The following is a 72089-nucleotide window of genomic DNA, read 5'->3' on the forward strand; positions in this document are numbered from 1 at the left end:
GCCCAGAAAATCAAATGGAATTTACAATCTAAAGATAAAATTTTAGTTCCTTTTCAGCAAACACCAAACAAGATTTTTACCGGAAATATGGACACCTCAAGACAACTAGACAAAAGTAAGAATTTCAGAAGAATAAGGAGACATCTACAGAAAGTCACAAATCCGGCTCAGAAAAGAGGTCAATCTCAAGACAAGAATAGACAGACTTGCTCGTTTCATCGAAGCACAAAAATTTACATTTCAGCACTTGAAGTACATTACTCATAAGCTCAAAGAAAGCAATCACTGCACAGAATCATCTGATAATAGGGAAAAAAAAAAGAGTGAACCTGAAATTAGAGCTTTCAATTAACAAAGCTTCAGTGATTACAACAAATTAAACCGACTCGAACAAAGCCACGGCTCCAAACTTGAAACGAACAGCAGCAAGAAAACAGGAATCGACGAATTTGAACCAAATCAATACTGAAATTTCGAACCCCACGCTCAAACCCAACTTAAACTTTAAATCAAGCTTCCTTTTGAGAACCAGAAATCAAGAGAAAGAATAAATGCTAAATGAAATATGTTTTAGCGATTTTTGTTTGAAATTTTCTCTTGAAATGAAGTAAGCTCGGATAAAAATGAACTCAGACCATTTATGCTTCTTTTTTTTTGTGTTTTCTGAAGAGAAACAGACTCAAGCTAAAAAAACTCAAGAACCCTAGAATTTTTTTTATCCTTTTTGATTTTCGAAATTTTTTCCTAGATCTTTATCTGTTTTTTTCTTCTCTTTAGAACAAGAAAACTCACCTCATATATATAATCCTTAAAATAATCTCGAAGCTTCTCCCCAAATATCCGAAAATCCTCACGTTTTTGAACGATTTTTGGGACAAATGGAAGGCATGGATCGATCTCCCATTCATCTAGCGAATCGTTCTTTCGTACAAAAATCATACAATTCGGAGAGAATATTCGTTCCTTTCTGACAAAAGACCGTTTGGAATAAAATAACATGGAGAAGAGGGGGCCCATTTGAGTGAACTCGCCTGAGAAGAGGGGGACCCATTTGAAATTGGGCTTAGTGAAGAAGACCATGAACAGTGCAAACGGGCGCCGTTTCTATGTTACTTAGGTTTAGGGTTTGAAATGGGGAAAATAATATAAAGATGTTATATAGTAAGGGCGACGGGTGGGTCAAAATAGGTGGGTTTGGCCCGTTTCCTCTTGGGCTGGGGCGGTAGAGGGAAGTTATTTGGGATGAGGTTTTGAAGGGTGCAGCCCAAGGGCTAGACCCACTTTAAAAATTATTTTTCCCTCTTAAAAATTGCACGGAGCGCCCTATTTGGTCGCCCCCATTTAATCTATAACCATTTTGAAAAAACTTTTAACTTGTACCCACTCTTTAAACAACTTCAGCTCTCTTTCTCCTCCCCTTCTCCTCCTTCATTTTCTTTTTTCTTCTTCTGCAACGATGACTTCAACATTGCTCTCTTTGATTAATGAAGCTAAAGCAAATATACTGAAGAATAGTACTACTGCTGTGATATCTTACAAACGACGACGACAATTAATGTCAGCAATTTAGCAGCGTATGTTGTGTTCTCTTTAGATAAAGCAGCATTCTTGTTTCTTTATCTGCTGGAAAAGTCAGCCAACAATATGTCTGCCAAATCCAAGTAAGTTCCCATGAACCTGATATAGGTTATTTTTGTTGATCTTAAATCGTGTAACTGCTTTTTGTGCTTGAATGCTTTGTTGCATTCTGGATCATCTAAAACTTGGTCTGATTTTCGCCTCTTTCTTCCTAATGCTGTTAAAAGCAAAAAAGATAGATTGGCTAACTGTATTTTGATAAAAGGTTTCCAACTTCGGCTTGGATCCTTCTAAATTTCTAAGTTTCCCGGTTACAACACAAAAACTTCAGCTCTAAAGCTGAAGTTTCCCAGTTACAATACAAAAACTTCAGCTCTAGAGCTAAAGTTCGATAGTTAAAAAACAAAAACTTCAGGTCTAGAGCTGAAGCTTACAAACTAACACTTCAGCTCTAGAGCTGAAGTTCGATAGTTAAAAAACAAAAACTTCAGCTTACAAACAAAAATTTCACCTCTAAAGCTGAAACTTACAAATAAAAACTTCAACTCTAGAGCTGAAGTTCGATAGTTAAAAAACAAAAACTTCAGCTTTAGAGCTGAAGCTTACAAACAAAAACTTCGCCAATTACAAACAAAAACTTCAGCTCTAGAGTTGAACTTCAGGCCCGACTACTAGAATGCTGAAGTTTTGCGCGATTGTCCTTGCTACTTTAGCCTCGTATGCTGAAATTATGCGAAAAAACGGGTACGCTTACAATTTTTTTCGCAAAGAGGGCACAAGTTAAAACGTGACACAAAAAGCGGGTATAAATGCAAATGCCCCTTTTCCCTCTTTCTTTTATTATATCTTTAATCTCTCTTTCTCTTTCTCTTTTTTTTTAATTAAAAATCCCAATAATTAAAAATCCTAAATTATCTAAAATATGAAATTAAACTAGTTAAATAATTATAAAAAATTATAATCATCACTTAATTCCAAATTAAAAGAGAAAATCAATAAACTAAAAATTAAAAGACAAAAATGTAAAAATGAGCTATTTTTGTGATTTTCAAATTTTTATAAAGCAAATAATTATTGATTAATTCTAAAAATGTAAAAATAAATTCTAAATGCAATGCATGATATTTTGGTATTTTTCATGATTTAAATAAAAATTAAGCATGCACAGAAATGCAAATAATTAAGAAAAATTCTATAAAAATTCCTAAAATGACAAATAATTAACAGAAAACCTATTTTCTTGGGATTTTATAGGAGTATTTCATATAGGGCAAAAATCACACGCTCACAAAATCCACAAGGTATTTTCCAACACAAGTATCCCTTGGATATTATTTTTGAAGTTGGATTACTAGGAACAAAACCTGCAAATATTCCTGTGGAGTCAAATCATAAGTTAGCATTGGCTTAAAGACGTCACTTGCTAATCCAAAGAGGTATCGATGGTTGATAGGTTGTCTTATATATTTGTGCTTACTAGACTAGAGTTGTCCTACTGTGTGCATATACTAATGCCCAAGAGAAGAACACTGGAAAGCTGCACTACGGGTTGTTCGATTTTTGAAAGGAAAACTGGGACAAAGTATTTTATTGCCTAATGTATTTTATTTGAAACTATATGGGTGGTGTGTTTCAGATTGGGCATGTTTCCGTTTAACACAACAGTCTCTGACTGGGTGGTTTGTGCTCTTAACCAATTTACCAATATCTTGACGATAGAAACTAAGGATCCACCAGTTCTCTATTAGTTTTCACAGAACACACACACAGCAGTAAGTAAATAACACGGTAAAATTTTACATGGAAAACTCTCACCTCACTGGATTAAAAATCACGACCTACCCTCGTAGGATTTCAACTTCACTACTAAGCAAACTTCAGATTACGAACTATTGCAACCTAGGAACTAACCTTTTAATTCCTCATTAACTTGTAGTAACTCTACTACAAGCCCATTTGTAATAATTGACCCGCAACACATAGATGTAGAAGAAGGTCAAATTTATAAAGACAAGTGTGATGACCCGCCATGTCATCATGTCACATAGGCGCCATTTGGCATATATTAATGCCATGTGGAAGCTTACATAAGAAGAAGGCTAGTATTTGTGAGAAGATTCTAGAGAGGTATAGACATTTCTTTAGGAAAAAACTAGATCCTTATGGATTTGCTAGAAAAGCCCTTGGAATCTTCTAGGCTTGGAGAGAATTCTAGAAAAAGTCCTTATCTTGTAAATATCAAGGACTTGTGTAATAATTAATATTTACACACTAGCCCCTAGGAGACTAGTATATAAAGGGGTCATTCATTTGTAATTCATCAAGCAAACAATTCAAGTTCTCTCTAATACAAAGCTTCCTTTAACAATTCTCTTGTGTTCTTTCTTCCATTCTCTTAGCGATCTTGAGTGTAGTAAGGGTGACTTGACATAGCAAGAACGTGAGCAAGTTGTGCAAGATCGTGAGCGAGTTGTCAAGTACCGCACATGTACTTAGTTAACAACTAAGGACGTGACAACGTGGTATCAGAGCGAAGGTTTCAACTAAGGGAATAGCGAACGGCGGAGAAATTAACGCTGCCAACACCCAAGCCAACGTCATCCAGGATGTTGTTGGCAAGAGTGGCCGTAGCAAAAAGAGGAATGCCACCAACAAGAGCCAGGAGGTGTTACCTGAGGTTGTGTCTAACGAAGGGCTTACATCCCAAGAACCATCTACCACTGAGGCAAACGAGGATGAAGTGGAGGTCCTTCCAGAGGACGTCTCGCTCGGTAAAGAGTGGGTGATGAAGATGAACGCGAGGATGGACGCCGTGGAGATCTTTGGCCAACGCTTGGGGAAGGTGGAAGGCACCCTTAACGTTCCTGACGGGCACACTCTTGAAGAGATTGAGAGTATCCGAAATGACTTGGAGGGATGTACACAGACTGAGATGGAACTAAGGCAAACTATCACTGCCTTAGAGTGCAGACTCATGGAGGCTTTGAGTACTATCGATGCTATGAAGGCAAAGATAGAGTCACTTGAGGAGCATGTCAATGCTGGCGTGACCGAGGTAGCCAGCAATGTTGTGGTGATGAGGGAGGCCAAGATCTATGCTCCCAAACCCCCAGTGTTCAAAGGTGTTTGTGATGCACAAGAAGTGGAAAACTTCCTTTGGCACTTGGAGAACTACTTCAGGCACGCCAAAGTGAGGGACGACGAGGCCAAGATCAACACTGCGCTATTGTACCTCTCAGAGATTGCCATGCTATGGTGGATAAGGAAAATGGCCGACGTGGATAAAGGTCTATGTACTATTACCACATGGGATCAGTTCAAAGCAGAGTTAAAGCGATAGTTCTTTCCAAACAATGTCTTGTACGAGGCAAGGCACAAGCTTAGGTAATTGAAGCAAACAGGGAGCATACGTAACTATGTCAAGGAGTTCACTACCCTTATGCTTCAAATCCCCAACCTGACCAATGATGACTTGTTGTTCCACTTCATGGACGGGTTGCAAAATTGGGCTAAGAAGGAGTTATAACGCCGACAAGTCACTGATATAGACCAAGCCATAGTGGAGGCCGAATCATTAATGGATTTCAGGCATGACAAGCACGACAAAGGCAATGACAAAGAGTCAAAGGTTAATAATGCCAAAGGTTAGGGAGACCGTGGCAAAGTCAAGGAGATACAACAACAATACTCCAAGACTCAAGATTTCAAAACGTCGAGTGGTCGTCAGGGCTACGCCGAGAAGAAGGCGCAGGTCGAGAAGAAGGGATGCTATATATGTGGAGGGCCACATGGCTTCAGGAATTGTCCTGACCTCAAGAGCCTCAGTGCCATGGTACGTGAGCAAAAGGAGCAGCCACAAAGAGAGAGTCCAGGAACCGCACAATTGGGTATGATCGGATTATGTGGTGTTGTCATGAAGCAGGCTATCCAACCTACCGAGAATGGCAATCAGTACGTGGATCTCACCATCAACAACAAGCTCGCTCGTGCAATGGTGGATACTGGAGCAACTCATAATTTCGTGCCTGAGGCTTCCATAAAGAGACTAGAATTGAAGCTTGCTCCAACCAACTCTCGCGTCAAGACCGTGAATGCCGAGATACAGAATGCTCGTGGGGTAGCTAATGGAGTTGGTGTCAAATTGGGAACTTTGAAAGGTATGACAAACTTTACCGTAACCGCTATGGATATCTTTGACATCATACTAGGGCAAGAGTTCTTTAGACATTGTCATACTTTAATCGACCCCTACCTCCAATGTCTCTTGGTTATGGAGCGAGAAGGAGCTTGCATGGTACCTACAGTGACTATGCCACACGGACAGATCCAAAAACAACTCTCAGCTATGCAGGTTGTCAAGGGGATCAAGAAGGGGGAGCCGACATTCGTGGCAACCATTGCAAGTCTAGAGAAAGACAAAAATTCTCAAGAGATAGTGTCGCCTTGCATAGAGAAGTTGCTTAAGGAAAATAAAGATATCATGCCCGAGGAGTTACCTAAGCACTTGCCGCCCAGGCGAGAGGTGGATCACAAGATTGAGTTGGAGCCAGGGGCTAAGCCACCCGCATTTGCCCCATATCGTATGGCACCTCCCGAGCTAGAGGAGCTCAGGAAACAATTGAAGGAGCTGCTAGATGCTGGTCACATTCACCCATCAAAGGCACCTTTTGGCACACTAGTATTGTTCCAGAAGAAGAAGGGTGGATCAATGCGTTTGTGCATAGACTATCGAGCACTTAATAAGGTCACCATGAAGAATAAGTACCCGATCCCGCTCATTGCTGACTTGTTTGATAGACTTGGGCAAGCCAAGTACTTTACCAAGGTAGATCTTCGAAAGCAACACCTTGGAGGAACACATGGAGCACTTATGGAAGGTTTTCCAAGTCTTGCGGGAGAACGAGCTATACATCAAGAGAGAGAAGTGCGAGTTTGAACAATCAAAGGTGCACTTCTTGGGCCATGTCATTAGCAATGGCGAGCTACGCATGGACGAGGCTAAGGTACGTGCTATCCAGGAGTGGGAGGCACCCATAAAGGTAACTGAGTTGAGATCCTTCCTTGGCCTTGTTAACTACTATCGTCAGTTCATCAGTGGATACTCAGCAAAGGCCGCACCATTGACTGAGTTGCTAAAGAAGAACAAGCCATGGGTTTGGACGGAGCATTGTCAAAAGGCATTTGAAGGCCTTAAGGCAGCTATAATAGAGGAGCCAGCCTTGGCATTACCTAACTTTTCCAAGACTTTTGAGGTGCACACAGATGCTTCAGATTTTGCCATTGGGGGTGTCCTAATGTAGGATAAGCATCCCATAGCATTTGAGAGTCGCAAGTTAAATGAAACGGAGCGGTGTTATACGATACAAGAGAAGGAAATGACTGCCATTGTGCATTGCATTCGTACATGGAGACATTATCTGCTCGGGTCGAGGTTCATGGTCAAGATTGATAATGTGGCTACTAGCTACTTTCAGACACAGAAGAAGCTCACACCAAAGCAGGCTAGGTGGCAGGATTTCTCGGCCGAGTTTGATTATGTGCTAGAGTATAAGCCGGGCAAAGGTAACATTGTAGCCGATGCCTTGAGCCAGAAAGCCGAGCTTGCTACAATCACTTCAGCGAGATGGGATATTTGATAGGCTATAAAAGAAGGCATGCAACATGATCCAGCAGCCAAACAACTTATCGAGTTAGCCAACCAGGGCAAGACGAGACATTTTTGGGTAGAAGACGGCATATTGCTTACCACGGGTCGGCGGGTCTACGTGCCTAAGTTTGGAGACATTAGACGGAGGATCATAAGGGAGAGTCATGATACAATGTGGGCTGGTCATCCAGACCAACGTTGCACTAGGGCCTTGGTTGAGTCAGTCTACTATTGGCCACGCATGCAAGATGATATAGAATGTTATGTGCAGACTTGTCTTGTATGTCAGCAGGACAAGGTTGAGAAACAACAGCCCGGAGGACTTTTGGATCCACTATCAGTTGCAGAGCATCCATGAGAGAGCGTGACTATGGACTTTATCACTTGCCTACCAAGGTCCGACGGTTATGGTACTATTATGGTGGTCGTGGATAGATTTTCCAAATATGCCACCTTCATGCCCGCCTCACCAGGTTGCACAGCCAAGGAAGCTGCCAAGCTATTCTTTAAGAACGTGGTGAAGTATTGAGGCTTACCAAGGCATATAATCAGTGATCGAGACCCCCGCTTTACTGGAAACTTTTGGAGAGAGTTGTTTGACATACTTGGTACGGAGCTGCACTTTTCTACTAGTTCCCACCCACAAACAGATGGACAAACGGAATGAGTCAATGCCTTACTAGAATGCTACTTGAGGCATTATGTAAGCGCGCATCAGAAATATTGGGCAAGGCTCATAGACATCGCCCAATTTTCTTATAACTTGCAGCGGAGTGAGTCCACAGGACGGACACCATTTGAGCTAGCCACAGGCCAACAACCACAAACTCCATATTCCTTACCAGCTGCGTTCGAGGGAAAGAGTTTGGGGGCTTATCATATGGCCAAAGTATTGGAGGAGCAGCTCGACACTGCTAAGTCCTACTTGGATAAGGCAGCTAAGAAGATGAAGAAGTTTGCGGACCGTAAGCGGCATCCCACATACTATAGAGTTGGGGACATGGTCATGGTGAAGTTTAACCCAAGACAGTTCAAGGCACTATGGGGCATGCATCAGAATCTGATTCGCAAGTATGAGGGGCCATTTAAGATCATCGCCAAGGTAGGCAAGATCTCATACAAGCTTGACATGCCATCGTATCTTAAGATCTACCCTGTTTTCCGTGCCAGCATGATTAAGCCATATCATGAAGATAAGGATGATACAAGTAGGGGCCAATCAATTCGGGTGCCAATGACTATCACCGCCTCGCATGATCGGGAGATTGAGGCTATCATAGATTACCAGGCCAGGCGAAAACAAGGGCAAAAAGCCACCGCTATGTTCCTCGTCCATTGGAAAGGGCAATCACCGGAGGAGGCCACGTGGGAACGATATGAAGACTTGTGGCAATTCAAAGATAAGATCCGAGAGTTTATGCAGCAGCATTGCGCCGCGGTCGTCGCAATATTGGGTGGGGGAGAGTGTGATGACCCGCCATGTCATCATGCCACATAGGCGCCATTTAGCATATATTAATGCCATGTGGAAGCTTACATAAGAAGAAGGCTAGCATTTGTGAGAAGATTCTAGAGAGGTATGGATTTTTCCTTAGGAAGAACCTAGATCCTTATGGATTTGCTAGAAAAGTCCTTGGAATCTTCTAGGCTTGTAGAGAATTCTAGAAAAAGTCCTTATCTTGTAAATATCAAGGACTTGTGTAATAATTAATATTTACACACTAGCCCCTAGGAGACTAGTATATAAAGGGGCCATTCATTTGTAATTCATCAATCAAACAATTCAAGTTCTCTCTAATACAAAGCTTCCTTTAACAATTCTCTTATGTTCTTTCCTCCATTCTCTTAGCGATCTTGAGTGTAGTAAGGCTGACTTGACATAGCAAGAACGTGAGCAATTTATGCAAGATCGTAAGTGAGTTGTCAAGTGCCACACGTGTACTTAGTTAACAACTAAGGACGTGACACAAGGCTATGATAGTCAAACTCATGAAGCACTTGGCAGTAAATGAAAATTTTCAGTTTAAGCTGCATAGATCAAGAGAAAGCAGGTATCAAATATTTACTGTATTATTATGTATCTCAATATATATTGTAGTTGATGTTAGAAGCATAATTATGCAGAAAATAAGTTGCTGCTTTTAAGTTTGTTAATGTACACTTTTAAATTGTGGTTGTCACCGTGTAGTACTGTATAGTCATTGTATTTTTTTCATCTCATATTGTAGATGGCAGTGTGTATCACTATATATCATTATATTTCATGTCGCTCTATTTATTAATGGAAAAGTTTATATCCTTGTTGTGGGTATTGCCTAGTATGCATCAACAATAATTGCGATTGGTGTTTTAAGTCTTCGAGCTTGAAAATAGCAAAGCTTTTCAAAGTCAAAAATTTCATTAAACTGCACTCATGCCTGCTGAAAGACAGATCTTATGCACAACATTAAGCAATTGCAAAACTCATCAGCAGCCTTCTAAACGACAAGTACAAAGAAAGACACAAAAATAATATATACTCTTAATGACATAATTGAAGACATGAACAAGTAGTATGTTCTTTAAATGACATTTATGCAAGCATGAAGATCGAAGGAATATGCAGTTCAACTACTGAGAGGGAACTCGAGTGAATCATATGAAAAGTTGCCAAGCTACTTTTATATGTTGGTTCTTACAAATCCTATATCGATGGGAAGTTTGAAAAAAATAGAGGAAGACATGTTCATGTATGCTTTCATTGCACTATATTCATCCATAAAAGGATGGCAGTATTGCAAGCCGGTTGTTGGTGTAGATATAATCTTTCTCAAATTGACATACATATGAACGTTATTGATAGCATCCACACAAGATCCAGCAAGCAAAATAAGAATAATAATGTAAAAAATATATATTATTAAATGTATATACTCACATATATTTATATGATTCAATTTATTAGGTAATATCCTACTACTCGCATATGTCATAGTAGATTCAGAGAATAATGCTTTATGGGAGTGATTTTTCGCGAGTTTCAAGGATGTATTTGGGGAAAGGGAGTGAATGTACATAGTCTCGGACAGACACGAAGGAATTGAAAATGTTACGGAAATATTTTATCCACAAGTACCTCACTATATCTGCATATGACATCTGTGGAATAATGTAAAGAAAAATTACAAGAAGAAACATTTGTAGCTCAAAGATATATTTTTTGCTATGGCCAAAGCATACATAGTTGAGAAGTTTGATTACCACATGGCAGAGATAGAGAGAGTATAAGAGGGTCCTTAATCAACGTTGGGTATGAAAGATGGTCCAGATCGATCAATGCAGCACTCAAGGCTGCTAGGGAACTCCAGTACTGCCTTTGCTGGAGTACATAAGGCAATTGATCGGATGATGAAATGTTACAAACCAAAAGAATACAATAGTCATTTACTGATCTTGGAAAAAAATATGATACAATGCTGATGTAGAATCTCGAATTGTCACATCGGATGAAGGTATGACTAGAATCTGTAGATACTTACTTTTGCATATAATATGTAATCATGTTGAATTCACGGATATGTTATATCTTGAACCCTTTATATGATTCTGTTAAACCAGTGTCCACATGTACGGCACAGGGAGACCAATTGATTAAAGCTAATGTTTTCTAATATTCAGTGTTCGCACAAAAGCAATATTATAGCGTTCAAGTAATGGAGGGTCTTATCAAAGTTACCCGAGGCTTCAGGTTTTCTATTTCTTTTCAAAGTTGATTGGTCTACCTCCATTCTTTGTTTCTTCTGAGGCATGTGAGAAATTAGTCATTACTTAAGCAAATTGTTCAACTTTTAGGCGACTAGCAATATGTATATAAGGCTTTCAATTTAATGTAGCATCTATGCCTACCTCATTGCTGAAAGATTTCTTGGTTTGACATGATATTAAGCTCTTTTGAATCTTGTAGACTCTCCAGTGTATGTATTTTGAGGGAATCTACTTTGTCACCACTAACGATAGTTAATAAATTTTATAGGTGACTCCTTCGACGAGTTACTTATATTCAGTACTTGATAAGGGTAAGCAGAAAATGGTGTTCCTAAAAGATCGAACTTACCGCGGTAGAAGGTTTCAGTTGGATGAACAGCCATGGGCACATGCTTGGACAATATTAAAATACAAATACATAGATCACATTAAGTATTGCTCTGTGTACTACACTAGGAAGTATCTATTAAAGACCTATAAAATTTCAATTTATCCGGTTCCTGATGAAAGCGCATGAAAAATTCCTTCAGAAGTTCTAGATGAAAAAGTCTTGCCACCAGACGTGACTAAATCAATAGGAAGGCCAAGGAAGGGGAGGTGCAAGCCAGTATCTAAAAGGGAACAAAAAGGTCTATTTTATGTGGATAGTGTGGAGAAGAAGGTCACAACAGAAAAACTTGTAGAAATAATCCAAAGAGAGGATGAAATATGTCAAACTTAGAATTACTTGTTATTTTACTTTATTGAATATCATATTGATTTACAAGAATCCAATATATCAAGAACTGTATCAATGCAGAATGTCATTTGACTTTTAGATATAAATAAATATTCTATCTATCATTTAAAAACGTGTTACAAGTGTAGTTTTTAAATTATACATCTGTTTGATTAAAAAAGAAGTTGTATCAGCTATGTATATGTATCATCTACATATCTCTCATATATCACCTATGTATCTCTATGTATCAGGTGTTACTCATATCTGTATTTGTGAAATAACAAAGCTAACTAATGGAAAATAGTTGTAGCAGCTAGAAAACTGTGCAAATAGTTTTAGAAATTTGCACATAAGAGTGTGGCTTCGTCAATATAGATTTGGAAACCAAACAAACTGCAGAACTCATTGTGAAGAAACTAACTGTGCAGCAATCCAAAATAATTATATCGTCTATGTATCATATGTGTATCTGGAAGAAATAGTGTATCATAAACTACTGTATATTTTTTATATCTTGAATTCACAACACAAAATCAAGGGAGAAAATACCAAAATAAACTAAACTAAACTGCAAATACTCTAATATTGCACTAAAACTCATTAAACCTTTATAACATAGTAGACACCTCATTTGCCTTACAAATCTTAAAAGTACTCATAAATTTCAAACACAAACAAATCTAATTCATCTTGCAACAATGACAAAATAACATAACACAATACAAAATAAAATTATTGAGTTCATCCAAAAAGGTAATTACTTCTTCCGCTTCCGTGACTTATTCTATCTGCCAATAATCTCATTATTACTTTACGCGTTCAGTTGCATCTTCTTTATAGCATAATCCCACAAGAGAGCACCAAATCAGCGTCGGCGTGCATAGGCGTTGAATTTTTTAGGAGGCGTATTGCCCTTAATGAAATACTCAGCAAATGATGTTGCAAATATACCTCAATCACTATAAAAATGAAAATAACAACAATTATCAAACTGTAGAATCTAAAAAAACTGATTGTGTTTAAAGAAATTCATATGCTTCTACTTGTTGAGGCAATCCTTCAACCAGTTTTACATCAAATGGAGCTCATGTCCTTTGATTTGTAGACACCAATGCGCCAATTGATATCTTTTTTTGTTTAAAAAAAATGCGTGTGCGCGAAAAAATGAGGCAGCAACACAAAATACTTGTGCATTACATTATGAACTTTTCTTGATGAGCAGCTCCACCGCACATAGAGTCATACACATAAATGCACATATCCTTGAAGGCATCACAACCATTATCAAATGACATTGTTCCGCAATATTAATTGGAATTAAGACGTGCTCCAAAGTGTGCCATGGAATGTTGGCATCCAAGACATACCCCTGAATATACTCTACAATGATATGTTTCGGATTGCACACTTCACTATCTCCATCTGTATCAATAAATGCATGCCACAACTCATTAATATTCTCGTCGAAGTACCAATATGTGGTGGTGAATGTTGTAGGTAGGTCTTTGTCATACTTCCCCTTCTTCCTCAACTAATAGAACAAAACATTAACGTACTGAATCAAAACATAACAAATAATTAATTACTGTAATAATACAAAATAGGTAACCAAATCTAAAATTAAAAAAATTATAAAAATAATTTCTTACATACCCATCCAAAGGCTGACCATTATATGACAAAGTGTGAAATTATTTTTGTCTTCAACATGATATACACCAAGATCATAAGTAGGATTCAGTTCACTAACATTGTTCGGGTAAATTTCATTCCTGGTAACAAATATACACAAAAGAGATACAGTGATTTGAAATAAAGTAATGCTACAAATGACAATACATTAAATATAAAATTGAACAAAAGTCAGAAGTTGAAAATATACTTCTTTCTGGACTTCCCTTCTTTGACCCACGCAGCAAATACATTTAATAAAGAGTTGTTAATGCCATTTCCGATTTTGCTTTGAAAAGGATGCTTAATAGCATAAATTTGCTTTTTTCTTTTGTTGAAACAACACCACTACTAGATCCTGAATTAAATACAGTAATGAACGGAGTTTACACAGCCTTTGCAGGACATTCTCTTTCTTTTTTACATTTCCGGCAAAACTTCATGAAGTAATTCAGGCTGATACATAAAAATATGAGATTCGGGAACCTCTTTCTCAGATTGTTCCTTCATATCCTCTGCCGCTTTATCAATACTTACAGTCACACCAACAGTGTTAGTCTGAGATTCGGGAACCTTTTCTTTCTCAGATTCTTCCTCCATCTTCTTTGTTGCCTCATCTGCAGTCTCACCAATAGCGCCACCACGCGCTACATCTGATGTGAAAGTTACTTTAGAAACAAATATAATGGGGACACTACCAGAAGGTTCTCCTATGATATTGACACCTAACTGATCTACGTCATCGAGCACAAAGTTATTAGAATGATGCTCACGGGTATCTTTTTAAGAATGTGGAACATCTTTTTCTTCACTTTCACCGGCCTATTTTTTTAAAAAAAATAATCGCATTATAAAAAATAACAAAGAAAAGAAAAAGGAAAAGGGCAGAATGCACAACTAAACACACCTTACAACCATCAATGTCAACATCTTCGTTGCCACCAAACTTTATATTGTTCAGAAAATTATTATTGTCCTAACGACCACTGGTTTCTTCCTCTAGATGTGGACCATATTTGTCTTCGCTTGCATCAAGCTATTTTAAAAAAAAAAGATACAGTAAGTTAACTAAAAAATAAAAGGAAATGCACAATGAAAAAGAAACACATACTTTTGAATTTATCAACTCAAAGACATCCTTGAATTTATCAGAAACATATTCCATGAAGGACCTTAACGTTTAAGGAGCTACAAAAGGAAACAAATAAGAAAAATAATAGACTTTGAATTTAAAACAATATATATATATATATATATATATAAGACCAAAAGACATTTGTTTAATATCTCCCTTCAACTTCTGCAACTCAAGATCATAATCAATAGGTTGGACACCCAGCGCCTTTTTTAGTGGGACATACTCCTTAATTTATTTCGGGGGTGACGTGACAAAATCATCAATAGGAAGTTTTCCCCTGTTACGTGATGTCAAATATTTTTGATACTCATCGTTAACTTCAACAAGCAAAGTAAATCTCTTTAGCTTTTCAGTCGTAGGAGAAATATTTTTAAACTGCAAATGTAACAAAAAATAGTTTAGTCCTAGATGTATCAAAAAGGTATAAAAATTGTATATTTGATGTATCACAATGAATTACGGTATATCATATATGTATAATTAATCAATAAATAAAATCTGGTATCTTATTCCATGTGCTGTTGAATAAATCGGTAGAGAAGTCCTCATGCGTTGGCATGTCTATCATTTCCCAATTCAATATGTGCGGGGTATGATCTTCAAAGAGAACATATTTTTTATCCACTACAGTGCAACATTCATATGTAACGACCCGATAGGTCGTTTTGAGCATTTGCACTTCGCTCGGTTGTTTGAAGGCATGAGTAGCTTCGTATAAAGTATTATGACTTATGAGAATCGTCGGTTTTGATTTTCAGGTAATTTAGAATTGATTTGGAAGAATGATTCTCAACTAGAAACTTTAAATTTGAAAGGTTTGACCAAGTTTTGACTTTCTAGAATTTGACATCTGATTGGATTTCTGATGGTTCCGTTAGCTCCGTTGGGTGATTTTGGACTTAGGAGCACGCTCAGATTGTGATTTGAAGGTCCGTAGTAGAATTTGGCTTGAAATAGCAAAAGTTGGAATTTTGAAAAGTTTGACCGGGAGTGGACTTTTTGATATCAGGGTCGGATTCTGATTCCAGAAGTTGGATCAGGTCCAATGTCAAATGTGACTTGTGTCCAAAATTTGAGGTCAATCGGACGTGATTTGATAGGTTTCGGCATCGGCTGTGAAAGTTTGAAGTTTCAAGTTCATTTATTCTGAATTGAGGTGTGATTCGTCGTTTCGATATTGCTATATGTGTTTTGAGGCATCGATTAGGTCCATGCTATTATATGAGACTTGTTGGTATGTTCGAATAGGGTTGGTCCCGAGGGGCTCGGGTGAGTTTTGGATAGATTTGGGTTGTATTCCGCTCGTTTGTTCAATGTTTCGACGTTGTATTTCAAGAATAAATGGTACTACATTAAGTAAATGAGCTCCGATTTCATTTTTATTGAAGCATTAGATCCGTATCATAATTATGGAGTCATAGCAAAAAGAATCATCGAATTTGGACATCTTATGAGGATTTTATGATAATTTTACTAAAGATTGGGTTGCCAAATTTTTCAGATTAATTACGAAATTGCCACTGAATTCGTATTTCAAAATCTGCACTATTTTTAAGTATTGAAACCAACATATCTCATTCAATATAAGGTCAAATGGAGCGATTCAAGAGCCTAACTTGACTAAAATTTTATAAAGAATCTATTGGAGGTATCAAAAGCAAATTTCAGAATGGTTTGGCATAAGAATCGAGGCAGAATAACTGGCAGAAAAATATATAAAATAAGGGTTTGTTCATTTGGTCATATTTTAAATTGGGGAGCTCAGATTTGGGCGATTTTAGAGGCAATTTTTACCATATGGATTGGGGTAAACGTTCTCTACTCGTTTTGAGTTATATTTCATGAATCCATCTTCGTTTTTGGCATTTGATTGATGATTTCAAAGTGAAATTTGGGAATTTTTGCCTAAAGTTTCTTAAAGTGAATTTTTAAATTTTGAACATCGATTCGGAGTCGGAAATTAATGAAACTAGTATGGTTAGTCTCATAATTGAATAGGTTGTTGGATTCTATAAGTTTTGTCGGGTTTTGAAATGCGGGCCCGGATTGGGCTTTTTGGCCGATTATGGGCTTTTGATTAAAGATTTGATCTTTTTCGATTGGGATTAGTTTCTTTAGCATTATTTGATGTATTTGAATTATTTTTGGTTAGTTTTGAGCCGTTCGAAGGTAAGAACGTGCGAGATGGCATTTTTGGAGCATTGCTTGGCTTGCTCGGTATTGAAATTGGCTTGTTTTAGGTAAGTAATGATTGTAAATCTAGTCCCGAGGGTATGAAACCCCGTATTTTGTATCGTTTTACTATTTTGAGGTGACATACATGCTAGGTGACAGGCGCGTGGTGTGCACCGTTAGGGATTGTGACTTGGTCTGTACCGTAGCAACTATAAAGTTGCGTATTTGGTTGACACTATATGATACTTATGTGTTTTTGAAAGAGTTTCTGTAAATTGGGTTGAATGCCATGTTTGGGCCTTGTGCCAGAACTGTTTGGACCCTTAGGGTTTTTTTCTTACAATCCTCTCAGTGTTTTCGATTGAAAATCTATACTCAGTCATGTTATACTTATTGATTTCATAACTCAGTCTTTATTACTCTGTTTTGATGCATATAAATGTTGTTTTGGGCTGAGTACCGTGTTTTACTGAGAGCCCGAGTGGCTTGAGAGGTTTATTGCTGAGGGCCTGATTTGTGAGGATATTTGTGGGATCGGGCTGCACGCCACAACATGTTGTTACTGATTTATGATTGATGAGGCCGAGGGCCTGATTGATTTATGCCACGAGGTGGCTTATTATAGCGCTTGGGTTGAAGGAGCCCCTCCGGAGTCTGCACGCCCCCAGTGAGTGTAGGTACCTACTGAGTGATGTTTTGCCCAAGGGGCTGTATATGAGTGATGGTGAGGTATGCCCGAGGGGCTGTATATGAGTGACTGTGAGGTTTGCCCGAGGGGCTGTATATAAGTGATGTTTTGCCCGAGGGGCAGTATATGAGTGATATTTTACCCGAGGGGCTGTTTATGATTCCATCATTTTGCTCACTATTACATTGAGCCTCTGTTTGAGAATAGTTGAAAAATATCTTCAAATGATTTTATTGGAACTAAATTTAAACGAAATGATTTGATTCAAACTCTGCTTTTAAAGCTTGTTGTCTTTTTCTGAGATTTCATGATATGAACTTTACATGCGTTATTGCTCGTCACTACTGTTTATCCTTTATTTACTTTGGTTACTTACTAAGTTAGCGTACTTACGTTTTTCCTTGCACCTTGTGTGCAGATCCAGGTATTTCTGGATCCGGTAGCGGGTGTTGATTACTCAATTGCAAATCCATCGGAGTTAGCAAGATAGTTGTATGGCGATCGCAGCCCTACTTTCCTCCCTCTTTATCTTCCCTTAGTTGTATTCAGTTATTTTCCAGACTATGTTAGTCTTGATATTGTCAGACGGTTGTAGTAGATGCTCATGACTAGTGACACCCCGATGTCGGGTTTTGTTTCCGCACTTTTATTTTGTTTTGAACCCTTTTTATGAAGGTTTTATATTAAATAGCTTTGGAAACTATCTTGAAAATGAAAATCTCGTTTTGTTTTGGTAATGCGTCAGCTTGCCTAGTACCACGATACGCGTAATTATGACAGGGTTAGTTTTTGGGTCGTGACAAGTTGGTATCAGTGCCTAGGTTACATAGGTCTTACGAGTCATGAGCGGGTTTAGTAGAGTCTTGTGGATCGGTACGGAGACGTTTGTACTTATCATCGAGAGGCTGCAGAACCTTTAGGAAAATTCCACATTCTTGAATCCTTATCGTGCGATATTAATTCAGCTTGAAGCGTAACTCCTTGAATTCCTTCCACGCATTCGTGTGCACACATGAGTGCTCGGTATCAGCTGTGCATCGACGGCTGGAGATTCCTTGAATGAGGTGCGAGATGTGATTTCTGTGTGTTGATGTTGGGTCAGTCTGGAGGGCTTGAGGTCGGGTTTGACTGTAGCTTGAACACTAAGATTCCGATTGTGTGAGCACGTGCATTTGGGACTTATATGCCTATTTGTGTTCTTATTGATGGGATTTGTGACTGGATGACTATGGGGTGAGTATGATTTGATTGCGATATATGTTCAGATTATTCGAATGTGGCAAGAAAAGTTTGCTAAAGATGTAGAAAGGACTATTGGGTGCTTGACTTTTGTCTTGAGTTGGCGTATAGCCTTGCTATGGGTGTGTTGAAGGATCTCTCGTGTAGTTTAGTTATGGAGTGGAGTAGATCTTCATGTTATGTTATGAGTTTAGACTCAGGGGGTTAAGTGATTGTGTAATAATTATGATTATAGAAGAGTATAGAGAGATACCAGTTTGAGGCTAAGAAGGTGGATTATCTCTTACGGGGTGTTCTGAGGTTTGTGTGATCCTTATGTAGTTCGCTGGGAGTCCTCTTTTACTAGTGAAATATATGTGTTACAATTTGAGTTTAGATCTCTTATGAGAGTGGCTTATCTGTTATGAGGGTGAACGCGAGATTTGCAGATGATTTTAAATACTAAATGGATGTGTTGCATGAGCTTTTGAAGGGATTTAGTTGACTCTCACTATGGTATTATGGCAGTGATAGAGTATGCGCATTGTGAGTTATTGTGTGTTTTGATTTATGGCTTTGAGCTAAGTGGGGGAGTCTGCTATTGATCAGTTGATTGCACGGTTATGTGTTGTGTTGGTTCCAATTTGAGGTATACTAGTGAATCAGTTATGCTTACAGAGGTTGAGATCGAGGATGACTTGAGTAAAGGAAATTTCAGGTGACAGTTGTGTTATGCTTTATGGGTATATGATAAACATTAGATGATTTAGTTGCTACTTGTAAGGAATGTAACGTGATGGAGTAGGAAAAATCGCTCGGTGGCTTAGAATAATGGGTTACTTCCTTAGTTGTTAGAGTGCTAATGGGGCACAGGTCGTTAAGTCTGTTTGGTCAATCTAATTGAGATTTGAGCAGAGTGGATGACTCTCGAGAATGGTTCCAATGAATTCAAGATTTATACGTGACAATTGGTGTGTTGGCTAGAAACTGAGATTTATATGGGAGGATGTCAGGACTTGTGGCATTTCTATATCATTATGGATTCCATATATCAGTATCAGGAAGGCGAAGGTAATGGCTTTAGATTCGCAGAGGGTCTCTTCAGAGCGGGTATCGCGGTTGTGGTACTTTTGGAGGTTCTTCAGAAGAATTCAATGGTTTATAAGCCTTAGGACGGTGTGGTTTTATGCTAAAGTTCGTGGGGCAAGTTTTAGTTAAGGATAGTGGTGTACTAGCAAGGAAACATATCAATTTGAAGGTAATTCGGAAGGAACTCAGAGAATTAGGACAGCTTGGTAGTAGGTTGGATCGGCATGGTAATGGATATGATCGGTTCTTGGGTGCTTATGATGCGGTGGATTTCTACATGTGTTTCGTGTCAATGCTCTTAGGTCTTAATGGCTTGCGTAGCTTGGTTGAGTTAGAAGGAGTCAGTCCTGACGGTTTGGTTTTGTGCAAGGGGGTTCGGAGAGTTGTTGATGATTTCTACCACAGTTGGAGGAGTATATTTTCTACTGGCGTGAGGAGTATGGGATGTATAGTGATTTTCTCCTAGATAGGATCAAATTGAAAAGTTCTTGGCTGGTTGAGTACGTAGTTGATTGTAGCTTGGAGTGGATTATGAAGTTCTTATATTTATCATAGGATGACATGGTATATGCGGTATGTTGTGTAGGGTTAAGATTTGTATGTGTAAGGTCACGGTTCAGTTTTGAAAGAAAGGTCATAAATTCTTAGGCCGCATGGACAGTTTCATATGACTAGGTGAATGATATTACTATTTAGTATGGATTGATGAGAATATACAATTCAGAAAGGGGCAATGTGTTTTGAAATATGGATACTCCATCGGTATTATGGTACTCGTCTAATTGATCGACTGCTGATACTCAGATTTTGTGATGTGGCACAGAAGAATCAGAGAAGCATTCCTCGTGGGATGATCGTGTATTAGATATGGGTCAGATATTCGGTCGGTGGAGTTGGGATCAATTATGGTGATTCGTGTGTTCTATGGATTTGGAGACTGGGAGTTCTCATGAGTAGATTGTTTTATGGTTGTGGACTGTGAAAATGTAGCTAAGGTTAGTCAGAGGGTAGTGTGTGTTGTGATTCAATCACTGTGGACTTTCGGAGGGTTATTTATCGGTTGTGGGTGACCAGAGTTGATTTGGGGTTCATTTGTAGGCCTAATATGGATGTGTGTTTTGCACCGGGTCAGATTTATTGACTCTGAACTGCTATTGTTGAGGGATGTGCCATTCGATTGTTGTTGAGCTTATTCGTGTTCTAGAGTGATCTATGAGTTACTCTTCTATGTTACGAGGGGTTATGATTTGTTGGTTATAGGCACATATGGTGCGGTTTTATTGGGGTCTTATAACGGAATTTGAGCGGGAAGAGTATTGGGTATTGCTTGATGGATGGCGTATTGGTTATGCTCTTTCTAGTTTTGTGTGGCGTTATGTCATTAGCTTCTCCGTGGTTATGGTAATGCACTTTGAGTACTTGATGTCGAATTGCGCGTGGTTATGGATTTTGAGCAAGGTGGCTTGAGGTATATGTCATAGATTAGTGTTTGGATGGGGCACGCATTGCAATAAAATTATGTTGAGGTATGAACCTTTGTGTTAGATTCGTGTGATGGTCCTACGGGGTGTGATGGATTTTCAGTATTTTGTTGTGGTAGTACTTGTTAAGCTTGCGGGACAGTTCTCTCGTTTGAATCATTTTTTTCATGATTTGAGTACATTTGGGATGTTGCTATGGGTGCACGAATTGCACAGGTTATGGCGTTGGATTGTATTGATGTGTCATGTCATCAGAGTGGTCATGTTGGATGAGATGAGGTCATTGGACCTAGAATGAATACTATCAGAATTGGTTACATCATAGTTGGAAAGATAATATCGGAAGTCGAATTAGAAATCTGCTATAGTTCCTGTCGGAGAAGATGGAGCTCCATGACTTGTTGATCTGACGAATGATTATGAGTTTCTACGTGTTTCTTTCATCATTGGCATTATATGAAAGTGTTAGAACAAGGCTTTGTTTGTTAAGAGGTGTATTACCGGTATATGGTTGTTTTGAGCAGCTAATGTGATTAGGAGTTATCGCCATGAGTGTTTGAGTTATGTGGTATATCATGTGATTACATCTTGGGTTACGGATATAGTTTGATACAGCTTGTTCGGACTTATACAGTGTGTAGATGTGAGGTTCTGATCTTATAGAAAATTTCGGATGTTGGAAATTGGGCCCTATGACTTATGGACTAGGTTGGATTAAGAAATTTCAGTCATGTTGTGTTATCGAACTTATATGGGATAGAGTGATGTGGGATCACCCCCGGGTATGAGCATAGTAAGGTTACACGGCGATTTGATGGCTTTTGGAACAACTCTTGGCACGTTCGAGCATTGAACGTATGTTTAAGTGAGGGAGGATGTAACGACCCGACCGATCGTTTTGAGCATTTTCACTTAGTTTGGTTGTTTAAAGGCATGAGTAGCTCCGTATGAAGTATTATGATTTATGAGAATCGTCAGTTTTGGTTTTCAGGTTATTTGGAATTGATTTGGAAGAATGATTCTCAGCTAGAAAGTTTAAATTTGAAATGTTTGACCAAGTTTTGACTTTCTAGAATTTGACCTCAGATTGGATTTCCGATGGTTCCGTTAGCTCCGTTGGATGATTTTGGACTTAGAAACGCGTCCGGATTGTAATTTGGAGATCCGAGTAGAATTTGGCTTGAAATAGCAAAAGTTAAAATTTTGGAAAGTTTGACCGGGAGTGGACTTTTTGATATCGGGGTCGGATTCTGATTCTGGAAGTTGGATCAGGTCCAATGTCAAATGTGACTTGTGTGCAAAATTTGAGGTCAATCAGACGTGATTTGATAGGTTTCAGCATCAGTTGTGAAAGTTTGAAGTTTCAAGTTCATTGATTCCGAATTGAGGTGTGATTCGTCGTTTCGATGTTGTTATGTGTGTTTTAAGGCCTCGAGTAGGTCCATATTATGATATGGGACTTTTTGGTATGTTCAAACAGGGTCCTGAGGGGTTCGGGTGAGTTTCGTATAGGTTTGGGTTGTGTTGCGCTCGTTTATTTAATGTTTTGACGTCGTTTTTAAAGAATAAATGGTACTACATTAAGCAAATGAGCTCCGATTTCTTTTTTTATTGAAGCATTAGATCCGTATCGTAATTATGGAGCCATATCAAAATGAATCGTCGAATTTGGATATCGTATGAGGATTTTATGGTCATTTTACTAAGGATTATGTTGCCAGATTTTTCAGATTAATTACGAAATTGCACTGAATTCGTATTTAAAAATCTGCACTATTTTTAAATATTGAAACCAATATATCTCCTTCAATATAAGGTCAAATGATTCAAGAGTCTAACTTGACTAAAATTTTACAAGGAATCCATTGGAGGTATCAAAAGCGAGTTTCGGGATGGTATGACATAAGAATCGAGGCAGAATAGCTGACAGAAAAATATATAAAACAAGGGTTTGTTCATTTGGTCATATTTTGAGTTGGAGAGCTCGGATTTGGGCAATTTTGGAGGCAATTTTCACCATATGGATTGGGGTAAATGTTCTCTATTCGGTTTGAGTTATATTTCATGAATTCATCTTCGTTTTTGGCATTTGATTGATGATTTCAAAGTGAAATTTGGGATTTTTTGCCTAAAGTTTCTTAAAGTGAATTTTTAAGTTTTGAACATCGATTCGGAGTTGGAAATTGATGAAACTAGTACGGTTGGACTCATAATTGAATATGTTATTGGATTCTATAAGTTTTGTCGGGTTTCGAAATGCGGGCCCGAATTGGGCTTTTTGGCCGATTATGGGCTTTTGATTAAAGATTCGATCTTTTTCGATTGTGATTAGTTTCTTTAGTATTGTTTGATGTATTTGAGTTGTTTTTGGTTAGTTTGGAGCCGTTCGGAGGTCAGAACGCGCGAGATGGCATTTTTGGAGCATCGCTTGACTTGCTCGGTATTGGAATTGGCTTGTTTGAGGTAAGTAACGATTGTAAATCTAGTCTCGATGGTATGAAACACCATATTTTGTATCGTTTTACTATTTTGAGGTGACACACATGCTAGGTGACGGGTGTGTGGCGTGCACCGTTAGGAATTGTGACATGGTCCGTCCCGTAGCAACTTTAAAGTTGCGTATTTGGTTGAAACTATATGATACTTATGTGTTTTTGAAAGAGTTTCTATAAATTGGGTTGAATGCCATGTTTGGGCCTTGTGCCAGAACTGTTTGGACCCTTAGGGTCTTTTTTCTTACGATCCTCTCAGTGTTTTCGATTGAAAATCTATATTCAGTCATGTTATACTTATTGATTTCATAACTCAGTCTTTATTACTCTGTTTTGATGCATATAAATGTTGTTTTGGGCTGAGTACCGTGTTTTACTGAGAGCCCGAGTGGCTTGAGAGGTTTATGACTGAGTGAGGCTGAGGCCTGATTTGTGAGGATATTTGTGGGATCGGGCTGCATGCCACAACATGTTGTTACTGATTCATGATTGAGTGAGGCCGAGGGCCTGATTGATTTATCCCACGAGGTGGTTTATTATAGCGCTTGGGCTGAAGAAGCCCCTCCGGAGTCTGTACTCCCCCAGTGAGCGTAGGTACTTACTGAGTGATGTTTTGCCTGAGGGACTGTATATGAGTGATGGTGAGGTATGCCCGAGGGGCTGTATACGAGTGACTGTGAGGTTTGCCTGAGGGGCTGTATATGAGTAATGTTTTGCCCGAGGGGCAGTATATGAGTGATATTTTGCCTGAGGGGTTGTTTATGATTCCATCATTTTGCTCACTATTGCATTGAGCCTCTGTTTGAGAACTTTTGAAAAATATTTTCAAATGATTTTACTGGAACTGAGTTTAAATGAAATGATTTAATTCAAACTCTGCTTTTAAAGCCTGTTGTATTTTTACTAAGATTTCATGATATGAACTTTACATGCTTTATTGCTCGTCACTACTGTTCAGCCTTTATTTACGTTGGTTACTTACTAAGTTAGCATACTCACGTTACTATCTGCACCTTGTGTGCAGATCCAGGTATTTCTGGACCCAGTAGCGGGTGTTGATTATTTAGTTGCAGATCCATCAGAGTTAGCAAGGTAGCTGCCTGGCGATTGCAGCCCTGCTTTCCTCCCTATTTATCTTCCCTTAGTTGTATTCAGTTATTTTCTAGACTTTGTTAGTCTTAATATTGTCAGACGATTGTAGTAGATGCTCATGACTAGTGACACCGCGACGTCGGGTTTTCTTTCTGCACTTTTGTTTTGTTTTGAACCCCTTTATGAAGGTTTTATATTAAATAGTTTTGGAAATTATTTTGAAAATGAAAATCTCGTTTTGTTTTGGTAATGTGTCGGCTTGCCTAGTACCACGATAGGCGTCATCATGACAGGGTTGGTTTTTGGATCGTGACATCATAGAACAACACCTGTAGTGCAAGAGAAATTCCATCAATCCTATAAAACTCAGAGTTTCCCCTCAACCTGTCCGTCGCCGACATCATTAATGCCATGCCCCGACCACGGGGAGCGCGATCGGATCTCAACCGAGATAACCCGGCCGAGCAAGCCTACTAGATTTCCTTCTATCCAACTCACCCATAAATGAAGGGAAGATAAATTTCATTAATTAACAATAAGAGAATTCACAAACAACACCAATTTCATTACCATTAGTTACTTCATTTATAAATTCTCAAAATACATACACTTTCATAGTTTGAAATGGAATATGTAATACATATACGAGATTACTAGCTTGACCTTTCCAATACCAGTACACCATTCACACCATGTATACGGAGCCTCTAATAGATACAAAAGAGTACAATGATAGTGTCGGTAACAAGGCTCCGGCTATACCTCAAAACATAATACACACAGATTTTGTAGATGCACGACCCCGAAGTGAAGTGGGGATCACCAAGTAAACTGGGAAGAGAGTGTACCACTATCAATGGTCAATGCCTTTCGCTGTAGAACCGCCTTCATTCATTAAAGATGCAGCACCCCCGGCAAAAGGGACGTTAGTACATGTCGAATAGTACTGGTACATAAAGCAAACACTTATACAAGCACTTGGAAATACAACGTGAATATGATGAATCATGGTAACAATAAAAGGCTTAGATAGTCGTTAAATCCATAGCAAATTTGTTAAGAGCTTTCAATAACATTTATAAATTTTTAAGTCGGGGATCCTCTGTAACCACCTTTTTCACAAAGCAGTCCTACCTCCTCATCCCAAAGTATGCGGGTGGAGGTGCAATCACAATACCAGAAACTCTACACAAAGAGGCCCTGCCCCCTCACCCCAATATATGCGGGTGGAGGTGTAATCACAATACCATAATTCTACACAAAGCGGCTTCGCCGCCTCACCCCAATGTATGCGGGTGGAGGTGCAATCACAATACCATAAACTCTATATAAAGTGGCCCTGCTGCGTCACCCCAATGTATGTGGATAGAGGTGTAATCACAATACCACAACTCTACACAAAGCGGCCCCGCCGCCTCACCCCAATATATGCGGGTGGAGGTATTTTCACAATGCCACACTTCGGGTTCCCAAAAAGATAATAGTTTGTACAAAAGAGTTATCTTCCAATCAACCATTTGGCACTTTTGGCCTTAGTAGTGTAAGTTTATAAGGTTTCATCATATGAGAAATAAGTATTTAATCATATTGATTTCATACAAGTTTTTTCTTCTCTAAAAGGGGTATAACATAATTAAGTCAAAAATAGAGAATCATTAACACATGAGGGTTCTAACGCGTTATGCCAATCGGGAATCAAATTTTTTTCCTGGTTTGAATATCCCACATCAATAGCGCCCCATGTTCGAACTTCAGACAATGGAGCTTTGTAAGAATACGAGAATTCCAATACCAATAAAAGAGTTTAGCCTTCATACCTTGAAAGAGCTTTTTGTAGTGCCACAATAATGTCCTAACACTCCTAATGATTCCAATATTTTTGAAGCCCTAGCAAGTTACTTTTGATGAAATTCCCAAGGTTTGATCAAGGTAGAGTAGTGAAATCCTTAGTCCTCCCTTTCCTCTCTCTAGAATAGCTCTCTCTTCTCTCTAAAATATCAGATAATCACCTAAAAATGAACCCTCGGGCTAGACAAACGAAATGGGGGTCGGGTTGTAAGATTGGAAAAATGGAGTTCCGATACAGATGCGACCGCATAACACTTTTGCGGCCTGCAAAATGGACCGCATAATGGATCTCCAAAACTGGGCGTTTCTGCTTCACTCTACGACAGGTTTGCGGTCCGCAGACTAATTTTGTGGTCACATAATGGACCGCAGAACCTTCTTCCAAAATTTCTCATGTTGGTTATGTGATGGGATCTACGGCCGCATAATGGTCCTCAAATTTGGCAAATCTTTCTGATTCGTTCGTGGCCGATCTGCAGCCCACAAACTGGTTCTGCGGTAGCATAGTGGACCGCAGAACTACCATGTTCTGCAAAAAATTCGTTCAACTCCTCGAAGCACTAAGCAACCCTAAAAGTCTGTACCGCGGCGAGCTTCCTTGGTACCACAAAACCTCAGGTTCTAGGGAAAATTTTACAGGGCCTTACAATTAAAGCTCGAAACGCAATATTACCACATGGAAAGGACACACACTTATCACTCTCAACAAGATGAAAATCACGTTTATTTATAAATGTCTTCTGAGCCTGAGTGGACATTAGAAACATATTTATGAAATAAATGATTTCAATCTTAACTGCGTCTTCATTAGACTGTCATTTCTTCTTCTTAATACAATCAATAAATGACTTCTTTGGCACCGCTTCAAAACTAGAAAAATAAGTATTCACCAACCTATTGGGTCCACTAAAGTTACCGTCAGCATGTTCATTGCCACAAAAGTTTAAACAACTTACAACATCAAATTCTCGAAGACCAAAACGTAAAACATATTCGTCATTCAATTTTACATAAAATTGATCACACTTATCTTGAACTAACTCCCTAAAAATTAAAGAGCAACCAGTTGTGTCTGGATAACAACTTGAGGTAAATCAAGAAAATAGCCAAAACAGCTTTCCCTAAACATCCGAAGCCGGACATCAGTCAACTTTGACTGTAAAACTGATATGATGTCCAATGAGTAACAGGAAAAGGCTCACCAACTGGAATATAAAGCTTCCAAGGCTACAAATAAATGGTATGAATTAACAACAAACAAATACAAACTAGATCCAATTTTAAAATAAGATTCAACAATACAAAAAATATAACTTAAATTGTATGTACCTTACAAACTTTGTTAAGAATTTTAATTTTTTCTGCCTTTTGAACCTTACTCTTTTGTGGATTGACACCCAAATTCACTTTGTCCTCCATGACACATTTTCTCTTACCTTCAACATCATCCACTCTAACCCTTTTGCTCTGCTTTTTCTCAGATTGACCAATAACATCCTTTCGAGATTCTAACACTTTATCGTTGTTGGAACGATTTTGTCTTCCCATATTTCGTTCATCAAACGATTTCTCAACTAAAATCGGGGTTGAATGAAAATATAAACTCATCAACCTAGTTTCTCTTCTCATGTTGCTCGATATCTTCAATTGAAACCGGCGTTGAATAAGGAGATGAACTCACCAAACGAGTTTATCTTGTCATATTGCTCTGTTTCACAATTGAAACTAGGTTGAATGAGAAACTGCTTAAAAAAATTATATGAACAAACAATTACAGATTTTTGTGAAGAAATTGATACATAACTCAACAAAAACTAACAAAATCATCTAAAACAGATACCTGCAATGAACTCTAACTAAATAATTCAGTTGCAAAAGCCTAAAAAAAAGCAACATTGCTTCTCCAAGAAATACATGCAATCCGAAAAAATATACAAAACAAGAGATTTTCTAGTCCAAATTATCTGGAATCAAACGAAAATCATAGCAAATGTATCTTGTTTTGTCGTCAATTTCAGCAATTTTAGTTCAATTTAGCAAAAAATCGCAGAGGCAGAGAGAGAGAGAATAAAAACTTAGAGAAGAGAGAGAACGGTCCCTTTTCTAAGTCTGTAAAATAAAAATAACGGATAAAAAAACTGACATTAATTGAAACTATTTGGGCTTAAACTGACATTTTTCTTTTTAGTAGATATTTTGTTTTGGGCTATTTTTGGTTGGGAAAGTTTTATAGACTGGCAGTTTGGGTAATTTTCCCCTTACAAAATGGATACTTAACGGATAACCAATGGGCTTAACTTTTAAATTTGCAAAGACTCAAATTGAAGATTTTTCGAATTTGGGAGACTACGGTTGTGTTTTGATATGAAGGAAAGGAAAATATTTGCTTGGAAGATAAAGTAAATTTCTTGCTTATTTTTCGATATTTGATTAAGTAGCATAAAAATATATATAATTTAGGCAAACATTATATGAGACAAAATGAGTAAGGGCGGAGAGGATGGTAAGTCGGGGTCTAGGGACTGAAGTGGCGGTGGCGATGTTAAAGGGGGAGGGGGTGGAGGGTGGGGTAGGGGTTGCGGTTAGGGGTGGGGTGAGTGGGAATAAGGGTGGGAGCGAGGAATAAAATGGGGAAGATTAAGAAAGAATTTTGGAAACTATTTTCTTTCCTTTTGATAGGGAAGTCGTTTTCCTCCAATTGGAGAAAAATAAGTTAATGAAGAAAATATTTTCAAAAATATTTAACCCAACCAAACATGAAAAAAATTGATCCTTCATACCAAACACACAATAGAACTTTTCCCAAAATGATCACATTCAAGAAGGCATAGATAATATGGATATTCATATTATCACTGTGACCTATTTCCTATTCGTATTAAATATGGACAGAAGGGATATTTTATCCGTTTTTGCATTACTAGTTTTCGACCCGCCTATATCTAACCTGACCCGCCAGTTTGCCACCCCCAGCCTTAGCTAACTAGATAAATTAACAGCTGGAAAATCATTAAGTGATGGGTTCAACCCATAGAATGACCAAATTGTTTAGCATTTAGCAACACTGCTGTGTCAAAACTCAAAAATAGCGGAACCAGAGTGCAAATTTTGTGGTTTTGTTGTGTATATTCCTAAGATTGAGTTCTTGACATCTGAATCGTACCAAGTGGCTTCCGAGTAGATATAGTTATATTATGACAGCCTTAGCAGACTCATTTCTACATCAAAGCAAGACATAATTCTGACTCATTTGTACTCAAATAGTTTTGTTCTTTAGAGATGATAATGATTGGACAAAGCATTCAATCGTATGCCCAAAGGCATGTAGTTAATAAAGTAGCTGGTAAAGTTGGTCCTAAAAGCAATTAATGATAACGATACAAGGGTGCCGTGAGCTACCGTTCATCTGATTCTCCATGTTTTGGATCCATGCAAGAGGTATTCATTAAAAGCTCTTCTATGCTTTGGTAAAATTTATAGATGATGTTGTCAATCTCAAATTGCAAAAGCAAACTATTTCAGCTATACTACTCGTTAGTTACAATTCGGATTTCTTGGAATGATATCTCCTTAAACCCTAAAAACCTTAATTTATACTATTACGAGTCTCATTCTCATGCTACTCTTTGGAGTGCATGATTACTTTGGGAGGTAAAATACTGCCCGCCAATCATTATGCAGACCATGCCACTTAAGCATTCTCATAGCCAAGCCCTCATCAAAATGCTGGAGATTTAACAAGCGTTTTGTTGCTGGCATAAGCTAGACTCTGCAATAGCTTGGGGTCAAATTTTCTTCGTTACGTGAACATTGTCATGTTATTGTTCTAAAATCAGCTAAAGTGCCTATAGAAATAGGAGTGTTCAATCCAGAGAGCTTGTCTTGGAACAGAGTGATTCCTCCGAAAGTAGTTTAAGAGTTTCACGCAAAATGATTGGAGTCATTATTGAGGATATCAGGATAAGAACTACTGATTTGGAAGAAAAAGGCCCGGCTTGCAATTACCGCCATGACATTACTATTGCATTCAACTGTAGAGGAAGAGTTTGTTATAGTAAATTGTGTAAAAGTCGATTGAAAATCTACCCTTAAACTTAGCTACAAAGTGACATATCACATTACAAGCCAATGCACTTCAGAGCCTATTCCAAGCTATCGCAAAGTCTAGCCCATGCCTGCAACAAAACATTCCTCGTTAGATCTAATGCATTCAGATAAATGCTTTTGGCTATGAATAGATTTGAGTCGCTTGGTCTGCATAATTATTGGGTAGTAGTATTCCACCATCCAAAGTAATCACGCACTATCAGGAGTCGAGAAGGAGAATGAGATTCGTAGTAGTATCACAAATATATATTCAATTACATGTAACGAGGCAAAAGTAAGCAAAGCAGCTTCCTTCATCATAATAATGTCACTCATTTAGGAACTCAATTAATTTCTTTGGTATCTAGCTCAAGTGTCGTTCCAAGAAATCTAAACTGAAATTGCAACTAAGGAGCAGTATAGTTGAAATTGTTTGCTTCTGCTACTAGGGATTGACACCATCCTAGAATTTTACCAAAAGAGAGGAGCTCCTCATGAAACACTTCTTACAACTGCTGGATCCAAAACTTGTAGAATTGGCCAATTGTACGAATGGTAGCCTACCACACAGGTATTGCTATCAGTTATTGCTTTTAGGACCAACTTTACAAGCTTCTCTATGGACTCCACATGTCCTTTGGGTAAGCAACTCAAATAACACAAAGTCGTAAGTACGGCAGCTTGACGTCTGGTCTAATCATATATCCTCTCTCATGATTTAGAGAAAAACTATAAAAATACGACTGAGTAAGAAATATGCCTTGCTTCGATGGAGAAGTCAACTAACGTTTGTCATAACATTACTACATCTACTCAGAAACCACTAATCACGATTCGGGCATCAAGAACTCAAACTTGAAAGTAATTGCCAAGTTCAATTTTTGGAATCACAATATGCAAAGTCTCTCCTCAAGAACGAGTCTACCAAGTATTTATATCTATTACATCCCAAGAAAAGGAAACCAGATAACCCTTCTTGAAAAGCCTACTAAACAGACTAAGAAGAGGGGAAAAAAAAACAAGAACTCCAATTTTTCAAAAGCAACAAGAAACAGTGTTGAGACCCTCTATTGTTTCTTGATTATCTTCGTGCTAGTCGGAACAAGCTACCTTGGATAGAGCTTTAGATCTCAAAGTCTTGTTTCCATGGCCAAGGACTTGCAATCTATTTAGAGGCATACATTTTGTACGTGCATGATTGAAATTCCAGAGTGCATGTATGGGAAAAGGAAGGCATACTGTCGAAACACATTTAAACTCAAGGCTGCACTAAAATCTTTTGGATGAAAAACCTCATCAGATGACATGCCAATATTATGTTCTTTTCGGAAGATGCCTCATTGTCAAAATCTAGCATCTCACGCCAGCTCTTGTAAGCATTGCGAAGTTTTATGCTGCATTTGATTTAAGAAATTACTACTTAATTTAAAAAGAAAACAAAAAGAAATAAAACATACATCATTCTTTTGATCCCAAGACATTCACCTTCTTAAACCAAACTATAAGATGCATCAGATGGCTTGAGCAAGGCCTGAAAATCTATATAAAGGAAGGATATAGGAGAGATGACTTGGCACTCTCTATAGCCAAGAAAGCCTTATATCTTTTATCTCAAATTTTCAGATTTTCCCACCATTTTCTTCAATTTTTGTGCTATACACCTCTTAAAACCCCCAAAAACACCTCTTAAATGCACATATTAAATTCTCTGCCCAAAAGACACCTCTTGAAGATTTCAATAATTTCATATCAATTATATACCCTTTCACCTCCTCTATCTACCCGTATCTCATAGATTCGCATACATAATTTGACAACTTATTAAATTGGATTTTGCTCAACGGTGAATACCAACTAAATTGGATGTTGCTCGTAGCACTAATAAAAATAGGGATCCCCTGCAGTTGTCGACTACCAACCAATCCTCCATATCACACTTCAAATTGTGCACAAGTGAATGCAATTCTTATAGATCCATTTGTGTTTTTGATCTTATGTGATCTGTCGTGGGCTCTGCACCGAAATGAGGACTTTGTGTGATAAGATGGTGCCACCGAAACTTAAAGGTAAGTTCTCCAGAGTGGTGGTCAGACCAACGATGTTGTATGGGGCTGAGTGTTGGCCAGTCAAGATCGCTCATGTCCAGAAGATGAAGGTAGCAGAGATGGGATGTTGAGATGGATGTGCGGCCACACCAGGTTAGATAGGATTAGAAATGACATTATTTGCGACAAGGTGGGTGTGGCCCCTATTGAGGACAAGCTGCGGGAAGCGCGGCTTATGTGGTTTGGTCATGTGAGAAGGAGGAGCACAGATGCCCCGGTGAGGTGTGAAAGGTTGACATTGGAGGGCCTACGAAGAGGTAGAGGTAGGCCAAAGAAGAGGTGGGGAGAGGTGATTAGGCAAGACATGGCGCAGCTTCAGCTGACCAAGGACATGACCCTTGATAGGAAGGTATGGAGGTCGAGGATTAGGGTAGTAGAGTAAGTAGTCTAGAGTGTTCATAACAGTAGTATTGGCATGCAATCTCGCTTTCTGTTGGTAGTAGGTTTTAATGACTAACCATTGTTTTATTTCATTGTTGATTACCTTATTGTCTTGTTGTTTTTATTCTGTTTTTATATGGCTTTTTGATACTGTTCCTTCTTGGCTATATTTTCATTAATGTGGTGCTTATGCTTTCCTAAGCCGAGGGTCTACTGGAAACAACCTCTCTATTCTCACAAGGTAGGGGTAAGCTCTGCATACACACTACCCTCCCAGACCTCGGTGCAGGATAATACTGGGTATGTTGTTGTTGTATAGAAAGGAGGACGTAGACAAGGAGACTTGGCACTTCTCTTTGGCCAAGAAATTCAATTATCAGTTGCAGCAAAGAGATGTTGTATGTCGTATCACACTTTGTCTGCCTTTTCTTCCATATCTGTAATTATTTTTTGGTAGTTAGGATGCTTTACTGTTGACTACATTATTGGATGACAAGAAACTATATTCTCTAGGTTGAATTTTAGTGGAGACAATAGTATTGTGCTACAAGCATTCGGTAACTGTCTTTGATTTGGATGTTCACAAAAGAACATGAAAAGATTGCTGATAATTTTTAGTTAATGTACATTTTTTTCCTGAAATTTAGTTAAGGTTATTCAAAAACTTGAACCCTCCCATCATTTCAATTTGCTCAATTCATTGTTAATAAGAAACACCATTTACTGGGTTTGAGATTTTGTAGATATTAGACAACAACATACCCAATCTAATCCCACAAGTGGGGTCTGAGAAGGATAGTGTGTACGCAGATCTTACCTCTACCTTGTAAAGATAGAGAGATTGTTTCCAAAGACCCATGGCTCAAGGAAAACGAAAAAAGGGGGCAAAAATAAACAAGCAGCAACATGCAGACCAACATGATAATAAGCTAACTGAAGCGAAAGAAACATGTAAAATAGAATTCTATGAATACGAGAGTACAATTCTAATACTACTATCTATTGGTACGACATAGAAATAAGCTCGACTATCCACTAACCTCTTACCCTAATTATCGGCCTCCACACCCTCCTATCAAGGGTCATGTCCTCGGTAAGCTGAAGGCGCGCCATATCCTGCCTAACCACCTCTCCCCAATACTTCTTAGGCCTACCTCTACCTCTCTTCGGACCCACCAAGGCTAACCTCTCAAACCACCTCACGGGGGCATCTGCACCCCTCCTCTTCACATGTCCGAACCATCTCAGCCTCGCTTTCCTCATCTTGTCCTCCATTGGGGCCACTCCCATTCCAGATAACTTCATTCTTAGTAAATTAAGTTTTAAAGTAGAAGTTTAAGAAAATGAAGTTTTAAACTACAAGTTGTGTCCTAAAATGAGAGGGCGTATCCTTCCATCCTTTTTTAACCACATATTTTTATATATAACTGCAAGAGGTTCTGTATTTTGAAATTGCTAATTTTATTCCATGGGGTGGGATTACAGTAAAGTTTCATTCTTCTTGATGCATAGGGACAGCAATTCTACAGCCGAGGTTCAATAAGGCTTCAGGGATTGAACGGCATAACTTTACGTTTAACAATGTGAATGACATTTTTATTTTGGCAATTTCAAACAAATCTGAGGGGCTTCCATGTTGTTATTATTGCGGTTAGTTCTGCCAACAGTGATAGACCGATTGTTTAATTTTTCATAATTTGGAAGGATAACAATAAACTAAAGTTTCATTGTTTTATTTTATTTGGATGATAAAAAAACAAGATGTGAAAGGGTTACTAAGAATTTATATGCAGTGTTTTTCACATGCTTGGCTAATTTAGTATATTCATACACATTTGATTTTTTCCTTTTAATACTTTTCATATGTATGTCTATTCTCTATAATTGCTATTACATATTTTTTTCATCCTATTATAAACAAAAATATACAAATATGAAGGTGAGGGATACAATATGAAAAATCATTAAGTAAAACCATTTGCATGGCATACAACAAAAAAAATAGGCAAGAACAAAAGCAGGATCATTGTACCTTTCGTGCTGAGGGATGTCATATAGGAAGGCGAGGTTGGATATTTCAGAAATATACAGATCGTGCCAGAGAATAAACATGTCAATAATATCTAAGGGGCATTCAGAATGCCACCACTTGAATTGGGGATTTTGATAAACCCCCTCAATACATTTGATGGTAGACTGCTGCTATTCGATCCAGGTAAGCTTTCTGGTGATTCAAGTGCCCGAGAAGTTTGAAGAGCCATCTCTGAATGGAGTTGGAGGCAAGTCATAGCCAGCTGCAAGATTAGAAGTAATTAGGGTGGCTATGTAAAGCAACTCAAACAGTGTATTATACGAGAATATAAAAACTGGAAATCAAGATTAAAAGATCAGAAAACGAAACTAAACAGAGTTTAATTCTGTTCACAATGACTAATTGATGGTGATAAGAACTAAGCCTTTGATATATCAGTTGCAACAGATACCAATAACGTTAAACATTTATCTGAACAAGCAAAGGGCAATCACTAACAAGTAACCTGGAAATAATACTAGATAACTGTTCATGCCTGACACACAACATAACCCAAAACAAAGCAAATAGTTTGATTTGGTAGCTAACAACTCATGAAGTTAGAACAAACAAATTGCGAGTTTTAACAGTTAAATTTCTACTGACTTTCTGCAAAGGGCTTCATGTACACAATTCTTACACTTCAGGATTTTGGCCTTACTTTTTCTTCTGCTTGCCTTTTTATAAAGCTTCCAGTCAAGTTCTGTCCGTCTATGAGCACCTTCAGAAAAAACAAATCCTATCCTATGCAATGTTATAATGTGCCATTGAACACTTTAGTCTCTATCTGGACTTACATTTGTACATTAGAACAGGAGGAAGGTACTAGTTGTGTCTATGACATAGTCCGCTAACAATCTACAGAGTAATAGGTACGCATAAAACAAACAGAACAGAATATGCATGAAGTCTGAGAGGGGCATACAGCTCGTTTGACTTACTGTGTAGCACTCCCTGTCGGTGTCAGATTCAGCAATATGAAGTGCCCAGCTGCGAACCCACTCAAGTCCTTTTGAAATTTCAGAATTTCCCTCAAACAAGGCAGCCGCCACATAGGAGGGATGAAGAGAAATCAATATGCATGAAGAAGTAAACAGGACAGATCTCCTAACATAAGCTTCCACATGATGAGATATCTCCCTGGTAGTATAGAGAGTGAAAACTTAAGTGGGCATCTAAACGTAAACAGAAAAATCGAAACAAGACAGGAATTCCCACTGACAGACTAGTGCATTGTCCAATACCACAGTAAAAATTACAAATGGAAGCAGGTCACTTCTACCAACAACAACCAAGCCTCAGTCCCAAAAAAGATAAACACATTTAATTTTAGAAGTTAAAAGAAGATACGCATTTTTTCTCCTGTAAGCAACTCATCTTCTATTTCAAGACATTTGCAAGATTAGATTGCTAGTTATGCAAGAAGGTATATTCTCTGGTATCATATACAAGGGTTACTACCTTGATCTTAACAATTCCAAAAGAGGAGATGCCAAAATAGATGCTTCTGGATGCATGGCTGAACACTTCATACAGACACCGAGCATGTAGATAAGCTTCCCCAAAACGAGAAAGTCTCTGCCAAGCAAATCTACACCATGCCTTTTCTTATCAAATCCTTCCATGGCTGGAAGCATAAATGCCGCTGCATACTGGGGAAACTTATTCTGGGACCATTCAAGGTGATTTTCTGGTACAGCTGAATGAAGGCCCCAACGGCGAGTCTTTCCCTTCTTGATCTGACCTGATTTAGGGGGAAGTTCTCTCTTATACGAGTGAGACCAATTCAAAGGAGTTCCTGGTGTTGAGATCTCCTTCCAAGGACCAGTTCCTGGAGGACCAACAGGTTTTGGCATGAACCATGCTTGATCGGACATGGATGATATGAGAGCGCCAGACCGTTGCTTAAATCTTGAAATCCCTGTACCTGCGAGCTCCTGTGCAGCCTCTGTCATTACATCAAGTATCATTAACCGCTGGCTGACATCTAAATTTGGTGAATAAAGCAATTTGTTTAGTGTATTGAGCGATTCATGAGGACATGTGACAATCAAAGCAACAAGTGCTTTTTGTCTCTTCTCTTCAGCGGACTCTTCCGCCCCTTCAATAGTTGAATCAGAGCAGCGGGCTTGTAGAAGACTTCTGACTAGATCAGAAGCTACAAACTTGAGCTCATCAGGTGATGCTCGTACAAGCTTCTCAGCAACATCAATAGCCTTATCAACCTGCTAAGAGGAAAGACGTCAAAAATGGTACAGGGGGGAACTTTTTTCACCTACTTTTCAGTGATAGCGCCGGAGCTACTAATTTGTATTACTAGATATCGAACTATTTTCTAGTAATCTTGGTAACTACAAACTAATTGTCACGACCAATTCTCGGTCTACTATAAAAACTGATACAGATCTTTCGGAGCAAAAAAAGGGTATCAAAGCTTGTTCATTTCCTAGAAGACTGATACAATTTAAAACTCTGCAGAATTGTCTGATAGGGTGATTTAAGAATTTGAACTCACTCCATCAGCATCATCAGATTTTCTTAGTGCTCCAATCACATCCGCTAACTGTGAGAAACTTCTTTTCAGATCTGCATCATCATCTGACAAGTCATATGGCTGTAGAGACGAGTCATTTGAGGACTCGGAGGTTTCACTTGCATTATCATCATCATCATCTTCCCAAGAGTCCACCTCATTATTTAGGGATGCTGGATCAATAATCTCATCTGGATCAACGGATTCAAATTCAAACAATTTCTTCTTTTTGCCCATCACGTTATCATGTGTGCTGGTAGCAGCTATGGTATTTAATTCATTTGCAATTACTGTGCTTGAACAGCTCTTAGTATCTCCATCTATGTTTGTTGACCTAGCCAATAATCTTTTTTCGGGTGTTAATAAACCAAACTCCCAGTCAATAGATTCCTCGCGGCAACTATCATCAAGGTAGAGAGGATTCTGGGGGTCAATTACTTTGGAAAATGCTAAAGCAACGCTGCTAGCCATTTTACGGACCAAATGATCAGCACTTTCTAACCTACCTGTCAGCAAACACAAAAGATATAAGAAGATTTACATTAACTAGTCAGTAGTCATATAGAAAGATTATATTGTAAAATTTTACAACAGTAAGAGCAAAATTTTACAGCTAACTCCTTCAAGAATACAGTGCATTGCATCCTTGGTTGCATCTAAATCTTCTTTAGACATCTTCTCTAGGCAAAGGCCTAATGCAGCAGTTATATCTAGATCTTAAGTTAAGGAAGCACAAAATCGTTGAATAGACTAAAGAATTACAGATCTTATAATTTTCCTCAACAAAAGGTGTAAATGTTACTGCTCAAAGAAAAGAAAAAGAATACAGGCTTGCTGCTCAATAGAAGTTGATTGCACAAATTCTCGTTTAGACCAAGCCGTGACAAGATGCTGGACAGTCTCTGAGAGACTACGGAGGTTACAAGCTTTCACTGATGAGGAATTTTCAGGAGAACACTGAAAAACAGCAAAGTGAAGAATCCATCTCAAGCAATTGCTAGGGAATACTTTCCACAGTAAAAATTTCTCAAGAAACATGGACCTGAAAGAGAAAATTGAAGAAAAGACCGGTCAAAAATATAAAAAAGGATATCGTACCCCTCAAAGTTAACAATCTTTTCATGACAATCAAAACGGAATCCATATTCTATCATAATAATGCATAGTGAATATTCACGAACCTAATCGAGGCTTGTTGCTGGAAAATCTGATGAAACAATATCCACAAAATCAAGTGAGCTTCAATATCTCCTGTATTTTGAGCTGCTAATTGTTTAAATAGCTCTTCAGTCATTCTTTCTACAGAGTAAGGGTCTTTGATTGACTCTATCATCTTCAACCAAAATCGCAAACCAGGTGTTGATTCAAATGCTTCACCAACGGGAATATCCGAATTCAATGGCAAGGAGCTCCGCACATGTTTAAGTAACTCAGGAACCAATACACTTAACAGCACATCTACTTGCACAAAATGATTCCACTTTATAAACTCATATATCAAATTACAAATTGATTCCACTTTATAAACTCATATATCAAATTATTTGTACTAATAAAAAAATAAGATTCTTTGAACAATTTGCTTGTGCTTGATCAAATGTACCTGCTGATCCTCGCCGACTAATACGAGCAAATGCTTCACCCATTAACAGGATGCCACCACCTAATTTGTTTTTATCAACATTAGTTCCTCCATCTAAAAGCTCGTCCCATTCCTGTGCTCCAGCAAGAAGTTGAGCAGTGATATGCTTGAAGAAGAGGCTGAAATTCACTGGTGAAGAGTGGAACAAGACCAAGAGGGGCAACAAATGGAACAAAGAACAAAGAAAAGCAAACTACATTATGTAGTCCACCATGCAGTTTTCAAAGAAACCTCTAATTGACACAAGTGTCCACAGCCGGACTAGATGAAAAAAGAATTGAAAATGAAATTCAATTGTTAAGTGAACAACCCCTTACAGCCCACAAGTGCGGGAAGGAGGAAGAGAGAGAGAGAGAGAGAGAGAGAGAGAGAGAGAGAGCTGCCGTTAAGTTCTTTCCGCCCATAACAAAAAGACAATTGGAAATTTTCCAGCTCATTTTGCGGAGATCAACTCAAAATCACGATAGATTCAACAAGTACTTAATGCATAAAAGCAAATAACCTAGTCAGAGGCAAATTTACCCCAAAGAAGAAAACAAAAAGGATACTGTGATGATAATGCATTAGGGGTTCCCGCTTGTGCTTTATCAGGTATAGACGTAAGGAGTTGGACCACCCAGGATATAATCTGCTTGAGCTCTTCTTGGGCAAGATCATGAGAGTAAGTATAAAATTCTCGAGCAATCTGGGTAACTCCCTTATTGTCAAGCAAACAAAGCACAAGTAATCTGCACTCAGAACTCAAAATATCAGAAGGTATGCCATTACTTTGTGAGCATATCTCAGGAGGGAGAGTGTTGCACCATCAAACAAGTCTACATATTCTTTGTATGAATTAGACATCACTGATCAAGATAATACTCAAACATTGCAGCAAGAAAAGCATTCCAGCAAGACGAGCAGAACATGCGCTAGGCAGAACAAAGCAATGTCCTAACACTCACACCATCAATAAAACCGCTCACATCTCGTATAGCTTCCCACCAAGTTCATCTTGAGACTATAACTAAATAAACACGTTCAGTTTTGATCCGAACTATTTCTGAAGTAATAATTGCCTACATGATGTAACAGTCTTGCACCTGCACATTTCTAGACTTCTATTCATCATGGTCTGATTTAGTGAAATATATTGCAAGAAAAAAATGACAATGACAAAATTATTCCATGGGCATGTCAATGGCAGCAGAAAACTGTTAAGACTGCATTCTCTGTTTGGCCTGAATTCGCCACGCAAAAAGAGATGACACGTACTAAAAAAGCAACTCTAACACAAAGTGGAAGATGCTTTGCTACCTTTCAGCATTTGAGTGGACGGCACGGGTTCCATGATCACTACTACTTCTCCATTGCAGACAAGGAACCAGTTTTTGAACAACCTCAATGACTTGGCCTCTCAAAAAGAACACATCATAGACGTGCATCCTCGCAGAAATGGGGATACATGCCAGCCAATCAAAAGCCACATCTGCAAAAAAAATATTAGTCACGTTATTAAACAACTAAAAAGCAAGAGCTAAGACATTAAAATGATAATGCAAGCCTCGCTCTCTGTAAAAGGAAGCATTTCAATTCACGCAAAAGCATCATTACAACAATGATTATTCCAATAATATGTCAAAGTAAAAACAAATCTAACTGTGCAAAGAGCGAATTGAATACAACAAATACAACGAGCAACATGTATCAAGGAAAGTAAAAGTTGCATTCACAGTTACTTCTTAATCTTGGTTTTAAGTTTTTTCTCATCCCATACACAAACAGACCCATAAAAACTAAAGAATTAAGATATAACTACAGCGCAAAGAAGTGTGGCGCTGTTATTTTCAATTCATGTTAATAAACAAAGGGATCTTATCATTTGACTAATTATCCAGGACTATCAAACTTACCATATAACAAAACCCTGGCCAATGTTGAAAATGCAGGGCCTTTGTAGAAAATCTGCCACCATTCCTTTCTCTCGTGTGTAGCCGGGAGTCTCAAACTTGTTAACTTTAGTAAAAACAATTAAAACATTATAAGAAAAAGAAATCAATAAAAATTAGCATGTACAGCGTAGTACCTGTTCCCTGTACTGCTCGTTAACACTACCTATAGAATTGCCCAAAAAATAGAGGATTATTGCCCAGTAATTAACTTTATTTTCTCGTTAATACTGGTATGAGTTTTTTTTATCGCACCTGCGAGGGAGCGGGAGTCGAGAGGGAAGACAAGAAGGGCGAGGGAATGAAGAGCGCAAATGACTTGGTCGACGTGTTTGGAATCTTTGATAGAAGCAGTGACCTGACCGACCCTCTCTAGCACTGTTATCTCCACCTCTCTCTTTCGCCTTGATTCTGCTTCCTTCTCCATTGACGCTGACGAAACGCTTCGACCCTAGAGGAGTTTTGTCTTTCTTTTTTGTTTTCCAGTAGTTTTGCCGGTTTGGTTTTACATTATGAGTACTTTGCAGAGGAAATAACAAAAATGGTCTCTCACGTTTGGAGGTAGATTAAAACCAGTCCATTAAATATACTCTTGAGCATTATTGATCCTCTAGTCTTGTAAAAATGTGCATTTTGGTCTATGTCAACAACAACAACAAAAAACCTAGTGTAATCCGACAAATGGGGTCTGGGGAGGATTGTGTGTATGCATTCGTTACTTCTATCTTTTGGAGGTAGAGAGGTTGTTTCTGATAGATATTCAACTTAGGAAAAACATAGTTACAGCATAGTTGAAAAGAAATACAGTATCGCGGAAGACATGAAAAAGAACAGTAACAAGAAGCAGTAACAACAACATAATAATAAGATAACCAAAGCAAAAGATATAACTAGCAGTTATAGAAATCTAAGTGTAAGAAAATTCGCGAAAAATAATGATACTACAGGTATAAAAAAAGGGAAAAGCTCGACTACCTACTAACTCTTTACCCTAATTCTCGACCTACATAATCTCCTATCAAGGGTCATGTCCTCGGTAAGCTGCAAATATGTCATGTCCTGCCTTATCACATCTTCATAATACTTCTTTGGCTACCTCTACCTCTTATCATACCCACTATGGTCAACCTTTCACACCTTCTCACTGGGCATCTAGGAACCTTCTCTTCACGTGCCCGAACCATCTCAGCCTCACTTCCCACATCTTGCCCACCACAGGAGTCACTCTCACCTTGTATTAATTATCCTCATTCCTAATCTTATATCTCATTGTATCCCACACATCCATCTCAATATCCTTATTTCCGCTACTTTCAACTTTTGAACATGCGAGTTCTTGAATATCCAACACTCCATCCCACACAACATAGTCGGTCTAGTAATCACTCTATAGAATTACCTTTAAGTCTTGTTGACACATTCTTATCACATAAGATAGCGGGTGTGAGCCTTTATTTTATCTACCCCCGCTCCAATATGATGTATGCCATCCTTGTCAATCTCTCATTACCTTTGATTATTGACTGAAGATACTTGAAACTTCCTTTCTTATGGATGACTTGTGTATCAAGCCTCACTTCTACTTCAGTTTCATGAGTCACGTTACTAAACTTACACTCCAAGTATTATGTCTTAGTCTTGCTCCACCTGAAATCCTTATATTCTAGGGTTTATCTCTGATAAGTGATACTTTTATCCGCGTAGTAATACATGTTTGCTATATTATAGTGTAATATCCAATTATAACGTAATATTTTGAAATTTAGGTTTATGGTGAGTGGTTGAGTGAATGAAGGACAATATGAATTAAAGAACTCAAATTGGAAGCTAAAGGAGAGAAGAAACCAGTGCGCTTTATAGTCCTATAGTGCGCTCCATAATCCATCTCGTGTGGCACACAAAAGTAGCCATTGCGGCCGCAAGTGGAGAACCCGATGCCTTCTATAGCCGACACTTGCAGTAACTAATTGCGAACCGCAATGTATAATGTGAAGTTACACTCAGGTCCACAAGACAATATGTCTGCTAAAGCTCAAAAGATCTAAAAGTTGGCATTTTGAAGATTCTGGAATCTAGTCAATGCAGCCGCAATGTTCTAAGTACGGACCGTAGGGGATAATTATGGATGCAACATCTTCACTACGGTCGTAATATCTTCTATGCATCTGTAATCCTTAACCTAGAAATGTTGCTAAAGAAATGAAGAAAGATGTGGAGCACAATCCATCTAGTGTGACCACAATCCAACGTAAAGGGCATTTTTGGAACAAGTTTCAAGGCGATATAAATAGTTTTTTCAGTAATCTTTTAGGTATTTTTCATTGTAGCAGCCATTGAGATTTGGAGATTTTATCCTTTTTAGCAAGTTTAAGCTACAATTTGGAGAAGATCACTTTAATTCTCTTTTATTTTTCATTTATTTGTGTTTTTCTTTTCTTAGTAATGAGTAACTAGACTTATAACTGGTTTGTATTTCAACCCACATGTGTGAAACATTATGGGTATTTACTATTAAGCTTGTTGAGAGTGGGTTATTTATTATTTAATTATTTTTATGCTTAAATTGTGAATTAATGGTTGCAAACATTGATTCATTCCCTTTTGATTCGATTCTTACTTGAGAAAGAGGAGTTGAGTTTGGGTAATTTGGTTGGAATTAGACTAATTGAGAGTTTATTTAAACCAAACTAAAGAGAGTAAACTAGAGATAGGGATTTCTTGACTTGGATACAACAATGCCTAAACTTAATGCAATTCTATCTACTAGAGAGAGCAATTTGCACTACTCCACTTGATAGTTGAAAAGCATCAAGTGTGTAAATTAGAGTGTGCATCGTAATACCTCATCCAATCCAGCTTAGTAGATCATATCCATCTAGTGAAACACCTATATAAAGAATCGTCACGATCCAAAATCTCACCAGAACCGTGATGACACCTAACATCGCTTGTTACACAAGCCAACAACGAATAAGCAGAAATAAACTTCAGTAAGAGTATGAAATAGTCTCAGCAGCAGAATAACATATATAACTGAAGTCAATAGCAACAATATAACTGAAAACCATCCCACGATCTGGTGTCGTTGAGTACTTGAGCTCTGCAAAACTTAAATATAGACTCGGAACCAATATATAGTATTGTCTGAAAGATAAAACAGTAATAGCATGAACTAAGAGAAAAGGGACTTCAAGGCCTGCTGACGGAACAACAGCTACCTCAAAATCTCCAACAGGTACCAATGCCACTTTCTAGCAATCTTCTTTCTCAGCAGCACCTGGAACTGCACATAAAGTGCAGAGTATAGTATTAGTGCAATCGACATCATGTACTCAACAAGTAACAAGCCTAAACTCGGGCTGTAAGTAGTGACGAGTTTGGCACTCTAATGCTCATTTTCAATAGCCAATGACGAGCGCAAAACACCACATAAAATTAAAGCTCGCTAGTCAAAGATAGTATAGTTTAATTATCGTCTCCACAGGGATTGGATTTGAATAATGTTCGAATAATCTCTAGATAATTACTATTCAGGAGGATTAACACTTTGATTTGAATAATTATAACTACAATTAACTACTTAAATTAAATCAATTATCAATTGATCACGAAAGACAAGAATTGAGCAACACAGAAAATCAGTGGAAGAAATAAAGGCAATTGACTAGATAGGTGCAAGATAATTTACTCGGGATCCAATTGTTAAATTAATTCAATTCTAAAATAGTGTTGATTCTCAGGAATTCACCAGATAATTAGATTACACTTGAATTTAAGGTTCCTCTTGCTATTAAACTTTAAATCCCAAAAATAATCATATTGAAGCACTATGAAAAACTGTTATGAATATGATGTTAATTTTAGTCTAAAAGGTAACTTCTCATGAATATTTTCCTATTTTTTAGTTTATTTAATAATTCAAAAGACTCTTTCGATTACCTAGATTACATAAAAATTTAAACTAGAGCATATGATGCAAAGAAATTTAATATCAAACTCCTCTTTCGATTAATCAAAATAATGAACAACTTCACAATATAGTTCAAAACTCCATCAATAACTTCAAGCAAATATCAAGAATCGAATCCCTAATTGAATAACCAATATACCATGTCTGTCAAAGCCCTAAGGGAAAACTGCTCCATAACAGTAAGAGAACTCATAATAGATAAATTTAAGTAAGAAAACATGAATCCAATCCAAACTCGGGTATTGAGTTGATGGAAGAATGATGAATTCTTGTTCCTTAGAGTTTTCAATGCTTTACAATCTTCCATAGGTCAAAAATCCTCTCAAAATTGTACTTTTGGTGTATTTATACCATGTAGAAGCAGGTCCGGACAAAACTATACTTTTCAAGCTGAAGTGAAAAAAATTCTTCAGTGGATTTGCATAGGTATGACGTGTCCTGCGACACACCATGCATCGCGTCCATTGTGGAAGTTTAGAGAGGTTACTTCTGTCAAAGATCTCCAAATACATTGTCGCACCGCGGCGCCCCATGCGGTGCTGTAGTGAAATTTTCTTAGACTGGGATTTTTTCTCACTTTTTGTTATCCAGACTTGGTCCTCGACCCCCTAACGTGATACTAGTTAATTCCTTAGGCTTTTACTCAGACTTCAAAGTTCCAAATTATTCAATTTAGCTCCAAAATATCTTGTTAACTCAGAATCATCTCCTACTAGGCATAAAATATGTAATAAGTGCAAATCATCATTATTTAAGCTCAATGGGTTCCTAGCCTACCATTAATACCCTAGACTTGAACCATTGCTTGTCCTCGAGCAATCAAACTACACTTCACATATAGGAAACTTTTTCATCAAACAACATTCGTAACTCATCATGCCAAGAATATTTCAAGCAGACTAAGCACCATACCACAACCAATCAGCCTTAAGACTCAACTAACAAGCACCACGTATTTTTGAAAACCTGCTCACTTACTCTAACATAGAGGCCAAAGACATTACCTTTTCTTCGCAAATCATGTGACCTCATACCAAAGATAGAGAGTAGTTCCACACACAACAAAATTCAAGAACAATTGGGAACTCAAGATAGAATGATTCACTCACTTTCAGAAATAAAATTCATGTGTCACAAAAGACGTACCATAGGCTTTCCCATAGTGTAATACTCTACTAATTTGAGCTCATTCAACCAAGGATAAAGTAGGACTTCATTTGGTTGTAATATAGATTGCATGACGGATATGATACAATTTGAATAATAGAGACTACATTTTCCTGAGCACTTTAATACATAATAATAACCCTTCAACCTCACACTTGTATTGAACCAAACCCCAACCTTCACAACATAAACACACTAAGCTCCCAATTTCTTTGAGCACAAAATAAGCAAGATTTACCACTATATTCCTCCACCAAGTGATAAATGATTGATTATAAATATTTAGGATCAATTTTTCTTTTCTCTATAAAGGCCCAAAAATAACTTATTTACGTATTATACCATATGAAAACATCATCTCTCTGATCTGAGGGGTAAACATACCCAAAAGCTATATATATATATATATATATATATATATATATATATATATATATATTGTGCAGGCTGATGAGGCTGCGATGAACATCTACTAATATACAAACTATACATGATTTGTCTACAAGCCTCTAGAGATAATCGAATTGTATCATGGTCGGGACAGGGCCTCGACCTACCCATCAAACCGGTATATATAAAATGGACTCCACAGTCTATACCTGGTAACTCCGGGGAAGTGGAGCTTACCAACCAAGCTGATGTTTGGCTCTGTTCTGGGAAGGTCTATCCAGATGTCTATCAGACCTGCAAGCATGAAATGCAGCGTCCCCAGCAAAGGGACATCAGTACAAAATAATGTACTGAGTATGTAAGGCAACAGAATAACTAAAAGCTGAAACTGAACTGATGATATAATAACTAAATGTAACTTGGAGTCAAAGATAATTTGAAAATATGCTTACCTGCTGATAATGAGTCAACTCTCTCCATATAGTATGTAAAATAGATGTCCGGCCTTATAAGGCTTGGTATGTGTAATAGCTCTGCCGTAGTAGGCTCGCTCATAGGCGCTTGGCCATACTAGGCTTTGTATCTCAGCCATTCTGGTCTCGCTCATAGGCGCTCGGCCACAGTAGGATCGGTATATAACTTACCATCTGATCAGAAGTTGCCCAATAGGGGTCTACCCATCGATTATAGCTCGATGGTGGTGAAAATACTGTAATTTTGTATATATATAGACTCTCTGCTCTCTTGGCTGAAAAAAGACAAAATTAAACTAAATATGAAGCCTCGATAAGGGAGAATAATGTAGCTTATGAGACTAGGATAATGTACATAAATTCAGGAATAAGAATTTCTCCTTATGCCTCGGTATCAAACACATGTAGTTATTAGATCATGCTAAAATAAAAAAAAAGCTTAGCCTTAACATACCTTAACTCCATTGAGTCCTTAATACCTCCAAGAAATTCTTCAAACAACTCAACTCAATCTACCACAGTATAAGGAGATTCAAAATCAGTGCTGAGTAAAGGCTAAGTCCGCAACTTAAACTAGTAGCTCGTTTACGTAAATTTGGGCAACATCTCCCCGGTAACAAGGCCCTCCTCCAATACCATATACCAACAATAACAAGAACACAACAATAACAATATGTATGTATCATGTTCAGACCTTATCTCCACCACAATATACCACAAAATAGCCCACACACCCCAATTAGTTCATACACAAACGGACGACCCTAGTAGTGTCAAACAACTCTGAAAATGTAGTGATGAACGACCACCCAATCACCCTAACATTACATGGTATTTTTCCCCACCCTTTCTCCTCCCAAACTCCATTAAAAAAAGTAGCAAAATAGACAACCCAACATCAATATGAAACCAACCCACAAAACAGCCCCACAAGTTCAGCAACTCAAAATTGATTTTTCAGTTTACTAAAACACGTTCCGACTTATCTTTTCTTTTTCAAATTGAGAAACACAACCAAAAATACATAATTAAGCCTCTTATCCTATAAACCAACCATGAATTCAACTTGAAAATAAGTTTACAACCAGCCAATGATGACGCAACAATAAACAACATACCATTCTTTTGAAACTCGCTAGGTCTAGTCTTTATGATCGAGTTACAACTTATACAAGCCTAGATAATGGAAGGAGACACATAAATTTACCTTGGACTGACTATAACCCACAAAATCTAGCCTTTCTTTATCCAAAATTAGTTCCCCAACGCAGCTACAAGAAGGAGAAAGAGAAACTAGCAAGTTATCCGGGCTTTTCGACACTAGAATCACATCGTAACACCCGAAATAACCTAGGGTTTGTGTGGGATTTTTGGGGAGGAGTTGCATGGGTTCAATATGGTTTTTTTGGTCTGAAAGATGGCTAAAATAAATGAGTTGATAATCCCTTAAAAGTCCCTTCTTGACCGACTTTGGAGCTTTTAATTAAGGCCTCTCCTTTTGACAAATAGGTGATGCACCTACCACGTACTTGTCACCTACCAATTTGTGCAGTCCCGCAAAAATGAGGATATCTCTCTACACCAATATTGTATCAATGAACGATTTAACCGTTTGAAAACTAGACTAGTAGATCTTTAATTTGGTAAGCAGATCATCCCGTAATTTCAAGTACATTGGGAGAAATGCTCAGCTATATGTGACCTAATTTTCAGCATATTTGTGAATGTAACTTGTGATGATCTTTGCTAACTTTTGTTCCACAACTTGCTTGACTTCAAAACATAACACACGATTATAATAATACTAAAATAACTCATAACATAACCTCCTTATCATTTTGAGCACCCTAGTCTCACCCCAAAATTACATATTATAACATTCCTTAACTTGTCGACTTTCGACGAAACCTATTTCCTTCAATTCATTCAGCTTCTAAGCCTTCCAACTCTCTTGGTACTTGCAGTTCATGATCTTAAATATTTATAACCTCCAAGTTAACATGACTAACTTACTTTATGTACTTTCAAAGATGATATTATTTCTGATGGGGTGTAACATCATTCTCCCTTTTGGAACATTCGTCCTCGAATGTTGACTGATGTGCTTATCAGTCTCATAACATATAGCTCTTATGAATACTTTGGTATTTTTCTTGACATCTAGGCAATTATTCTGTGAATAAATCCAAAGCCCAGACATTCCCCCCTTTAGGACTCTTTCTTGCACCACGACCTGTGGTCGAAATTCTTCCAATCTGATTACTGTTGCTACCTTCTGTCGTGCAGCCTGTACGACTCTATCCATGTATGTGTGCCTATGCGACTCTTCTATCCTTCTTCCTCCATATTTTAGCCAATATCGAGGCCTCATTTTGTTAACCTACATAGAACTATTACAATATATCCCTTTAAGCATCTATAGGTGTACTAGAGTCCTTCTTTGATATTTTGTCTAACTTATGACTATAGCTACATCTTGTTCCATAGCCTCGATTATCTATCCTTATGGCTTTACTACATCTAGGCAGGTTATATATACCATAACACTTCAATTTATTATTACCGAGGTTTGCTATCCAACTCTAGGTTACTCTCTCGCTGATTTTCCTATATGTATAAATCTAAGTTCTTTAATGTTTCCTCATTACTACTGTTCATCTTAAGAATGACAACCTAATTTCATCTCATACTTTGGAACTTTTATCCATCTATAGTTCATTCACCTTAATGTTGAACTATAATCTACCACTAATAACTTGAAATCTCTTACGTAACATATTGTCACTAGGGCTCATGTCTCATTGGGGAACATCTGAAGTGATTTGCTTGATCCAACCAGGGGCGATACTATACTTTAATAATCGTACTTCATAGCATCCCAATGTGGTTCATCCTATGGGTGGTATTCTAATCCCGTGCAATTCATGAAATCCTTTTTCTTTGAATCATTACTCAATCAAAGGCCTAAACATCATCCTCTTATCTATCACAATTACACCCTTATTCTACTACCATGGCAGCATTCCATCTCTTTTAAATTCTCCTAGTTTTAAACTCCTCCAAATTCATTCAAGTTATATAGAGCTTTCTATAACTTACGGGAACCATAAGCTCTCTTGTTTCGATGGGCTTAATCCTTAGGCCTTACCTATTCTCATCACCTTCTCACTTACATTTTCTTATCCTTACTCATTTCTATATAAAACCTTGTTGCTCTACCATACTTTAGCTTACGACCTACACATATTTATTTATACTACTCGCAACCTTTCTTTAACTTGCTAGCACCATAGATTTCCTTATGTTACTTATGGAACCTCAATTGAGACATCACATCATCTCTAACTTCTTTACTCTCTTAGCTAGACCTCTCGGTACCTGAAAACCATATGCTAGAATATATGCCACTGACGACACCACTATCATTTGTGGATACTGAATCACAGTGCTTCTACCCCTCCATCTAGAGTCTGGACTATTCACAACCTTCTGCACTTGAGTATCCCGTACCTTCTTCACCTTTACCTTACTTACCTTTAAATCTTGCATCATATTTTTGGTCTTTTTTAATAAACACCCTTCCACATAGGTGGAATTCACATCCACAACTTGAAGCTCTAGTATAAAACATGCACCTCTGGTGCATACACAATTGGGTGGGAGCTCCATACTGACTTCTTATGGGGTCGGTACTCTTCTAACTGGCTTTATTGTAGAGATGTTATAGAATATGACGGTTGTACTATATCTTTTGTACCTCTAATATTAAGAGTGATTATGCAATATTCTCAGTCATAATTTCTGTAATTATCTAGGTGTAATAATTAGACTCCTGATTCACTTAGCTGATATAGCTCTTTAGATTCTTCTTCTCTCTCAGCCTTTAAGTAGGCTTAAGCTATCTTTCGATCTGTAGCTCAGGGTATTAGTTATTACATTAGCCTTTCATGGACGCTATGGAACATTCATGATAACCTTCTAACAATTCAAGCTTTTGTCTGTAATGTTGACTTAATTCTTTCTTTTAATGTATACTGGAGTCCCCTATAGCTGTAGGAATGTCAATATATATATTTGCTGCATGGATAACAATCCAAATCTTAAGTTCCCTCATAACATAACTAACTCTGCATCATTGATTGAATAATTTCTTTCGTGCCTTCTCAATATTTTTAAAAAAGTAAGCAATTACCTTCCCTAGTCATTCTGCCACTTGTTGCATGAATACTTGGCTTACCCTAGTGCCCACATATGCTGGAATTTCGTGTAACTCATATGATCACGAATATTTCTTTTGATTTTACTTCCTGTTCATCGGTCACGATAGGTGCCACTTTCTTATGGAGTGCATACAATATTGTAGTGAGACTGTTGTTACAAGACCATTTCTTCTTCAGGTTACTATGCTTAGGTTGAAGCCTTCTTTCTTATTTCCTCAGCTAGTCTTTTATTGTAGTACTTAGGGAAGACTCTCTGACTCTTGTAAAGCTGTGAGCTTATCACATCATAAACCTGACGAAATTTTTTGATGCTCTTACTCACCTATAAATATCCTTAGTTACATACCTCTGTGCCCTTATTCTCGTAAGGTTACTTCTGAACTCAAATTTTTTTTGTCTCCCCTGTGACACTCTTTTATTTCCGTAAAACTTTTACGGAAACTATAACTACCTCAATCCTATCTGAATATTTCGCAAGGATTACAATGTCGTATCTGCAAAACTGAATTCCCTATGCTGGGGTTCACTAGGTTTATCTTGCATGATCTGCTGATTTATTTGTATCCTCTTGTCTAGCCATAACTACTCGTTGGTCCATTCTTATATGTATATTCCACATAATCTCTCTTGGGTTGTTTCCTTTGTCTTAACTTACCTCTCGCACTGGCTCCTTATGTATCAAGTGCCCATTCACACTTATTTATCAATAACATCCTGGGCGGGAACCATTACTGCCTCTCCTAGGTATCATGCTTGCATAGTGTTCTGGAGTCGTAGTATATATGTATGATCTGAATAAATTCAATCTCATTCCTTTCGCTTTTTTACTGCATTCTTCCTTTACTATTCCGTAGTTACCTGAACCACTTAACTCCGACTTAATACCATATCACCCCATCTCCCCCTTAGGGGAGTACTAACATTTAATGCTATGAAGATTCACCTACAAATATTTTACCTCTTCATCTTCGGCGTCTTTTCACATCTTCACTGACTCTTACTCGCCTTGCGGTAGCCCTTCTCTACCAGGGATAACTAATTTCTTACGCATAAGGGTGATACCTAGTGTAACTAGCACACTTAGTTCCTTAATTTTAACTATGTCACAGTGCTTTAGGAAAACGCCTTCGTGAATGAACTTTAAAGGTTACTCTTCTGTTGTCTATCCTATTTTTGCCGGAATACATCCTCTGAAATTCTCATGATGTAGACTATTATCGAATCCTTCGTGTCACGCCCCAAAATATGAGGAGCGCGACCGGCGCTCAACCGAATAAACCCGACTGAGCAAGCCTGATAGGTTTCATTCTACCCAAACAACTTCATGATTAAATAGGATATGGACTCATTTAATCAGATTTAGTAAGTATTTCATTAACAACTTCCATTAGCAACTTAAATCATAATTATCAAAATATTACAAGTTTCATAAATCCTTGCCAAACATCAATATTTCTATTTAAATTACAACACCGGACACTACCCACAACCTGTCTACGGAGCCTCTAAATACAACTGAAGAATAATACGGAAATGCCGGCAACAAGGCTCCAGCTGTACCTTACACAAATACCAAAATAAGACTCTGGGAAGAAAAGCGGCATGAGCCATGCAGGGCCCCAAGAGGAAAGGGGCTCACCAATACAGCTGACGAAAAGTGGAGGAGGTGCTACTGCCGGTGGACTGGAGTACCTGCTATGGATCCACCTACAATCATAACACGAATGTAGCGCCCCCGACAAAAGAGACGTCATCACATTTGAATTGTACTGGTATGTATGAACAAACTTGCCCTAAGTAAACTCAAACCATACACAAGTAACAAGTAGTAATGGAACCAACAATCAAATACACATGAAAGAAAACCATCAAGCCAAACAAGTTACAATCTCTCCATTTCCCCTTCAACATTTTCACATCAATGATTTCACAACTTTCTCATATTTTCATTTCAATAGTGATTTCGATCACTTTTCCACCCTTATTACCTCGGCCACCCTTATTACCTCGGCCACCCTTATCACCACAACCCACACCTTATTACTTTGTGTTGCGGCGCACAACCCGATCCCACCGAACAATCACAATTCACAAACAACACAACAACAACAACAACAACAACAATTCACAAAGAACAACAACAACAATTCTCAAAAAATTTCTATAGCCATCAATACTATTTCCATCATATTCAACAATTCATATGCATTTTATGTCACCGCGATAATTGCCAATACAAGCCATATATGTTCTTACCATAGCTGTTCCAATTGCATCATTTACGATTTCCTTCCATCATTTGTTTCTCAACTCTTACCACATAACACATTCACAATCACACATTTGGTTTATTGCCAATTACGTACACCATTATATCGGGAGACTTAACCACGAACAATCAAATCATACCAATCACAAGAATTCCACAAATAATCCACGTAGATATCACATACCAAATATTCATACACCAAACAAATGACTTTACAAAGGTCAAAGTTAGCCATACATACCTCGTTTGAGCTTTCCTTAAGTTACTACGACGTTTCGAAAATTCTAGCAATCCCAATCTACTTGAGACATAACAAAATTAACACAAATTAGGAAGGTATTCATGGTTTCAGCTCATTTGAGCATTTTATCAAACACTAGTTGAGCATCTTGATTTTAAATTCCTTTTACAAGATTTTCTTCTTTCCCCAACCCAATCTTTACTTATTTATATTCATCAACCTTCCCACAAACCTAATTTGTACATGCATGTATACATAATACTATTACCCCAAGAATCATACCCCAATAACCCACCTCACAATCTCTACAATACCAACACAACCTAGGTTAGGCACCTATGACTTCCAATCCCCATCCCATGAGTTACAATACTTAATCCATACTCATATTTCCATAATAACTCCATATATGTAAGTCTAAGGTGTAGGATTACCTCTTGTAGACCAAATCTTGAAAGACAAATTTGGGGTGTTCTTGAGATTTTGAAGAAACCCTATGAAACCCAATCAAAATCATGTTGTAACTAGTGATTGAGAAGTGAAATCACCATGAAAACACACTTAAAAACTCACCTTAGGTGTGCAATTGGATGCCTTGGTCGAGTTTGGGGTGTAGAGGAAGCCCTAAGCTTGAGAAATGACTCAAATTCTCTTATTTCCGGTCTTTAGGATATTTAAAACCTTCCAGGCACGCGAGCTCGCGCTATGTTCGCGCACGGGAGGCAGAATACTCAGCATAATGCGCGACTTCGCGCTAATGTTCGCGCTAGAGACACCTGCCCAGTAAAATGGTCATAACATTCCGTATATACCTCCAAATGACGAACGGTTTATTGCGTTGCAAACTAGACTCAAAGGGCTTTAATTTAATAGGTTATTCATCACACAACCCCTTATAGAAATGGAGATATGATCGTTCAAAGTGAGGTCTTGTGCGCACTCATTTAGAGATTTCGTCTAATATGAAACTTTTCTAACTTGGCTTAGATTTAGGCATCTCCTTAGACCCCAATTCACCTCTAATATGAATTATATGCTTATTAACATATCCAATTAATACCCATTATATCATGAATCCTCATTTGCACACAAAATGAAATAATTAGCCTACCTTGGCACGACGAAATCTCAAATTACTTGGAAAAATTTTCCGGGGCCTTACATTCTCCCCCCTTAGGATCATTCGTCCTCGAATGAGGATCAATGTTCACTCATTAGTCATCCTTATGTAACTTCTGCTTTTTCACATTATGAAATATATCAACAGCCCCGAATTTGGCTAACTCCTTAAATTTTCGAAAATTTCGGTTGAGTTCCCTTTGTAACTAGGCCTATCCACCTGTCAGAGAATCACCCAAAACCATCCTAAAAACTCATCCATAGCTCTACAAAGCACCATAATGTATATATCAATGACAAGAACCTCATCATTACAAACACTACTTTATCACGATGATACCTGGGCATGGACTGCACATTTTTAAATCATATCACCTAGAAGGTACCTTTCAAATCAAAACCAACTGCTATGCAATCAAGAGAAAATATTTTATTCCCACAACACTCTCGGCCCTCAATGGCCTCTCATATCTACAGACTTCGCCAGAACACATTCACGGGAGTAATTTCGACCCCTAAACTTACTTAACAAGGATAACAAGTAGATATTTCGTATAAGCTAACCATCCACTAACTTCACCTTCAATAATTTCCACCGGAATGATACACAATGATCTCCACCTACCTTCTTAGACATAGACATATGAATCCACAAGATATATGGCGGACAACTATGGGAACACTTCATACTCCTAGTGCGGCCTAATGTGGAATACACTTATGCAATCTTTATTATCAACTCACATAACATCTTCAGGGGAAAATATTGAGAATAGCCTGCTCACCCTCCAAATTCTAAATCTCTAGGCGAACACTCACACTAAACCCATGATGACCTTCAACAATTACTCTAAGATGTGCTATTATAACTGACCATAGAAATACCTATCAAATATATATGTGATCACACTGCGAAGCTTCCTATTTGACTTGTCTGATCTTACAATACCCAATGGACCTAATACAATGAGGAACAATAGAGTTCAAGATTAGGCTGGAGCTATTCAGGAATCCATTAATGCGTTGAGTAGAGTTTTTTTTTGAGGTTATATGCTAAGGGACACGAAAGTTACGACTAATAATGCTGACATGGTTAATTACTATGACGACGTCAATTATTACACAAATGTGGCATAGAGGTAAGTAATACATTGGCAATAGGAATCATTAAGGAGGAATATTCAAGTACATGACCCAGTCGTTTCCTAGGGTGAAGGGAAAATCAATTCATGCTCTGGTACCTTGAATGCGATATGGGATTCAAAATACATGAAGTGTAATTACACTCCTGACGTTAGCTGACACAAGGAATCTATGCCGTAAGCCCATGAGGATGAAAATGAAGTGGAACACTTATGAGATTATCATATTTCAAACAGCTTAACCCATCCTGATAGTTGATCCTATATGATAGAACTAAAGATACGGCAACTTGTCTTCCAAATCAACATGCTCATGATATGTGCAAAAATCTGAGGGCATCTAATCTCACCCCCCTTTCACGAGTAAAACCACATAGCTCGGACATCTAAATGTTGGGATGAAATCATGTACTGGTTAGAGGCATTCTAATGGTAAACATGATGCCCCGGGGAGAAAGACAAATGACACTCTTATTCACCCAAGGAGGTGTAATACCAAGGGTAGAAAAACTCCCCTCTCATGACAATGATATAGTCAATTATTCTAGAGGCCGTGTGAGAAGAAAGCCACGTAACCCATCCAATTCGACCCATTTAAAATTTTGGAAAAAGGTATACATTTTGGTTTGAAATTATGGCAATTAAATCTCGAACTTTAAGGAAAATCATTGCTTACTTTTTTTTTTGAAATCCAAGAGACAAGCCCTCGTAATCCTAGAAAATCGTCAACAATGGCAATAAAGTACTTAAAACCATTACGAGTTGGTATGAAACAAGGCCTCAAAGTGCACACATGGATAAGTTTGGATGAATGGGACGTCTTCATGCATTTATCGAGGAGCAGTAACTTGGGTTATCTAGTCACATGGATAAGCAGAGCAGGTAAATGGTTGTTAGAAGAACACCTACAAAGAATACCAACAATAATTACTTATTCCAACTAAAGGAATATGTCCCCTTCCTTAATGCTACCAGACTTCCTCTTTGATGCCATGAAACATAAATGAATTTTACAATGAGAGTTAACAAATGAAATAGATATTAGTGTAGCAAATGTATAGCTCTGGAATTCTAAAATCCAATTATGTTTAGCAAATCTACTTCATAATGAAGCACTACAACACACTTCCATACAACCAACTATTGCAAACCACTTTGGGAGATGCTATAAGACTTAACGGAGAGAAAGGCTTTGACATATGAATGTGTTACTAGGTGTATTTCTCCTTTGTCAACCCAAAACCTAAAGGCGGGAGTTAGACTGATAAGCAGATCGTTGGACTAGCACAAGTGTAGATAATCCATTATCGAAAAGAGATCATTCAATTTCAGTAATTGCGGCATGCTATCAACCCTTAATGAACTTGAAGTGATATGAGATCCCAATGAGATAGTATAGAATAATCATGGAGGGTTTGCATATGTTCATAATGAGTTCTTCATGATTTTAACTTGAGAACTACCCAGATGCTAATGAAATACAGAAGAATATGAGAAATAGGCGTTGTGCTATAATAACCCCCAAAGGTGTACTTGGTCTTGACGGAGAGCCTAGTAAGGGTCCTTACGAGACAAAAAGTGTTACAATGACTCATAGAAGGATATGTTCTCTCATGGTTATCGAACAAGTGTGGGGAAACTGGCACAATGAATTCACTAACTAAAGAACACAATGAACACATGTTATGGAGGTGTAAGGAGAAGGTAAACATTTGTTATGAGATGGACATGCTTCTGCTATATTAATTCCCAACTGCAATATACGACCATGCCATGAGCAACCACAATACTAGGACAAATTGAGCTACTTACTGCGGCACGTCCCAAGTGGACACGAAAGTTATGGCGACACATGATCTTCCTATGACGTGGATATGAGGATCTCAAATTTCAGAGAGATTTATGCACACGGTGACCATTTCGATTGACATGCACTAACCTGAGGTGTTTAAGGTATGCTCTTATGTTACTAGGCAGTGAGAAGCTTTCATGATGATATTCGCAAGAGAGTAGATTGACTGTTCAAACCATATAAGCCATATAAACAACTGAGGAAAGGAGTGACTCGAGCAGGATCGCAATGCTGGGACGCTTTGCATGGAACTTGACACCACATAGGTAAACTTTACGACGGTGCAAGTATAGGCACAAACGAGTAGATTTTGTCCATTTAAATAAAAGATTCTGCAAGAAATTCATCGGATATAGTCCCTTGGTGAGAATTTAGGAAAATCAAGTGGGAAGTATCAATCTTAGAGTTATAACTCAATTCAAGGGCATAATTATAGAACTTAATTCCACAAGAATGTAAATAAGAGAATTCATAATAGAGTGGATTCACGAATAGTGCGTCTCGTTCAAAGAGTCGATACACGCTATGTTTTGTTATTCAACACCTTGTTAAGACCATGTTGATGAGAACTTTTCAATATGGATGTACATATACAATGAGTAGAAATTTTCATTTGACTCCCTTAATGACGTTAGGTTGATAGGGCAATAGCTTAATCGATACCCATCGACTCCACATCCCTAACGTACGTAGGTAACATACTGATATACTATATGATCTGATGGTGAAGAGACATCAATAGGGACAAGGACACTCCCCTCTTAGCGATATGTTTTACCAATCCATCCACAACTCAATACATTCACCTACAAGTCCTTGGGCAATCCACTCGGACTCAATGGTGGGATCAATCCCTCCTTTCATGCTTCTAATTCGTGGATTATGGTATCAAGGTTACCAATCTTGAGAATAAGACTTAGAGAGGAATTCATCTCCCTAACTTGAGCTCTATCGCACGATTGAAGTATCAAAGAAGGGTGAAATTCCTAAATGTCCGAATAGCCTCCAACTTATAGATGTGGTCGACAACCCACCGATAAGAAGGACTCTACTAGACACGGCTCCGAGACATCCTAGGACACTTTAAAACCTTAGGCTCTGATACCAAGTTTGTCATGCCCTAAAATCCGAGGAGCGCGACCGACGCTCAACCGAGTAAACCCGACTGAGCAAGCCTGATAGGTTTCATTCTACCCAAACAACTTCATGATTAAATAGGAGATGGACTCCTTTAATCAGATTTAGTAAGTATTTCATTAACAACTTTCATTAGCAACTTAAATCATAATTATCAAAATATTACAAGTTTCATAAGTCCTTGCCAAACATCAATATTTCTATTTAAATTCCAACACCCGACACTACCCACAACCTGTCTACGGAGCCTCTAAATACAACTGAAGAATAATACGAAAATGCCGGCAATAAGGCTCCGACTGTACCTTACACAAATACCAAAATAAGACTCCGGGAAGAAAAGTGGCATGAGCCACGTAGGGCCTTGAGAGGAAAGGGGCTCACCAATACAGCTGACGAAAAGTGGAGGGGGAGCTACGGTCGGTGGACTGGAGTACCTGCTATGGATCCACCTACAATCATAACATGAATGTAGCGCCCCCGGCAAAAGGGACGTCAACACATTTGAATTGTACTGGTATGTATGAACAAACTTGCCCTAAGTAAACTCAAACCATACACAAGTAACAAGTAGTAATGGAACCAACAATCAAATACACATGAAAGAAAACCATCAAGCCAAACAAGTTACAATCTCTCCATTTCCCCTTCAACATTTTCACATCAATGATTTCACAACTTTCTCATATTTTCATTTCAATAGTGATTTCGATCACTTTTCCACCCTTATTACCTCGGCCACCCTTATTACCTCGGCCACCCTTATCACCACAACCCACACCTTATTACTTCGTGTTGCGGCGCGCAACCCGATCCCACCGAACAATCACAATTCACAAACAACACAACAGCAACAATAACAATAATTCACAAAGAACAACAACAACAATTCTTAAAGAATTACTATAGCCATCAATACTATTTCCATCATATTCAACAACTCATATGCATTTTATGTCACCGCGATAATTGCTAATACAAGCCATATATGTTATTACCAGAGTTGTTCCAACTGCATCATTTACGATTTACTTCCATCATTTGTTTCTCAACTCTTACCACATAACACATTCACAATCACACATTTGGTTTATTGCCAATTACGTACACCATTATATCGGGAGACTTAACCACGAACAATCAAATCATACCAATCACAAGAATTCCACAAATAATCCACGTAGATATCACATAGCAAATATTCGTACACCAAACAAAATGACTTTACAAAGGTCAAAGTTAGCCATACATACCTCGTTTGAGCTTTCCTTAAGTTACTACGACGTTTCGAAAATTCTAGCAATCCCAATCTACTTGAGACATAACAAAATTAACACAAATTAGGAAGGTATTCATGGTTTCAGCTTATTTGAGCATTTTATCAAACACTAGTTGAGCATCTTGATTTTAAATTCCTTTTACAAGATTTTCTTCTTTTCTCAACCCAATCTTTACTTATTTATATTCATCAACCTTCCCACAAACCTAATTTGTACATGCATGTATACATAATACTATTACCCCAAGAATCATACCCCAATAACCCACCTCACAATCTCTACAATACCAACACAACCTAGGTTAGGCACCTATGACTTCCAATCCCCATCCCATGAGTTACAATACTTAATCCATACTCATATTTCCATAATAACTCCATATATGTAAGTCTAAGGTGTAGGATTACCTCTTGTAGACCAAATTTTGAAAGACAAATTTGGGGTGTTCTTGAGATTTTGAAGAAACCCTATGAAACCCAATCAAAATCATGTTGTAACTAGTGATTGAGAAGTGAAATCACCATGAAAACACACTTAAAAACTCACCTTAGGTGTGCAATTGGATGCCTTGGTCGAGTTGGGGGTGTAGAGGAAGCCCTAAGCTTGAGAAATGACTCAAATTCTCTTATTTCCGGTCTTTAGGATATTTAAAACCTTCCAGGCGTGCGTGCTTGCGCTATGTTTGCGCGCAGGAGGCAGAATACTCAGCATAATGCGCGACTTCGCGCTAATGTTCGCGCTAGAGACACCTGCTGAGTAAAATGTCTTAACTTTCCGTATACACCTCCAAATGACAAACGGTGTATTGCGTTGGAAACTAGACTCAAAGGGATTTAATTTGATAGGTTATTCATCACACAACTCCTTATATAACTGGAGATATGATCATTCAAAGTGAGGTCTTGTGCGCACTCATTTAGAAATTTCGTCTAATATGAAACTTTTCTAACTTGGCTTAGACTTAGGCCTCTCCTTAGACCCCAATTCACCTCTAATATGAATTATATGCTTATTAACATATACAATTGATACGCATTATATCATGAATCCTCATTTGCACACAAAATGAAATAATTAGCCTACCTTGGCACGACGAAATCTCAAATTACTTGGAAACAATTTCCGGGGCCTTACACTTCGGTCCCTAAATCATGTTCGATTTATCTTGTTTACTAGCCTATGCTGATTTTTATCACTCCGGGGGGTCTAACTTAGCTTTCTAGTAATCATGTTGGACTCACCAACTCATTTCTCGAAATAAGAATATGACTTTATGGCATATACTCTTTTATTGTCTCAAGACCTATCACCTCTTGTATTTTCCTTCACTTGACCATAGACTCTGTCATCCTACCATATTTTGATTTACCGTTATCACTCATTTATCATACCTTACTCATAATACTTCATTTAATCTCTTCTTATTCTCCTGCTAATATTTTTGTCTACCACATTATTCTAAAAATCACAGCAAAACATTGTTTCACTTTTAACTCCCCTAGCTCAATCCACCATTTTAGGTTACTTTAACCCAAGTTGGATCTTGATATTCCATCTTCTCTTAAAATGTATATGTTAGCTCCCATAGAGCATAACTGAGATGGGTGTGGCCAATTGTACATACCTCTATTACTGTTAAAGGTAACTCAAAATGCTTATATTTTTCTGTCTGAATTGTAAATACTAATAATCTTCACTAATTGGGTACCTCGTACCCTCCTTCACATTGCTTCTATTATCTGTTGAAACTTATACTTTTACCTTCTGATACTCCCATGGCCTGCTATTCACGAGGTGTGTTTGATATTCACATCTTAGGGCTTTAAGCTTGAAATTTGCACATCTGGTATGCATGATCTGATAGGGCCTCAATCTGGGCCATGTTGTCAAGAATTCTCTCTCTACTAGTGCCCTTCCCTGCTGCTCTTTTAGCCCTCTAGATAATTGTAATTTTTCTAATTGCAAGCATCTCTATATCATTAGAAAACATAAGTCATGGCTTGAACTCATATGGCTGAGCTTTATAACACAATTTGGATTTGAAAGAAGGGTAACAGACTCCTAAATGTCTTGTAGCTTCTTGTTTATATAATGTGGTGCACAACACATCTATAAACAAGGCTTTACTAGACGCGGCTTGTAGACTCCCTAGGATAAAACTGCTTTGATACCAAGTTTGTCATGCCCCAAACCTGACGAGGCATGGCCGACACCTGATGCCACACTTGGCTCGACTTACCATTTTGTAATTGTAAACTCTAGAGGGGTAACCCTCAACTTAAACCGATGAGGCCATATTCTGAATGATATCTTGCTATCATCTCTCTAATATGAGGGGTAAACATACCTAAAAACTTATATATATATATATATATATATATATAACTGTGCAGGCTGATGAGGCCGCCATGAACATCTACTGATATACAAACTATACAGGACTTATCTACAAGCCTCTAGAGATAGCTGAACTGTATCATGGTCGGGACAGGGCCTCGACCTACCCATAAAACCAATATATATACTCCAAGGTCTATACTTGGTAACTCCGGGGAAGTGGAGCTTACCAACTAAGCTAATGTTTGACTCTGTCTACTGGGAACGTCTATCCAGCTGTCTATCAAACCTGCATGCATGAAATGCAGCACCCCAACAAAGGAACGTCAGTAAAAAATAATATACTGAGTATGTAAGGCAACAAAATAACTAAAAGTTGAAACTAAACTGATGATATAATAACTGAATATAACTGGGAATCAAAAATAATATGAAGATATGCTTACCTACTAATACTGACTCAACTCTCTCCATATAGTATGTAAAATAACATTCCAACCCTATAAGGCTCGGTATGTGTAACTGTTCTGTCGTAGTAGGCTCGCTCATAGGTGCTCGCCCATACTAGGCTCTATATCTCGGCCATTTTGGGTTTGCTCATAGGATCTCGGCCACAATAGTCTTGGTATATAACTTACCATCTGACCAGAGGTATTCCAATAGGGGCCTGCCCATCGATTATAGCTCGATGGTAGTGAAAATATTGTAATACTCTGTATATATATACTCTCTACTCTCTTGGCTGTAAGAAGATAAAACTAAACTATATGTGAAGTCCCGATAAGGGAGAATACTGTATCTTATGAGACTAGGATAATGTACATAAATTCAGGAATAAGAACTTCTCCTTATGCCTCATTATAAAATGCATGTAGTTACTGGATCATGCCAAAATGAAAGAAAGGTTTAGCCTTAATATACCTTAACTCCATTGAGTCCTTAATACCTTCCAAGAAATGTTTCAAATAACTCAACTCAATCTACCACAACATAAGGAGATTCAAAATCAGTGTTGAATAAAGGCTAAGTCCGCAACTTAAACTAGTAGCTCGTTTACGTAAATTTGTGCAACATCTTCCCTATAACAAGGTCCACCTCCAATACCATATACCAAAAATAACAAGAACACAATAATAACAACATGTCTGCATCATGTTCCAATCTTATCTCCATCACAATATGCCACAAAATAGCCCACACACTCCAATTAGTTCATACACAAACTGACAACCCTAGTAATGTCAAACAACCGATGCAATGATGAACGACCATCCAACTACCCTAACATTACGTGGTGTTTCTACACACCCTTTCTCCTCCCATACTCCATAAAAATAGTAGCAAAAGAGACAACCCAACAACAACATAAAACTAGCCCACAAAATAGTCCCACAAGTTCAGCAACTCAGAATTAATTTTTCAGTTTACTAAATTACGTTTCGACTTGTCTATTCTTTCAAATTGAGAAACACAACCAACAATACATAATTAAGCCTCTTATCCTATAAACCATATATGAATTCAACTTGAAAATAAGTTTACAACCAGCCAACAGTGACGCAACAACAAACAGCATACCATTCTTTCAAAACTCGTTAGGTCTAGTCTTTATGATCGAGTTACAACTCGTATAAGCCTAGATAATGGAAGGAGAAGCATAAATTTAGCTTGGACTGAGTAGAAACCATGAAATCTAGACTTTCTTCATCCAAAATTATTCCCCCAACACAGCTATAAGAAGAAAAAAGAGAAACTAGCTGTCCGGGCTTTTCGGCACTAGAATCACATCGTAACACCCGAAATAGCCTAGGGTATGTGTGGGATTGTTGGGGAGGAGTTACAGGGGTTCAATATGGTTTTATTGGTCTGAAAGATGGCTGAAATAAATGAGTTTATAAGCCATTAAAAGTCCTCTCTTAGCCTATTTTGGAGCTTTTGATTGAGGCCTCTCTTTTTGGCAAGTAAGTGATGCACCTACTTGTCACCTACCAATCTGCGCAATCTCACGAAAATGTGAATATTTCTCTACTCCAATATTGTATCAATGAATAATTTAATCCATTGGAAACTAGACTCGTAGATTTTTAATTTTGTAGGTAGATCATCCCATAATTCCAAGTACATTTGGGAGTACTCAGCTACATTTGACCTAATTTTCATCATATTTGTGAATGTAACTTGTGATGATCTTTGCTAACTTTTGTTCCATAACTCGATTGACTTCAAAACATAATACACAACTATCATAGGACTACAACAACTCATAACATAACCTCCTTATCATTTTGAGCACACTAGTCTCACCCCAAAATTACATATTATAACATTCTCAACTTGTCGACTTTCGATGAACCTATTTTCTTCAATTAGTTCAGCTTCTAATACTTACAACCCTCTTAGTACTTGTAGTTCATGATCTTAAATATCTGTAACCTCCAGGTTAACATGATTAACTTACTTTATGTACTTTCAAAAATGATCTCATTTATAATCTTACATTAATTAACTTACAATGTACTTTAACGCACGAAAATATGGGGTACAACAAAATACCTATTGTACAAATTAATTAATTACTAATTTTGAAATTAATCACCTAGTATTAGTATTATGTAATTACGAATGTACTTATTATTTTAATATTATTAAAATAATCTTTTATGCACACCATATAGGCTTTATAATTAATTTAACAAATTAATTTTTAATTTTAGTTAAATAGGCTGCTATGTTAATAATTTGAAATTGGTGTCATAATTTCGAAAACAAAGTATTTCATAAATAATTAATTATAATAATTGGTAGTACATTTGATATTTATGATTTTATTATATTTTATTGGAAATTATTTAATCTTAATTAAATTAATTTTAAAAAGGTTAAAAACTAAAAGGCTACAATTGCAATTCCAGAATTATTACACAATGGCTATCTTTAAAATATTTCCACCCCAAATACGAGGCCCAAATCCGGATATGGCCCAGTCCAAACAACCCCCTCTCTCCAAGTTCGCAATCCGCCCCAACCCGTTTGAACTAATCAAAACATGCCACGTCACCCATCTCTATTACTCACAAAAGAAGTACAATAGATCCCAACCGTCCATCCTACAGATCGAAGACCCTCATTTATCTTCGCTTTTATTTTAATTTTAATACCCTATTTGATTTAATCTCAATTGTTAAAAGCAGAAGATCCAACGGCCTCCATAATTCTTCAGTTTTACTATTTAATCCCTGAATTATCAGGGCCATTGATCTAAATAATCAACGACACAAATTCCATCTCCAAACTTTAACCCTTAGATGCCTTTCCTAATCATCTAACTCTAGTTCATTTGCAAACTCCTTCCGCTGCCTCCCTTTCCTCTTTCCCTCTCATTTCTCTCAATCTCTCATGAATGTCAATCAACAGACCTTGCACAAATTCGTGCAAAGTCATGAAACCTCTCACCAACTCGTCCTTTCCTGCTTCCATGTCAAAGAATCCCGCCGGCCTTTCCCTTTTTGTTCTTCAAATCTGAAGTACCAAACTTTGACCTTAGCATTGAGACACCGTTTCATCTTCATTCTCTCAAGTCCAAACTCAATGAATCATTCGCTTCATCCTTAGGCTATTGAGACCTGTGATTCACTTTCCATTTCATTGATTGGATTCAATGGTCAACAACTCTTCTTTTAGGTAAAAAAACTCTCACTGATTTCCTTCTGTCTCTCTAATTTTTACTCTCCTATTCTTGCATCATCTGGTAGTCGTCACTCTCCACTACCTATGTTTGAATCTTGCTGAAATCCTAAGACATTAATGGCACTATAAATAGAGCCTTGATTGCTCTCAGCTAACAATTACCAACCAGACCTACTGGACTTAACACTAGCCTAAAATCTCATACAAACTAAGAATCTAGGTATCTTTTCTGATTGATCTCTATTTTCCTTTGTTTCCGAGTTCATGCACTGCAAAAAGAGTGAAGCTTTGGTTTTCATATGGCTAAGTAAAAATCCTATTTGGTTTTCTGCCCTAGAAAAGGTCAGTGTGCCTCCACCTTCCCTCTTTGATTGTTTTATTCAAAGACCATGAACATACTACTGTCTTCTAGTTAATTGTTTTATTTATAGTGTTTGTTACTAGTCTATAATTGTTTATTTTGGTTCACCATGACCTGTTACTGATATGTGATTAGCTATCATGCTTTCATCAGTATTGGATCGAGTTGCAATGTGATCTTAATATTTTCTATTCTGTATCAAACAACCTATGTGATTAAGCTACTTAATATGCCTTAATAACTTTTCATGTATGTATAGGCTTTATGTTTTCTTTTAATGATTCTGCTATGATCTTTATCCATGTCATACTGTTTCTACATTTTTTGTTAAGGTTGTTGTTTGATAATCCTAACTAGAACAAGCATGAAAGCTCGCAGTTTAATTTTTCATCACTTAATTGAAGGATGTGAAGTTTAAGTGCTTAAATGCTCTCCTTCTTTGTATAAGTGTTTGTTAACCTGTAAGCATTCTTTGAGTCATCACTATGAAAGTCTTATGCCCATGCCTAATTGTTATTTACATCTCTGAGTCTCTTTGCATGAAACAGTCTCATTAAGGAAAACCTTTGTGAACATCAACAACCATCTTGCATGTGTTCTATTGTGATTAAGTTATCTCTCATAAAATTGGTTATAATCATGTCTACTGTAGTTGAATGTTAACCGTTTTACAAGCTGAATATAACTAAATCATGCTTAGATGTTATGCTTCTGTGCACTATCTTGAAACTACATACAATCTTCTCTTTCCTCTTTAATCTGAATTGAACCCAGTCTATGAAGTTTAAGAGAAGCTCCTTGTTGCTACTGTTTGGACATAATAGTTAACTTATTTCATAACAAGATTAATACTCTTATAAAGGGTTGGTTCTGTCAGCAATTTCAAGGTTAAGTAAGACTGATAGTATGTGATCTTGTTAAGCATACTTAGATGTTCCATTTGAATCTGTAAACCTGTGATCATGTTAAAGTTTCTAATTATATTCTGGTAGCTCTAATAAACTATATAGAAGTTCTAACTATAATTGCTTGCCTGAACCTTTATTGATACTTTTAAAAGTCCCAAACAGTTTTGTTAACCTATGTGTGCAAGACTTGAGTTAAACTAATATGTGATTAGTCTATTAGGGCAAAAGCATCTATAACCCTAAGTTGTAGCTGCTCTGAACTATGTTATCTTTATCTGTTCTTGAATATATATGATCCTAGTTTGTTTGATTCTTTAGCAATAACAGTATGATTGTTCTTGCCTCTATATGTGTTTGAAAACTTGACTTTTAGACTTGTTCAATGTGTATTTCATTCACTTAGTACTGGAAACCTAGTCATGAAAAAATAAAACTGTTTCAGTGTTACTTATATTATTCTATCAAGAAAAGGGTATTTTTATGTGGTAGGGCATGTTATGGTAATTGGTTTACATTGAAAGAGCCTCATTGACACTCAAACCTATAGGGAAGAATGAGTCGTTAGTGGTTGAGGGTATTTGGGAGTAGAATTTAACTCTTGGTTGGGCTACTCTCCCTGACACAAGCATCTCCCTGGGCCTTGAGACCCTTGGAACTTTTAAGTGTTGGGAATTCAAAGAGGGTATAGACCTTGAGTGGAATTCTCTCCTTAGCCCTTAATTCACTGACACTTGTTATTCTCTTTAGGTTTAGTGTTTAATGACAACTAAAGATGTTCAATGTGGATCATTTGCTATACATAACCATCACATTAGTTGTCACAACCCAAATCTTCCTCCGTAAGACGTCGTGATGGCACCTAGTCTCTACGACTAGGTAAGCCTAACAAATTGCGGAATAATAGAAAAGAAAACAGAATTTAACAACTAGACTACAGCCGATAACTATAATATGATAAAATGGCGCTCGACATATACAAGTAACCCAACACTCGAGTATACACAGTATTCCCAAAATTCGGTAATCATGAGGCACAAACTGTTGAAGAAAAACTAAATATCTCTATACACCAGAGTATAAAAAAGTATGGAAAGATAAATGACATAGGAGGGAATAGAAGGGGACTCCGAGGCCTGCAGACGCGACAGATATACCTTAAAGTCTCTACAGTCTCACTGCTCACTAATATCGAGGCTGATAAGAGGTACCTAGATTTGCACACAAAACATATGCAGAAGAGTAGCATGAGTACGCTACAATGGTACCCAGTAAGTGCCAAGCCTAACCTCAATCGAGTAGTGACGAGGTCAGGTTAGGCCCTACTGGTATATAATAAATAAGGCAGAAGAATATATCAATGTAATAAGAGATTGGGAATTTAACAAGGAGAAAACCACAGAAAAATAGCAGCACAGTACGTAGAAATAAACAGTAGGGGGATCTCCCGGATATCGTCTCGTAGTCCTAAAAGTAAATATGCAAGGAAATCTCCCGAGGTACCGCCTCATAGTCTCAAAAGTAAATGTACAAGGAGATCTCCCGAGGTACTGCCTTGTAGTCCCAAAAGTAAATGTGAAGGGGCATCTCTCGAGGTACCGCTTCGTAGTCCCAAAAGTAAATGTGCAGGGGAATCTCTCGAAGTACCACCTCGTAGTCCCAAAAGTAAACACACAGCTCGAAATCGATGAATACAACAATTAACAACAAGAGCTCTATAGTTAAGACTAATACAGATCAAGGAATAATAGAAAATTAACTAAGCATGCTGCATAGAGTTTAAATAAGCATTTAAGACACGTAGACATGCGATATTAGGATAAACAGGATAACCACACATGCTAATATAACACAATTAAGATGAAACAGGCTACTACTCAGTAAAATTGGATTTTTCAATAATTAGCCCGTGTACGCACTCGTTACCTCACATACACGACACTCACATATCACAGAAGTATCACAATAGTACCAATCCTAAGGGGATTTTCCTCACACAAGGTTAGACAAGTCACTTACCTCGAAACATGCTCAATCAATCAGCAAGAATGCCTTTTCCTCGATTTTCCGACTCTGAATGGCCCAAATCTAGCCAAAAGCAATTGCATATCATAAATATAACTATAAGAAACTAATCTAATTAATGAAATCAAGACTTTAGCAAGAAATTATAAATTCGCCCCAAAAAGTTGACCTGGGCCCACATTTCAGAATTGAGTAAAAGTCACAAAATACGAACACTCATTCGACCACGAGTACATTCGTACCAAAATTATTCAAATCCGATAGCAAAATCTCAATCAAAACTCAAAAATTTGGTTGAAGAACTTTTCCCACTTTTCCAAATTTTTCTCAACCCAAATCCGAAATTAAATGATGAAATTAACGATAGATTAGTGGAATATAACAAAAAACAAGTGAAGAATCATTACCCAATCGATGCCTCTGAAAATACATCAAAATTTCATCCAAATCCGAGCTCTCTATCTCAAGTATTGATAAAAATGGCTAAATTCTCGATTTTGAAATGTTATAGTCTGCTCATGTAAATCCTTCTTCGCGAATGCGACCTCACTCTCGCGTTCGCGTTGAACAAATAATTTACTGACCAAAGTTTCTCCTTTGCGAACACGAGCGACCTTTCGCGAATGTGGAGCTTCCACTGTCTGCTCCTTCACGGACGCGAAGCCTACTACGCGAACGCGTAGAACAATTCCTTGGGGTCCCAGTTGCTCTACTTCCTATACGCGAACGCGATACCCTTCACGCGTTTGTGATGTAAACATACCTTCGCAAATATGGCCCCCACTTCGCGAACACGAAACACAAAATCTCTCCTACCTCCAGCTTCTCTTCGCGTACGCAGAACTCCCCTTGCAAACGCAAAGAAGGAAACCATCAACTAGATAGCAGATTTTTCTGCAACACTAACAAGTCGAAAACTAGTCCGTTAACCATCTGGAATCCACTCGAGGCCCCCGAGACCTCAACAAAATATACCAACAAGTCTTATAACACCATACGAACTTAGTCGAGCCCTAAAATCACATCAAACAACCCTAAAAATACACATCACCCTCCAATTCAAACTTAATGAACTTTGAAACTTCAAACTTCTACAACCGATGCCGAAACCTATCAAATCATGCCCGATTGACCTTAAATTTTGCACACAAGTCATATTTAACATTACAGACCTACTCCAACTTCCGAAATCAGAATCTGACCCTGATATCAAAAAGTCCACTTCTAGTCAAACTTCTCAAAAATTTAACTTTCGCTATTTTAAGACTAATTCAGCTATGGGCCTCCAAATCTATAACAGCTCACCCCGCTAGTGACATTATCCGCTCTGGGCCTAGGCCCTCACGGGTTTAAAATACGTCACTAGGGTCTAAGGCTTGTTATCTTATATAACCAACATCCCTCTTGTGTTTTGCCGATGTGAGACTCTGTCTAAAGTCTGGGGTGTTACATAGACCCCCTCTTATGGACTCAGCGTCCTCGCTGAGGTTTGCCCCACCGCATGGGATTTGCCTAAACTCACCACTGAGGTTTGCCCCGCCTAATCGGAATTTGCCTAAACTCAGTTGAACTCTGACTCGCCCCACCGTATGGGATTTGCCTAAACTCAACACTGAGGTTTGCCCCGCCTAATCGGGATTTGCCTAAACTCAATTGAACTCTGACCCACCATCGGCAAGGTTGACACAAGAGTGGCTCTAATACCATCTATAACAGCCCAGCCCGCTAGTGATATTGTCCGCTCTGGGCCTAGGCCCTCACGGGTTTAAAACGCGTCACTAGGGTCTAAGGCTTGTTATCTTATATAACCAGCATCCCTCTTGTGTTTTGCCAATGTGGGTCTTTGTCTAAAATCTAGGGTATTAAAAGCATGTTTCCCCCTCCCGTTATTACCTGTTTATCTTTTACTTGCCATTATTTTGTACAAATACTGTTAAATTGCACAGGTTTATTATGTAGGTGTCTTGTCATAGCCTTATCACTACTTCGTCGAGGTTAGGCTCTTATCAGTACATGGGGTCGGTTGGACCGATATTACACTACACTTCTGTGCAGATTTTGGTATTGGTCCTAGCTAATCGTGAGGTATAGCAGCTCAGACTGGTTCATCGGAGACTTAAGATAGATTTGTCAGCGTCCGTAGACCTCGAAGTCCCCGTCTATCTTTTCTGTTATTATTGTTTCTT

General features: G+C 37.9%; 1 protein-coding gene across 3 annotated transcripts; it reads right to left on the reverse strand.

The window, feature by feature from the left end:
- Positions 1-30583: 30583 nt before the first annotated feature.
- On the reverse strand, positions 30584-41830 carry LOC107825418 (uncharacterized). Of its 3 annotated transcripts, none has more exons than XR_012703487.1 (14): positions 41584-41830; positions 41466-41494; positions 41293-41395; positions 40697-40868; positions 39949-40128; positions 39362-39519; positions 38940-39216; positions 38586-38800; positions 38370-38468; positions 37741-38264; positions 36687-37450; positions 36167-36365; positions 35187-35448; positions 30584-30757 (listed from the first exon to the last, which is right to left on the reverse strand). XR_012703487.1 is itself a non-coding variant. In XM_075239894.1 (13 exons), the coding sequence occupies exons 1-13, from the start codon at positions 41753-41755 to the stop codon at positions 35278-35280; spliced, it is 3063 nt and encodes a 1020-aa protein (XP_075095995.1). In that variant the 5' UTR covers positions 41756-41830; the 3' UTR covers positions 35081-35277. The 3 variants fall into 3 exon arrangements, 1 of the variants encoding a protein (XP_075095995.1); XR_012703486.1 differs by lacking the exon at positions 30584-30757 and adding an exon at positions 31547-32062; XM_075239894.1 differs by lacking the exon at positions 30584-30757 and having other exon boundaries at positions 35081-35448.
- Between the last annotated feature and the right edge of the window lie 30259 nt (positions 41831-72089).

The sequence above is a fragment of the Nicotiana tabacum genome, chromosome 20 (genome assembly GCF_000715075.1).
Source record: "Nicotiana tabacum cultivar K326 chromosome 20, ASM71507v2, whole genome shotgun sequence".
Lineage (NCBI taxonomy): Eukaryota > Viridiplantae > Streptophyta > Magnoliopsida > Solanales > Solanaceae > Nicotiana > Nicotiana tabacum.

Excerpts from the sequence above, each read along its gene's own strand:
- LOC107825418 (XM_075239894.1), bottom strand. The coding sequence starts at position 41,755 with ATGGAGAAGGAAGCAGAATCAAGGCGAAAGAGAGAGGTGGAGATAACA. Across the intron at positions 39,520-39,948 it reads CCTAATGCATTATCATCACA|CCTCTTCTTCAAGCATATCA; the intron begins GTATCCTTTTTG and ends AGTGAATTTCAG. Across the intron at positions 38,265-38,369 it reads TATTCTTGAAGGAGTTAGCT|GTAGGTTAGAAAGTGCTGAT; the intron begins GTAAAATTTTGC and ends GTTTGCTGACAG.